Source organism: Miniopterus natalensis, chromosome X, assembly GCF_054644295.1.
Source record: "Miniopterus natalensis isolate mMinNat1 chromosome X, mMinNat1.hap1, whole genome shotgun sequence".
NCBI lineage: Eukaryota > Metazoa > Chordata > Mammalia > Chiroptera > Miniopteridae > Miniopterus > Miniopterus natalensis.
This window is the reverse complement of record NC_142103.1, coordinates 77,069,362-77,141,450: the sequence shown is the minus strand read 5'-3', so window position 1 is coordinate 77,141,450 and position 72,089 is coordinate 77,069,362.

Genomic DNA, 72,089 nt, shown 5'->3' with positions numbered 1-72,089 from the left:
CAGGACTCAGGTAAAATTCATCAGTGTCACTTTTGAAAGTAGTTACAGTAGTACCTCGGTTTTTTAATGTAATTTGTTCCAGAAGATCGTTCAAGTTCTGAAACAAATAATGTGGTGGTATGCCAAGTCATTAATTAATAAAAGTGTTATTTTCTTGATTTTATGATTTTGTGGTACTTATTGGCCTTCTAAATTTTGTAATTTACTGTGACTTCTTTCTCATTCTAAATAAATATTCACTTTCCAACCTAACTTTGTATTTGTGATTTTGTATTCTTTTTCTTAAAGACGGACTGCAAATCATTTAAGCCTTAGGCCTCATAAAGCCTGAGCTAATGGGAAGTCCTCTCTTCCTCACCTGCTTTCTCTCCTCCTAGAGCCCTGTTACCTCAGATTTCGAGCTTCTGTACACCTTCCACCCCAGCTCTTTTGAGTCCCCCTCCTTTCTGAACACAATCTCATGTTGTAGTCATGTAACCATCAGGGGATAAAACGCCCTAAACAATATCAAATGATAGGCTTCTGGACACCTATGGAATCACTAATGGGAAGTCTATAATGAGGGAGAAAGGTAGGAGAGCCCATCAAAGAAATGTCCTATTCTCAGTATGTGGCAAGAGGAAGCTGGATACTTGGTAGTCAGGGAAGCACATAGTGGACATCAGAGGACAACAATTCCCTCCTACTCAGTGTGCCAAACTGGAGGCCTTGCCTATAACCCTAAGGCTTTCCCTGTGGAGCCAGCCTCCAGAGGAGGGGAAAGAAACTTCCTGTCTCAGGTCTTAGCACCTGGGAAATACTCCTCTTCCCAGCTTTGGTGGGACTCTGTTTTTCTCTTCAGGCTGTGGAGATGGAGTCAAGAACAGGACCAGGCCTTTGTCAGGAGGGTTTTTTGTTGAGCAAGACTGTAGTTGGATAGTGAGGGGAAGATAGACAAGGAACAATGGGGGCAAGTTGGCCATTCTTTGCAGTATAGCATAGAGGTTAAGAGGACAAACTCTGATACCAGACTGACTGAATTTAAGTCCTAACTGTTGTTTGACCTTGGGAAAGTCACTTAAGCTTCCTGTGCCTTAGTTTTTTCACCTACAAAATTGATATACCAATAGTACCTATCTGTTCTGGTTAACCCACCCCAAACTTAGTGGTATAAGATAACCACTATTTTATTATGCTCACAAATTTTGTGGGTCAAGAATTCAAACAGGGCACGGTGAAGACAGTTCATGTCTGTTCCATGATGTCTGAGGTCTCAGCTGGGCAGATGTGAAAAGCTGGGGTGACTTGAAAGGCTGGGGGCTGGAATCATCTAGAATAAGGGTGGGGAAACTTTTTTCTGCCAATGGCCATTTGGATATTTATAACATCATTCAAGGGCTATACAATATTATCAACTTAAAAATTAGCTATGATAAAAGCTCCTAGATTTGTTGAATTTTGAGTCCTACCTGTGGTTGCCTTGGCAGGGCAAGACCAAATGATTTTACAGGTCATATATGGCCTGTGGGCCAGACATTCCCCACCCCTGATCTAGAGACTTCATCACTCACATGTCTGACTCCTGGGCTGGGATAGCTGAAGGATGGCATTGCTGTCCAGAGGGCTTCTATATGGCCCCCCCAAGTGGCTTAAACTTTTCATAGCCTGGCAACTGGGATCCAAGAAGGAGCATCTGGAAGTGAGTGTCTTATGAAAATCAAGGAGAAGCTACATGGCCTTTCATGACTTAGCAAATCATGTGGTATCACTTCTGTTATACTTTATTGATTGAAATAGTCAGAAGCCCACCCAGAGTCAAGGAGAAGGGGCATAGACTCTACCACTTGATGAGAGGAGTGTCAAAAATTTGGGGCTCAAGTTTTTAAACCATCATACTATCTCATAGGTTAGTTGTGAAGATTGAATGAGTTGGAGGAGGGAAGATGGCTGCACTGTGTGAAGCAGCAGAGCGCCCCCACTCCCAGCAATGGACTCAATTTACTCCTAAAATCCTACGTAGCCAGCTTGAAAAAGCCAGAGAAACATACCTGAGTGGACAGAGTGCGAGTGGGGAGCATTGAAGAAACATCACGGAGTCCGGTAAGAGAGGGGGGCGTAGGAACGGGCAGTCCCCCCTGAGGCCTGTGCTGGGCTCCAAGCCAGGAGGCTTGGAGGCTGCAAAGCTCCCTCCCCTCGGGAGTGCAGATGGCATCCAAAAGCGGGGATCCCACACCCAGAGCAGATGGGAGGGGAAGGAGTGCCCTGTGCACAGGGCAGAGGGACCCAGGGGAGTGGTGAGTCCCAGAGGGAATGGCGCCTTCGTAGGAAACAAAGCCTCTAGTGGTGGATGACACCTTCCTAGTGAAACAAAGCTTCTAGTGGTGGCTGCGACCAGCGTCTAGTGCTCCGAGTGCCGACCATAGGGAAGGCTGTCCCAAGGTCTGTGGCACCCAAGTGGTAAGGGACCAGACGACTCCACTGAGAGGCCACACACGGGGACCCTCTGCCTCCCTGTGGGGCATTGTGTTGAGCCCCAGAAAGTGCTGAATCTGCGTGATGTGGGGGAGGGGAGGAGCCCTCCCCACCCTGAGCTCCTGGTGCCAAGAGGCTCGGCTCTGTGACCAGCCATGAAGGTGTCCTCCCACCCTGAGCTCCCGGTGAGGAGAGGTTGGGATTGGTGACCAGCACTGAGGGGTGCTGTGGTGGCGTGTGAAGCTGCCCCAGAGTTGCTGAGACCAGCGGTGCGGGGAGCTGCGTGGAGCTGACTTTGGGTCCCCTCCAGCTGGGTGCCTTGGTGCAAACGCAGCGGGACCTTGCAGGGCAGACTTTCTGCCGGTGTGTTGCTTTGTGCATTTGCAAGTTTGATTGCGGAACTTGTTCCCACCTTCCTGGGGTGCACTAAGTGGACAGACCAGCGGAGGCTGGGATTGGGGTCTGCACAGTAGACTGCCTGAGGGGCAGGGCTGGGCGGAGTCTGCTGGAGTCTTCTGCAGCCAGGAGCACCGCCCCCAACAGGAAAGGGGTGGGTCCAGCTCACTGAAGCCCCAGACACACCTGCAGGGCACAGTCCTGAGGGGGAAGGGAGAGCAGCTCACAGGAGGACATTACTAGAATAAGACTCTCAGGGACTGTTGTTTGGGAACTGGAGGAAGAGCTGAAAACACCTGCAGGGGGCTGGGCAGGCAAAGGGCTCACCAGAAGGTGTTTTTAACTGAACCCACTGAGTCCAGGCTGCTGAAACAGCCCATGCAGAAAAGGCAACAGGCTGAAATCAATCTGAAACTGCAGCAGGCCAGTGCATGGTGAACTAGAATCAGAGGACAAGGTAGGGACTGAGGAGCTGGTGGTGGAGCAGAGACTAACGCCCGCAGAGTGAGCGCCTGACTGTGAAACCTCTAAGGGGAATGATACCCTGAGCTACACTAGCCACCCTGCACCCTAAAGACTCTACAGAAGACTCTGGAGCAAGACCAGGGAACTACAAGGTTGCAAAATAGCTGACAAGAGGAGGTGGTCCACAAGGAGCCTCAGATCAACCATCTACCTAAGGACACCAGAGCCAAACCTAGATGGCTCCTCGCATTGGCTGATACACAAGTACCTCCCAGGAGAACTGAAATCAGCACACAAAACAGTGAGCCACAGACAATGTAAGCTGCCCAGAAGAAACTCACCTGATTGACTGTCTTTTTTTCTTCTGTTTTTTTTCTTTTGTATTGTTTTGCTTTGGTATTTTTGTTTGTTTGTTTGTTTGTTTTTTGTTTGTGGGTTTGTTTATTTGTTCACTTTTTTCCTTAGGAAGAAGAGAAAGGGGAGACAATTTGTTTTTTCTTCTTTTTTAAAATTTTATAATAATTAAAAAAAATTTTTTTAACATTTTTTAACGAAATTTTTTGTTCTCTTTTTTATAAAAGAATTTTGTCTTGCTTAGCTTGTTTTTAGTTTTGTTTTGGTTATTCACTTTGTTTTGTTTTATCCTTGCTTCTAATATCAAGACTTTCTTGATATCCCAGCTTAACGACAAGGACTTTATCATTATAACCAAGTTTACAGCTTTCCTCTGTAGTTTCCCCCAAATCTCTTACTGGACCCCCTCACTTCCTGGGCTTTATCTCTCTCCTCTTGATCCACTGGCACAACTTTTTTCCTTTTCTTTTTTCTTTTTTCTACTTTTCTTTCATTCTTTCGTTATCCTCCCTTCTGTCTTCCTGTCTTTTTGTTCGATTGTTAGTTTCTCTTATTCTCTTTATTGTATTTTTGTTTTCTCATTTTCAACTATTATCCTATTCCTAGTCTCTCCCTTAATTTTTTGCTGGCCCTTCTTTCAGAATCTTTTCTCTGCTTCTGTTATCTCCCAGTAGCTTCTATATTTTTTACATTTTAGTTTATTATTATTTTCTAAATTTTCACCAGTATTAACAACAATATACATCTCTCTCTCTAAGCATTACTTTTCTTTCTCTCTCTCTCTTTTTTTTAAGCATTTGTGTGTGTGTGTGTGTGTGTGTGTGTTCTCCCTTCACTCTCCCAGTTCTCTTTTCACGTGGGTTGTTTTCATTGTGATTGTCAAGATATTTTGTAAGATACCTTTTGTTTCCTGGAAGTTTAGTTGTGTATTGTCCTGCCTTGCCAGCACCCATACAACAGCTTAAATGATGAGGTTGGGGCTGAAACACAGTTAGCCAACCTGAGAGGAGGGTCATCCCAAGCACTGATCAATGACAATCTAGACCCAACCACAACAGGAGAACATAAAAAAACCACAAAAGGGACACTCACAGAAGGAACACGCCTATTGAAAAGAGCTCAGAAAACACACCTCTGGGCTCCACTGGACCCACAAAACAAAATCCCATCCCACAAGACTGGGAGACAGCAAATATATCTAACATATAGATACAAGCACTAAGACTTACCAAGACTTACTAAGACTTAGCTTTTTCTTATCTGTGAAGATCTTTATCTGACCTTCAATTCTAAACAATAGTTTTGCTGGGTAGAGCAATCTTGGTTGTAGTTCCATGTTTTTCATCACTTTGAATATTTCTTGCCACTCCCTTCTGGCCTGCAAAGTAGGTAACTAACTGCTTTTCTCTTGCTGCTTTTAAGATTCTCTCTTTGTATTTAACCTTTGGCATTTTAATTATGATGTGTCTTACTGTGAGCCTCTTTGGGTTCCTCTTGTTTGGGACCCTCTGTGCTTCCTGGACTTGTAAGTCGATTTCTTTCCCCAGGTAGGGGAAGTTTTCTGTGATTATGTTTTCAAATAGGTTTTCAATTTCTTGCTCTCTTTCTTCTCCTTCTGGCACCCCAATAATATGAATGTTGGGCCTCTTGAAGTTGTCCTAGAGGCTCCTTATACTATTTTCATATTTCTGGTTTCTTTTTTCTTTTTGCTCTTCTGGTTGGGTGTTTTTTGTTCCTTCATGTTCCAAATTGCTGATTTGATTCTCAGCATCCCCTACTCTACTGTTGATTCCCTGTAAGTTATTCTTCATTTCAGTTCGTGTAGTCTTCATTTCAAATTGGTACTTTATTATGTTATTGATTTTCTCAGTTATTTCCCTAATAGTATGCTTAAACATTCTTATAAACAAAATTCTGAACTCTGTATCTGTTAGCTTGCTTGGATCTATTTCATTTAGTTCCTCTTCTAGAGATTTCTTCTGTTCTTTCCTTTGTGACATGTTTCTTGGCCTCCATATTTTGGCTGCTTCCAGGTGTTTGTTTCTATGATTAAGTAGAGCTGCTATGTCTCCTGGAATTTGTTGGATGGCTTTGTGTAGTAGGTGTCCTGTAGTGTCCAGTGGCTCAGCCTCTCCAGTCACCTGAGCTGGGCCTTCTAGGTCCTCCTCTGTGTGGGCTGTGTGCACTGTCCTGTTGTAGTTGAGCCTTGGTTGCTGTTGGTGTCACTGGGAGGAATTGACCCCCTGATCAATCAGCTGTGAGGACCAGCTGCAACTATAGCCAGAGAGCTGCTGTACTGTTGACATCCCTATGGAGCAGGATTTACTTCAGTGGAGCTTTGGTGTTCACCAAGTGCTCCCCTTGAGTGTGTCACTTGTGGATGTGGTAGGGTTGTAATCCAGCATGGTGGAGTCTAACCACCAGCTGCACTGTCTCTGGGGCCTCCCTGGAGGTGCAAAGTCAGCCTCTGCCGGTACCTTGCCCAGGGCCACCCAGCATGAGCTACACAGCAAACTGTAGTTGGCTGCTACTTGTGCTGAGCTTGGAGTTGGTCAGGAGAGGCCAAGCTATGAACCAATGCAGGCTGCCACTAGTTCCAGGCCTGGGGCCACTTATCAAGTCGTATGGGGCACACTGCTGCTTGTTTGAGAGATTTTAGAAAAGTCCTAAGCATGAGGCTGGAGAGGCCACTTGCACAGAAAAGCCCCTGGAAATGGCCTGGATGAGACTGCAGGAGGGGAGGGGCGGGGCCTCCAATAACCACTGGGCGGGGCCAAAGGTGAGAATCAGGTGCTGGTGATTCAAATATGGTGCCTGCCTGCCGGCTGTGTGCAGGGAGGACTCACCAATGGAGCAATGGCCTCTGCCAGCAATTCTGCCTGGGAGAAAGCTGCCCCTTCACCTCTCGCCTGGATTTCAGGCAGGTTAGTTCCTCCCCAAGTGTCCCAGGTCCTTTTCAGCTGCCGCCTGGCACTGGGCTCAGAGGGAGCGCATCTGAGTCTGTGCGCGGGCCCTTTAAGAGGAGCTGCTGGAGCTCCCACAGTCTCTGTGACCCTCAGGGACAGTCTCCGCTGGTTTCACAGCCCGGAGTTTTGGGGATTTCTCTTCCCGTCCCTGGAGCACTGGGCTGGGGCCTGCTGTGGGGCTGGGACCCTTCGCTCCCCAGGAAACCCTCGCCGCCAAGATGTCCCTCCCGGGTTTAACTCGCAGCACAGGCCGTGGGCCTGTGGCTGTGTCCCTGAGATTCATCCCCAATCCGCCTGTGTCTCCGCCCCTCCTACCAGTCTCGGTGCTTCTTCAGTTCCCTGGTTGTAGGGCTTCTGTTCAGCCAGATTTCAGGAGGTTCTGAGTGATGGTGGTTCTGCATTTTAGTTGTAATTTTGATGTGGTTGTGGGAGGTGGCATGTACAGCTGTTACCTATGCCACCATCTTGTTTCTCCCTCCCAAACATATATTTTTAAAAGGTCTATTCACATGCTTGTGGTCTTGTTTATATTATTTTCCATGTGTGGGCACTGCATCCTTAGAACTTCACAGAGCAGCAAGATGGCTTTCCTGGCAGGATCTGCAGTAGGTGGTGCCAAGCTCTGTATTCAATTCCCTTCTCTGTGAAATGGGGATAAAATGATAACTTATACTGTTATTGTGTAGGTGGAATAAGGTGATGAAGTAACATGCCTCAGAAAGTGTTTGGTATTTCTTAGGTGCCCCTTAAATATTATTTCCATTCCCATACCCTGAGCCTATGTCCTTGTGGCTCCATTCACATAGAATGTCACTACACCTCTCTTCAATGTCCCCCACCTGCACCTCCCCACAGGCCCTCCAACCCTGAATGCCCTAGGGCATACCTCTAGGAAGTTATTTCAGGGAGATTTTATCTATTTGCCACATAGAGGTTCTGTGACTCAAGAGACCAAGATGGAGTGAAAGGCTGTGAGGGAGAACCTATTCCATGCCTTTCTCTGATAGTTTTCTGGTAGTCTTTGGTGTTCCTTGACTTATAGAAGCATCACCTCAATTTCTAGCTTCATCTTCATATGCCATTCTCCCTGTGAGTCTCTGTCTCCAAATTCCCCCTTTTTATAAAGACCTGAGACAGGTTGAATTAGGGGCCCACCCTACTCCAGTACAGCCTCATCTTAACTAATTACATATGCAACAACCCTATTTCTAAATAAGGTCACATTCTGAGGTATTGGGGGTTAAGACTTCAACATTAATTTTGGGAGCACAAAATGCAATCTATAATAGGAACCCAAAGAAAGCAAATCTGATAGTACCTCAGAGGTAGTTATTTTAAGTCTCACTGTTGTTAGGATACTCCTAAGGGAAATGAGCCAGAAGGAAGAGTTATCTTTGAACAGAAAGGACATAGGTTGATGAATGAAAGAACAAGTTAGCTTTGTCTTTGAAGTTGACATGATGGATTTACCAGGAGCCTGTACTTAGAATGTTGTTTTGAGGCCTCTAAATATGCTGGTTCAGCTACATTTCCTTCCTTAGTGTTCTTTGTGAGAGTAGTAGTCACTATTCATGAGAGCAATGACCAGAATACAAGGGGTAGTCTGAGGGGCTCTTGTTTACCCAGGGATCAAATGCTCAGCTTGGTGCCTGTGAGCTCCTAGCCACTGGCTTAAGCAGATGGAAGGGAAGAAAGCAGTCTCAACCTAGAAGTCTGTGAATAAGGTTGTGGTTGGAGTGCTTCTCATATTATTTACAGAAACAATGCCTAACATTGTCATGAGCCCACTATTAGCCCAATAGCACTATAAGCACACCTGTTAACCAAACTATGGCACCAAAGTAAATACAGTAAATCCGAGCCTGAACAGAGTGCTATGGGGTGGGAGCAGGAGCTAAGGGCAGAGTATGAAGTTCCTCTCATGTTGCTGGATATGGAGACAACCCCAGGCATTAAAGATATTGGCTTGGAATTTGTGACAATATAGATAGACTTAGAGTGTATTACGCTAAGTGAAATAAGTCAGAGGAGGACAAATACCACATGATTTCACTTATATTTGGAATCTAAAAAATAAAACAAAGAACAATCAAGACAAAACAGACTCATAAATACAGAGAACAAACTGGTGGTTAACAGAGGAAAGGGGGGTAGAGGGACAGGCAAAATAGTTGAAGGGAATAAGAAGTATAAACTTCCAGTTATAAAATCAGTGTCATGGGATGTAATATGCAGCATAGGGAATATTGTTAATAATATTGTAATAACTACATATGGTGACAGTAACTAGATTTATTGTGGTGATAATTTTATAACACATAAAAATATCTAATCACTATGTTGTGCACATGAAACTAATATAATATTGTATGTCAACTACAATTCAATAAAAAGAAATATTGGCTTGGAATACCTTAACACCTTCCCTGCAACCTCTGACACCTCCTAGTCCTCTTCCCCTTTTTTCTAGCCCAGCATGTGTTTCCTCCAGTCTTGCTCTTCTCCTAAGAATGCTCCTTAAATGATAATTTTTCTTTACAGCAATTAAATCTTCCCATCCCTCAGAGAAGAGCATTGCCTCAAACAAGGGTTAGGATTAATAAAGTTGGCCAAATCCACTTGAATGCAGTAATTCTCAACTTTGGTTGCACATTGCAGTCATCTCAGGAGTTTAAAAATACTGATGCCTGGGTTTCATTCAAAGAGGTTTTGATTTAATTGGTGTGGAATGTGGCCTGGGCCTCAGGACTTGTAAAGCTCCCCACGTGATTCTAAATGGGCAGCCAGAGTGGTGACCACTGCTCTAATGTGAGAGCCTTAAAAGAAAGTTATTATTAATTTGGCATGAATCTGAACAGGATGAAATGTTAAACTGTGTGTTAAAGTGAGTTTGTGGATGAGTCAGTGGAACCTTTGGGGTTACTGATTGCTTGAGCAGTGCTCTATCCCTACATTGCATGGCTTTCATTCTGCCTATATTTCTGAACCCGATAATTTCCTGGACCAACTTTTAGGCGATTCTGGGGCTCCGATGGCAAATATTGGTGGCAAGTGTGATTATGTATGGTTGGAGAGCAGGCTTCTGTGGCTGGCTTGTTCAATAGCCAGATGTTTAGATCAGGGGCTTTTTGAGTACCCTAAGTAAACAGTGGAGAATAATCAGCTAGCATACCTCATTAATAAACAAGGATGGAAACCCCAACTTCAAACTAGAGTCTATCAAATTGTAGATGTCCAGCTGATGTAAAGAATGAAAAAAATCACATTCTCTATAAATGGAATTCAAATAAGATGGGAGCTGGAATCCACTAACAACCACTAGGATACTAAGAATGAAGGCTAGTAATGGCAGGTAGAAGCAGGAGGGATGGGGGGGCTAGGTTTGCCTCTGCTTTAATTAGTATCTTCTTCCATGCTGTGAAGAAGAGTTACCTGGGACATTAATTAAATTTGCAGCCGATGTCAAACTGGGATACATTCCAAGGGCTAATGAGACCTAGGATTAACACACAAGAGCTGAAGGAGGAAGAAAACAAGACTTCTTTGGAGAAAGTCATACTTTCCCAGCTGGAAGTAGTGTAACCAGTGAACAAAGGTCCCCACCAAGAAGGTAAGTGAGAAAGGAATCAGGAGATGATACTGGACAAAATTTGAAATAAATGCTTGCTTCTAGAGTTCTTTATTTTGAATATCTGTGTTTGTTTTTATTTTAAAGACTTTTTTTTTCCCTAAAATTTAATTTTGATGGGCTACAATGTAATAAGATAGTGGTTCTCCAAGTGTGGTCCTTGGACCAGTTGCATGAGCATCATTTAGAGACTTGTTAGAGATATACATTTTCAGGCCCACTGCAGACCTAGGAAATTAGAAACTGCATTTTAATTGTGTTTTAACAAGCCTACTAGTCAATCTCATGTTCAGTTAGGTTGAAGAACCTCTGTAATAAGGTGAAACAGGAATCATGCCAGGCACTAAAGAAGTAGGTCTTCTTTGGGGACAGTTGTTTTCCTTGACTGAACATTTGTATTAGAACAGTTTCAAAGAATTTCGGGCCTCTTATATGGTGCTTTTATTATTCCAGCCCTGGCCCTGGGGTCTTGGCCCAGAAAGCTGAAAACAGGAAAAGATACTTATGCGATCTGGTGATTGTTAGTAGATTCCAGCTCCCATCTTATTTGAATTTCATTTGTGTCTGGGTCAGCCCTGATGGTGAGAGCTAGAAGGGGCCTTGGAAATGATCTTGTACCAGCCTCCTGATCTTCAGGTAAAGGGTCAGATGGGCAAAGTGTCTTGCCTGTAGTGACCTGTGAATGCAAAAGGATGTGCGTAGCCGAGAACTATATGAGAATTTATTAGGGACTGAATTGAAACTGGAGTCCTTGTCTCTTGATTCCTGGTACAAGGACTCCTTTCCCTGCCAGAGGAACCTCATTTTCCAGTTGGTTAATAGAGGTGTTTCAGAGGTCTCTGAGTATCTTCATTCCACATGGTCTGTGGCATATCCATGGACTGATGAACAGGGAGATGGGAAAAGGGTGGTTCTGCCCTACTCAGCTCTGAGCTTTCCCTTGTTTTTATGACAAGACAGGTTTCCTCAACCCAGCAAAGGGAAAACACACATACACCTAACAGAAATAAGTAGTTCTACAACTTGTTGTTATGTTTATTGATCACCTATTCTGTGCCTGGCACTGTGGTAGTTACATGGATGAGTAAGGCTCAGATTCTACCATCAAAATGCTTATTAATAGGGTGACCATTTTATTTATCATCTAAAGCAGGACATATTTTGAAAACTTAAGGAAGTGTTGATAATATTTACCCAAGGATAACAGATATTAACTGAGCAAGCCAGAATATATTATTACCTTGCCAAATGGAGAATGTTGAAAAATACAACATCCCTTGTTGAATGAAGAGAATGTGTACACGATATGCATATAACAAATATATAAAATGTCATGAAAACATGAAGGAGGAGAGGGTTGGGACAGAATTCTAAGAAGAGGGGCATTTGAACTGGGCTTTTAAGTTTGGATAAGGTTCCAATTGATACAGTGTTTGAGTAAGTACATGTTCATGTGTATGTGCATGCTGTGCATAGTGGCCATGAAGTTAAAAATCAAGAGTATCAGGAGAGGAGGTCATCGGTGTGTGGGATGAGAGAGTTGAGAAGTGTGAGAGTGTTAGGTGAGGTCATGGAGTCTAAAATGTTAGATGGCCATCAACTGAATCTGAGCAGTTTCCTCCAATATGTGTAGCTCAATGACTAAGAATAATGGTACAGTGTTAGTTATAGCTTTTATTTATTTAATTGTTCGGTTGAGGCTCACTTCCTGGTTGGCCTGTTTATGGCTTTAGAATGAAAGGAACTGGGTCTACTTTACTGAACTGTGCTCTTTGCAGCACACATTTAAGAACTTTATTGTTGCCTGGTAGGGCGAGGCTCAGCGGTTGCGCATTGACCTAGGATTGAGGACAAGGTTGGTAAGGGCACATGCCCGGGTTGCAGGCTCGATCCCCAGTTGGGGGTATGCAGGAGGCAGCCGATCAATGACGACTCTCTCATCACTGATGTTTCAACTCGCTTTCTCTCTCTCCCTTCCTCTCTCTGAAATCAGTAAAGATATATTTAAAAAAAGAACATTGTTGTCTTTCAATCCTAGCACTGAAGAGCTTTCCCAGGCACTGAAGTGTTGCAAATGCGCTGAACAGAAGACTCATTTATCATCTGTTTCTCCAGGTTTTCCTTTTGGAAATGAGGGCTATTTTTGTTAAGCAAATTTTTCCTCTTAAGTTGTGTTGCCACCTTGGTTTGAAAAGGTTTTCTGTGAGAGTAAATTTTCCAGAAAGGATTCCTATTTTTTTTGAGGATCAAGATATTTTATTCTTTTTTTTAAATTTATCTTTATTGTTGAAAGTATTACAGATGTCCCCTTCCCCTTTTCCCCCTATTGATCCCCTCCACCCTGCATCCACCCCACTCCCAGGCCTTCCCCATAAAAGTGTTTGTGTCCATGGGTTATGCATATAGACATATTAGTTCTTTGATTAATCTCTCCCCACCCACTCCCCCACCCCAACCTTCCCTCTGAGATCCCTCAGTCTGTTCCATGCTTCTATGTCTCTGGATATATTTTCTTCATCAGTTTATTTTGTTTATTACATTCCACATAGGAGTGAGATCATGTGGTATTGTTTTTCTCTGACTGTCTTATTTTGCTAAGCATAATACTCTCCAGTTCCCTCCATACTGTCCCAAAGGATAAGTGGTCCTTCTTTTTTACAGCTCTATAGTATTCCATGGTGTAAATGTACCACAGCTTTTTTATCCACTCATCTACTGATGTGCACTTGAGAAGAATGTATATTCTGCAGCTTTTGGGGTGGAAAGTTCTGTAAATGTTAATTAAATCCATCTGATCTATTGTGTCATTTAGGGTCACTGTTTTCTGGTTGATTTTTTGTCTGGAAGACCTATCCAGTGACATCAGTGGGGTGTTAAATTTCCCTAGTATGACTATCTTGCTGTTGATCTCTCCCTTAAAGCCCTCCAGAAATTTTTAAAATAAATTTAAGTGCTCTTATATTGGGTGCATACATGTTTATCAGTGTTATATCCTCTTGTTGGATAGATCCCTTTAGTATTTTGTAGTGACCTTGTTTCTTGTTGTGGTTATTATTGATAAATACTTATCTATTGCCATTTTAATTCTTTATGCCTATGTATTTCTCTCTCTCCATTTCTTCTCATTATTATAGCAGTCCATTTAACATTTCTTGCAATGCTGTTTGGGTGGTGATAAACTCCTTTAGCATTTTTTGTCTGGAAAGCTCTTTATTTCATCATCTATCTTGAATGATAGCCTTGCTGGATAGAGTAGTCTTGGTTTCAAATCCTTGTTTTGCATTACCTTGAATACTTAATGCCATTCCCTTCTGGCTGTAGAGTTTCTGATGAGAAGTTAACTGACAACCTTATGGGAGCTCCTTTGTACCTAACAGATTACTTTTCTCTAGCTGTCTTTAATATTCTCTCTTTGTCTTGAATTCTTGGCATTTTAATGATGATGTGTCTGGGCATGAGCCTCTTTGGATTCTTCTTGCTTGGGACTCTCTGTGCCTCCTCAACTTGTGTGACTTTTTCCTTGACCAGGCTAAGGAAGTTTTCTGTCATTATTTCTTCAAACAGATTCTCTTACCCTTGCTTACTTTCAACCTCTTCTGGCACTCCTATGATGTGAATATTGTTACATTTCATGTTGTTCCACAGCTCCCTTAAACCATCCTCCTGTTTTTTAATTGTTTTTTTCTTTTTGGATCTCTGAGTGATTTTTTTCCACCCTGTCTTCTAATTCACTGATCCGATCCTCAGCTTCCTCTCATCTTCTGTTTATTCCTTCCAGTGTATTCTTTATTTCTGCTATGTCATTCTTCATTTCCTTCATAGCTTCCACATCTCTTTTCATACTGTTAAGCATCCTTACAATCATTATTCTGAACTCTATACCTGATAGGTTGCTTATCTCCATGTCATTTATCTTTTCTTCTGGAGAATTCTCTTGTTCTTTCAGTTGTTGTTTTTTTTGGTTTTGTTTTGTTTTGTTTTGTCTCCCCATTTTGGCTGCCTATTTGGGTTTGTTTCTATGTGTTAGGTAGATCTGCTAGGACTCTTAGTCTTTTTGGAGGGTCTCTGGTGCAGGCCAATGTCAGACACAGTGTGACTGGTCCTGATTACCCTGTTTGGAGCTATCAACAACCCTCGGCTTGAGGTCCCTTTTGCTGGGGCTGCGTGCAGTTGGACAGGCACAAGATGCACACCAAAGTCTGTTTTTCCTAGGCCCCAGTCCAGAAGCAGATCTGGCAAAGACTCAAAGTACTAGGAGGTCTGCCTCAGCCTGCAGGCTGATTAATCTGATTCTCTTAATGAGCCTCAGGCTGTAGAAACTCCACAGGGTGGGGCAGCTGATTGTTATCAGTCTCTTAAGGAGCCACAGGCTGTAGAAACTCCTCTGCGTAGGGCGAGAGGTTTTCCAACTGGGTGGGGCAATTGCGTCTCCCTCAGACAAAAGCAGTAAATTGTTTGCCTGAGAAATATGCCCTTTGCAGTATGGGGGAATGAGTTGGCATAGGAATCCAGACTGGTACCTTCTGATCTCTCTCTCCAGAGCCCACAACCCTAGATTCTCCTCACACAGCTCCAGTCCACTGTGCCCTTCCTCTGCTGGAGCCCAAGGTGAGTGGCTGCACACAAAACTTTGTGTATTGACTCTTTAAGAGGGTGCCTGCATTTCCAGCTGTCTCTCCCTGGTGGATGGAAACCCTGCTGCTTTTCACAACCAGATGTTATGTGGACACCTCTCTCAGTTCTGGTGCTCTTGGCTGGGGAGGCCAGCCTGGGGTTTAGGCCACAGAGTCCTCAGTGGGAACCCCCATAGCTGAGATATCTCTCTGGACCTTTAGCTGCTGCCTGTGGGAGCCCAGCCAGCCCTCTCATTCCTCCACACTTCTTACCAGTCTCCATGTGGTCTCCACTTTTCCTCCTTGGTTATGAGGATGCTCTCCAGCTTGTCTTCAGTTGCAGTTGATTATTCAGGATGGTTTTTCTATATTTTAGTTATAATTCCAGTTTGGTCCCAGGAGAGTGTCACTGTAGCTTCCACTTTGTCTGCCACCATCTTTAATCTCAAGGATTCCTATTTTGATGGATGTATCTTTTGATAAAGAGTTAGGAAGTAAAAATGAAATTTTAATATCACTTGTCTTTTCTTTCAATTATTTTCATTCTCAGGTCAATGCCACAGTTCACCACATTGCTAATTCCAGTGGTTGGTTCTCAACCTTTGACTTTCTGGACCTGCCAGCAGTGTAGCTGATCATATACTTATGTTTACTTGGCTTCCAATACATCACACTCTCTTCACTTTCCTCCATTCTTAACAGTTGTTCCTTCTCAGAATCCTTTGCTGGTTTCTTCTCTACCCCCAGAAGCCTCAACATTGGAATGCCCTGGTCCTTAGTTCTCTTCTCTTCCATGTCTCTCTTCACTCCTTTGGTGAGTTCATCCAGTCAGAAGGGTTTAAATACCATGTTATTTTTCAACCTCTTTTCTGAATACTGTGTCCTATTATCAACCATATATGTACCATATATTTCCACTTAAATGAAGTTTAACATGCTCAAACATGAACTCTGCTCTTTCTCATAGTTTCTACATTCAATTCACTGGGAAAGCCTGAAAGTGTGCTTTACCTTTAGAATGTTTTCAGAATCTAATCACTTCTCTCTGCCTTTAGAGCCACCTCCCTGGACCAAGCCACCATCATCACTCACCACTGGATTGCTTTAATAGCCCTCGACCTTGCCTCTTGTTTTCATGTTGCCCTTTGTAGTGTATTTTCCACAGAGCAACCAGCAGCTGGGGTGATTTTTTTAAAAGTGTAAATCAGATCATGCCACAACTCTGGTCAAAACCCTTTTATGATTTTCCATCTCATGTTGAATAAAAGCCAAATACTTATTTCCTACTAATTTCTTTGAACTCACTCCACTTCAACCTCACTGGCCTTCTTATTGTTCTTTAACTACCCCAGGCATCATCCTACCACAGGGCCTCTGTCTGCAATGCTCTTCTTCCAGATATATGTATGGCTCACTCCACTCCATCTTCAAGCATTTGCTCAAATGCCACAGTCGTGGGTTGGATCTTATGGGAAGTAGTCTCTGTGATGATGTTTAGTATGCAGTATGTATATTAGGCAATGCTCTTGGTATTAACGTGTATGGAAGGGTGAGGAAGAAAGCAGGAATGGGCAGAGGGAGAAGCTGAGCTGTGAAACAGGTGTGATGACAGCCTCAACCGGTCTTACAGTGAGCTCCCGAGCTAAAATGGCCTGTCAGATTTGTCCTCCATTGAGCTGAAGGGACCAATCCTTTATGTTCACCTCTTTGATCAGAATTGGTTGGGCAAGGTGGCTTTCTGCAGCTGAGGCAAGCCCTGAAAGGCTTGTCAGCATTTCTAGAAGGTAGGGCCATAACTCTTTCTTTGAAAGGGGATCTGGATATCCCATAGTCACCTTCTCAATAAGTCTCATCCTCTACTTCTACTTGCAAATTTTACCCCGGCCTCCACACCACGAAATCTCCTTTACCTCACTCTATTTTAAAAAATATATATATTTATTGATTTCAAAAAATGGAAGGGAGAGGGAGAAAGAGAGAGAGAAACATCAATGATGAGCGAGTCATTGATAGCTGCCTCCTGCATGCTTCCTACTGGAGATTGAGCCTGCAACCTGGGAATGTGCTCTGCCGGGGAATAAAACCACAATCTCCTGGATCATAGGTCAATGCTCAACCTCTGAGCCAAGCCACTGGGTACCTCATTGTACTTTCCCATAGCACTAATCATAGTCTAACAAATCATATCACTTATTTACTCTGTTTTTTTGTTTATGGTCTGTCTCCCTTTACTAGAATGTAGGCTCCATGAGGGCAGAAATTTGTCTTTTGTTCACTAATGTACACTGAGTGCCTAGAACTATGTCTGACACTAGTGGACACTCAATAAATATTTGTGAATGGGTGATGCTTGGTAAATTCTAACTAATTGTTGATGTAGGATTAAATATGGTCAGAAGTCAGTGCTGAAAATAGGAGATGAATTTTGTGTTTAGAGCTCCCAGTATTCACAAATATGCAAAATAAGAGAGATACCATGAGGTGTTTATTATTTTGAAATTTTTACTACCATTCACAGGCCTCTGGTGTTTAGTCACCTGTTTCTGACCTGTACTTGATTAACTCAACTTTGAGGACCCATGGGAAAAAAATGAGTAATGACATATAGAAGTCTATTGACCCATACAAAATGTTCTTCTAATATTTATGAAGACTGACATTTCATTTGTATGAAGTTATTATTTACAATATATGTTTTTTCATAACGCGCTAGTGTTAATAAGCATGGCATATTAAGATCAATAGATATCTTAACAGTTGGCCCATTAGTCCCTGATGGTCAGCATAATTTGGTAAAGTGGACAGCAGTTCAACAATAACAGGGATTGTGGCAGGAAGGAAAGGAAGCATTTAGCAGACCAAAGATATAAATTCTTTTTGCTACCATTGACTGAACTTTCAGATCAAGTCAGGTCAGGTATTATTGCTCTTGGCTAAAAGCCAGTGCAAGGTTTACAGACCAAGGAAGAGGCTCCAGGCGAGATCAGAGTGAATTACAGAGTTGGCTGGAGAAAGGCATGAAAGTAGTTAGAATTTCAGAGGTAATTTTTGCAAAAGAAATTATCCGACCACTGCATCACTGTCAATTTTATTATAAAGTTTTTAAATACTTAAAAATATGTCTTTATTTCTAATGGGATCATCGAAGAGAATCTGAAATCTAGAAAATCAAAAAAACGAAAATAAAAATCACCCATAAAAAGTCCTGTAATATTCCATTATATTTGCTTCTAGACTTTTTTCTACATACATATTCACTTACACTCATACACATACACTCTCTTAATTTTTTCAAGCTGGAACAAAATAGGGGTATTTCTGCATGTCCTGCTTTATTTACTTAATATTATATCTTTAACATTTTCTCATATTATTGAATGTCTGTGAAAATCACTTCCAATTTAAATAGCATAATATGCCATAGCTTGTGTGTGTGTGTATTTTTCTTTGTACCAGTCCTCTATTTGTACATTTATGCTATTGTGAAATATTTGGTACTGAAAAACATTTCCATGACCATTCTTGAATGTAAGCCACTCTACATGTTTGATTACCCTTTAAGGATGATTTTCTAGAAGTGAAATTACTGGGTCAAAGGATGCACATATTTTAAAGACTTAGTGCATATTGCCATACAGCCACCAAAAAGGTTGCTTCTATTTGGACTTCTCTTGAAAAGCATATGAAATTGTTCCTACACCCCAGGCAACAATAGATATTCTTAATATTTATAATCTTTGCCTAACTGGGCTTTAAATGACACTTCTTTTTCAATTCAAATTTCCACTTACAGAGTGGATATTTTTTCACATTATAATAAACTGTTCGAATTTATTCTTTTCCGAAATGTTCTGTTTTGTCCTTTGCCTCTTTTCCATGGGGAGGTTATATTTTTCCTATTGACTCTTGTGACTTTTTTCTAACTTAAATATACATGTATTTATTATAAAATATTTTAAAAAATAAGGAAAAAACACAAAGAAAAGAACATCCACAAACCCATGACCCAGAAATAAATGAAGTTAATCTTTTGCTTAGTTTCCTTCTAGATGTATATGAGCTTTTGTATGTTGTGCACACAAATAATTATATATAATTTTACAACTTTAGATAAAAACATGAATTTTGTATTTATTTCAGTTTATTTTCATAATTCCATCAAAATTTACCTTTAATTACACAAGCATACATAAGTAATATACTTTTTAAAAAATTATATCTTTATCATTGAAAGTATTATAGATTTCCCCTTCCCCCCCCATTAACTCCCTTTTCCCCACCCACACCCCCGCCCCAGCATTTACTACACTATTGCCTGTGTCCTTGGGTTATGCATATATGCATATAAATTCTTTGATTAATCTCTTCCCATCCCTCATCCCTCATTACTCTGAGAATCCTCAGTCTGTTGTATACTTCCATGCGTCTCAATCTACTTTGTGAGTTTATTTTATTCATTATATTCCACATATAAGTGAGATCAGGTGATACTTGCCTTTCTCTGACTGACTTATTTCACATAGTATAATACTCTGCAGGCCTCTCCATGCTGTCTCGAAGGATAAGAGATCATTTCTTTTTATAGCTGCATAGCATTCCATGGTGTAAAAGTACTACAGCTTTTTTACCCACTCATCTACTGATGAGCACCTGAGCTGTTTCCAGATCTTATCTATTGTTAATAATGCTGCTATGAACATAGGGGTGCATGTATTCTTTTTATTGTTGTTTATTTTTGTATAAATATTATAGATGTCCCTTTTTCTCCCCAACGACCCATTCTACCCTGTGTGGCAGTCCTTCTACACACCATTCTCCGTGTCCTTGGGTTGTGCAAATATGCATATAAATTCCTTGATTAATCTCTCCCCCTCCACCCCACCTCCTCCATCCCTCTGACATTCATCAGTCTGATCCATGCTTCCATGTCATTGAATCTATTCTGTTCATCAGTTTATCAAGTTATTTAGATTCCACATATAAGCGAGATCATGTGTTTCTCTTTCTCTGCCTGACATATTTCGCTTAGCATAATATTCTTCAGGTCCATCCATATTGTCCCAAAGGGTATGAAGTCCTTCTTCTTTACAGCTGCATAGTATTCCATGATGTATATGTCCCACAGCTTTTTTATCCACTCATCTACTGATGGGCACTTGGACTGTTTCCAGATCTTAGCTATTGTAAACTGCGCTGCTATGAACATAGGGGTGCATATATTCCTTCTGATTAGTGTTTCAGGATTCTTAGGATATATTCCTAGAAGTAGGATCACTGGATCAAAAGGCAGCTCCATTTTTAATTTTTTGAAGAACCTCCGTACTGTTTTCCACAGTAGTTGCACCAGTCTGCATTCCCACCAACAGTGTACTAGGGTTCCCCTTTTTCCACATCCTTGCCAGGACATGTCCTTTGTTGATTTGTTGATGGTAGCCATTCTTACAGGTGTGAAATAATACCTCATTGTGGTTTTCATTTGCATCTCTCTGATGATTAATGACGTTGAGTATTTTCTCATATGTATCTTGGCCATCTGCATGTGTTCTTTGGAGAAGTGTCTATTCAGTTCCTTTGCCCATTTCTTAATTGGATTGTTTGTCTTCCTCTTGCTGAATAGTATGAGTTCTTTATACACTTTGGAAATTATTGCCTAATCAGATACATCCTTGGAAAATATGTTTTCTCAGACAGTGGGATTGCTTTATATTTTGAAGCTGTTTTCTTTTGCTGTGCAAAACTTTTTAGTTTGATGTAGTCCCATATGTTTATTTATTTTTTTGTTTCTCTTTCCCTAGGAGGTGTATCAGTGAAAATTCCACTACGTGGGATGTCTGTGAGTTCACTGCCAATGTTTTCTTCCAGGATTTTTATGGTTTTGCAACTTACATTTAAGTCTTTTATCCATTTTGAGTTTATTTTTGTGAATGGTGAAAATTGGTGGTCTAGTTTCATTTTTTTGCATGTACCTGTCCAATTTTCCCAGCACCACTTATGGAAGAGACTGTCTTTACTCCATTGTATGCTCTTGCCTTCTTTGTCAAATATTAACTGACCATAATGGCATGGGTCTGTTTCTGGGGTCTTTGTTCTGTTCCACTGATCTATATGTCTGTTGTTGTACCAATACCGGGCTGTTTTGATTACAAGGGCTTTGTAGTACAGTTTGATGTCCAGTAGAGTGATCCCTCCCACTCTTTTCTTTTCTCTCAAGATGGCTGCAGCTATTTGGGGTCTTTTTTGGTTCCATATAAATTTTTGAAATGTTTGTTCTAGATCTGTGAAATATGCTGTTGGTATTTTAATAGGTATTTCACTGACTTTATAAATTGCTTTGAGTAGTGTGGACATTTTAATGATATTAATTCTTCCAATCCATGAGCATGGTATATTCTTCCACTTGTTTATATTTTCTTCTATTTCTTTTTTCATTGTCCCATAGTTTTCTGAGTACAGGTCCTTTACATCTTTGGTTAAGTTTATTTCTAGATACCATAGTTTTTAGTTGCAATGGTAAATGGTATGGTTTTTTTAGTTTCTCTCTCTGAAAGTTCATTGTTGGTGTATAAGAATGCAATTGATTTCTGGATGTTGGTTTTGTATCCACCTACCTTGCCAAATTCGTTTATCAAATCTAGTAGTACTTTGATGGAGTCTTTAGGGTTTTCTATGTACAATATCATGTCATCTGCAAATAATGACTGTTTTACTTCCTCCTTTCCAATTTGGATACCTTTTATGTTTTCTTCCTGACTGATGGCTGTGGCAAGGACTTCCAGTACTATGTTGAATAAGAGTGGTGAAAGTGGACATCCCTGTCTTGTTCCTGTTTTTAAGGGAAATGGTTTTAATTTTTGATCACTGAGTATGATGTTGGCTGTAGGTTTGTCATATTTGGCTATTATTATGTTGAGGTATGATCCCTCTATTCCCACTTTGCTGAGAGGTTTTATCAGAAATGGGTGTTGGGTTTTGTCAAATGCTTTTTCTACATCAATTGATATGATCATATGATTTTTGTCCTTCATTTTGTTTATGTGATGTATCACATTTATTGATTTGTGGATGATATGCCAGCCTTGCATCCCTGGAATAAATCTTACTTGGTCGTGGTGTATGATCTTTTTAATGTATTGCTGGATCTGGTTTGCTAGTATTTTGTTGAGGATTTTAGCATCTATGATCATCAGGGATATTGGCCTGTGATTTTCTTTCTTTGTAGTGTATATCTGGTTTTGGCATTAGGATGATGCTGACCTCATGAAAAGAGTTTGGGAGTTTTCCTTCCTCTTGAATATTTTTGAATTAGTTTGAATAGAATAGATGTTAATTCTTTTTTGAATGTTTGGTAAAAGTCACTTGTAAATCCATCTTGTCCAGACTTTTGTTTGCTGGGAGTTTTTTGATTACTGCTTCAATTTCTTTAGTTGTTATCAGCCTATTCAGGTTTTCTGCCTCTTCTTGATTCAGCTTTGGAAGCTTGTATGCTTCTAGGAATTTGTGCATTTCACCCATGTTGCCCAGTTTATTGGCATATAGTTGCTCATAATATTTTCTTACAATCCTTTGTATTTCTGTTGGGTCAGTTGTTATATCTCCTCTTTCATTTCTGATTTTGTTTATTTGGGTCCTCTCTCTTTGTTTTTTAGTGAGTCTGGCTAAAGGTGCATCAGTCTTATTTATCTATTCAAAGAACAAGCTCTTGGTTTCGTTGATTTTTTTGTATTTTTTTTAGTCTCTATGTCATTAATTTCTGCTCTGATTTTTATTATTTCTTTCCTTCTACTTGGGCTTTTCTTGCTGTTCTCATTCTAGTTCTTTTAGTTGTTGTGTTGGATGGTTCATTAGAGCTTTTACTTGTTTCTTGTGAGGTAGACCTGTAATGCTATGAATTTTCCTCTCAGGACTGCTTTTGCTGTTCCCACAGATTTTGGGTTGTTGTCTGTTCATTTTCATTCTTTTTTCATGAAGTGTTTGATTTCTTCCTTGATCTCATTGGTAACCCATTCATTGTTTAATAGCATGCTATTTAGCCTCCATGTGTTTAAACATTTTCGAGTTTTTTATAGTGGTTGATTTCTAGTTTCATGGCATTGTGATCTGAGATGCTTGATATGATTTTAATGTTTTGTTTTTTTTTAAATATATCTTTATTGACTTCAGGGAGAGGAAAGGAAAGGGAGAGAGAGAGATAGAAACATCAATGATGAGATTCATTGATTGAGCCCGCAGCTTGGGCATGTGCCCTGACTGGGAATCAAACCCTGATTACCTGGATCCTAGGTCGATAGTCAACCCCGGAGCCACACCCAGCTGGGCGATTTTAATGTTCTTGAATTTGTAGATACTTGCCCTGTGCCCTAATATGTGATGCATTTTTGAGAATGTCCCATGTGCACTTGAGAAGAATGTGTATTCTGCTGCTTTGAGATGAAATGTTCTGTAAATGTTAATTAAATCCATTGGGTCTGGTGAGTCATTTAAGGTCTGTGTTTCCCTGTTTATTTTTTGTCTTGATGATCTATCTGAGGCTGACTGTGGGGTTTTAAAGTCCCCCACTATGATTGTGTTGCTGTCAATCTCTGCCTTGAACTTCCCCAAGAAATTTTTTATAGATTTAGGTGTTCCTATATTGGGTGCATAAATGTTTATAAAGGTTATTTCCTCCTATTGGATTGATCCCTTTAGTATTATGTAGTGACCATCTTTGTCTTTTGTTATGGTCTTTATTTTGAGGTCTGTTTTGTCAGAAACAATTATTGTTATTCTAGCTTTTTTTCCTTTCCATTTGCATGGACTATTTTATTACATCCCTTCACTTTTAGGCTGTGTGAATATTTTGCTCTCAGGTAGGTTTCTATAGAGAGCATATATTTGGGTCCTCCTTTCTTATCCATTCAGCTACTCTATGTCTCTTGATTGGACCATTTATTCCATTTACATTTAAGGTTACTATTGATATATTCTTATTTAAGGCCATTTTCACCCTTTATGCTGATGGATTTTTCTCTCACTAGTGCTTCTTTTACTTAGAGCAGTCCTTTTAGCATTTCTTCAGTGCTGGTTTAGTGGTATTGAACTCCTTTAGCCCTTTTGTGTGTGTGTGTGTATGGGAAGCTCTTTATTTCACCTTCAATTTTAAATGATAGCCTTGCTGGAAAAAGTAGCCTTGGTTGCATGTTCTTGCTTTTCATTACTTGGAGAACTTCATGCCATTCCCTTCTGGCCTGAAGAGTCTCTGTTGAGAAATCAGCTGTCAGCCTTATGGGGGTTCCCTTGTGGGTCACTGCTTGTCTGTCTTACAGCCCTTAATATTTTCTCTTTGTCCTTGACATTTGCCATTTTAATTATGATGTGTCTTGGAGTGGGTCCCTTTAGGTACCTCTTGTTTGAACCCTCTGTGATTCCTAAACTTTGTGGCTTTCTCCTTCGCCAGCCTAGGGAAGTTTTCTATCATTATTTCCTCCATCAAGTTCTCTATCCCTTGCTCTCTTTCCTCCCCCTCTGGTACTCCTATAATGCCAATGTTGTTTCACTTTATGTTGTCCTAAAGCTCCCTTAGACTGTCTTCATGCTTTTTAAGTGTTTTTTCTTTTTGCTGCTCTGAGTGTGTGATTTTTTTTCTACCTTGTCTTCTAAGTCACTTATTCTATCCTCTGCTTCATTGAGCCTGCTTTTAATTCCTTCCAGTGTATTCTTGATGTCAGATACAGCATTTTTTATGTCTGTCTGAGTTTTGTTCGTGTTCTGTATCTCTTTTTTCATGTTTTCACTAAGTTTCTCGATTTTACCATCTAGTGCCTTGTTTTTCTCATTAATTTCCTTGAGCATCTTTATATTCATTACTCTGAACTTTGTTTTTGATAACTTGCTTAACTCCATCTCATCAAAGTCTTTTTCTGGTGATTTTTCTTTTCTTTAATTTGGGGTTTCTTTCTTTGTCTCTCCATTTTGGTGGCTCTTAGTAGTTGTATCTATCTATTAGATATACTTGTTGTCTCCCAGTGATGTGGCGTGGGATTTTGCCTTGTGAGTCCAGGGTAGCCCAGAGGTATGCTTTCCTTATACTTCTGAGCTTCTTGTTCTGGGCCTGTGCCTTTTGTGAGTGCCCCTTTTGTGGTTTCTTTGGGCTCTCCTGTTGTGACTGCGGCTAGATTGTTGTTGACCAGTCTTTAGGAGGACTCTCCTCTCAAGTTGGCCAACTGTGTGTCTCAGCCCCAACCTCATTGTATAAGCTGTTGTATGGGTGTTCACAAGGCAGGACATTACACAACTAAACTTCCAGGAAACAAGGGGTATCTTACAAAATATCTTGACAGTGTCAATGAAAACAACCCAAATGAAAATAGAACTTGGAGAGTGAAGGGAGGACACAAATTCTAGAGGGGAAAAAAAGGTAAAAAAAAAAAAAAAAGAGATAGAAAGAAAAGTAAAGCTTAGAGAGAGAGAAGTATATTCCTGTTAATAGTGACTAAAATTTAGAAAACAACAATAAACTAAAATGTATAAAATAGAGAAACTACTGGGAGATAATAGAGGCAGAGAAAAGATTCTGAAAGAAGGCCTAGCGAAAAATTAAGTGAGAGAATAGGAATATGATAATAGTTGAAAATGATAAAATAAAAATACAATAAAGAAAATAGAGAAACTAACAATTGAACAAAAGCACAGAAGGGAGGAAAACAAAAGAAAAAAAGAAAAGAAGAAAAAAAAAAGTTATGCCAATGGATTGTGAAGAGAGAGAGAGAGATAAAGTCCAGGCATGGAGGGAGTACAATAAGAGATTTGGGAGAAAGTATAGAGAAAAGCAGTAAACTTGTTGGTTATAATGATAAAGTCCCAGCAGTTAAGCAGGGAATATGAAGAAAGTCTTAATAGTAGAAACAAGGATAAAACAAAAGAAAGCAAATAAACAAAACAAAACAAAGAAAGAAAACAAAAAGCAAGCTAAGCACACCTGAATTCTTATAAAAAAGGAAAAAAATTAATTAAAAATTTAAAAAATTTTAAAAAATATTATTATAAAATTTAAAAAGAAGAAAAAATAAATAATATTTTTTTTTCTTTCTCCTTTTCCTAAGGGAAAAAGAGAAAAAACAAAAACCCCCAAAAAAAAAAACACACCGAAAAACAAAACTCAATCAGGTGAGTTTCTTCTGGGCTGATTATGCTGTCTGCGAATGTGGTTCACTTTTTTGTATGCTGATTTCTGTTCTCCTGGGAGGTACTTGTGTATCAGTCAATGTGAGGAGCTGTCTAGGTTTGCTTCTGGTGTCCTTAGGTGGATGGTTGATCTGAGGCTCTCTGTGGACTATCTACTCTTTTCTGCTATTTTGCAACTTTGCAGTTGCCTGGTCTTACTCCAGAGTCTTCTGTAGAGTCTTTAGGGTGCAGGATGGCTAGTGTATCTTGGGGTATCACTCCCCTGACTTAGAGGTTTCACTGTCAAGCACTCACTGTGAGGGAGTTAGTCTCTGCTCCACAGCTAGCTCCTCTATCTCTACCCTATCCTCCAATTCTACTTCCCCATGCACTGGCCTGCTGCAGTTTCAGATTGATTTCATCCTGTTGCCTTTTCTGTATGGATAGTTTCAGCAGCTTTGGCTCAGTGGGTTTGATTAAAAAACATTCCAGTGAGCCCTTTGCCTGCCCAGCTCCCAGCAGGGGTTTTCAGGGTTTCCTTCAGTTCCCAAACAACAGTCCCTTAGTGTCTTATTCTTGTAATGTCCTCCTGTGACCTGTTCTCCTTTTCCCCTCATGACTGTGCTTGCGGGGATATCTGGGGCTTCAGTGGGCTGAGCCAACCCCTTTCCTGTTGGGAGTGGTGCTCCTGGGCTGCAGGAGTGACAGACATGAGCTGTTCCTCCCTTCCCAGTTCTGGTTGGCTGGTAGCATCAGGCGTGTCCCTCAAATAGTCTACTACCATGTAGACACAAATCCCAGCTTCCACTGGTCTGTCTACCCAATGCAAGCCAGGAAGGTGGGAGCCAGTTCAGTGATGGAAGTTTCAAAAACCCACAAAGCAGAGAGTCCACCCTGCAAGATCTCACAGCCCACTCGCCAAGGCACCCCACAGGCGAGGACCCAAAGTCAGTTCCCTGCATCTCCCTGCACAGCTGATCTCGGTAAAGCTGGGACAGCTCCACCCGCCACCACAGCACCCCTCAGGGCTAATCCAAAATCCCAGACTCTCCCCACTGGGTGCTCAGGGCGGGAGGGCTCTCTTCCCCTTCCCTGTGCCACACAAATTAAATGATTTCTGGAGCTCAACGCAATGCCTTACCTGAAGGCAGAGGGTCCCGGTGTGTGGCTGCTCAGTGCAGACCTCTGGTCTCTTACTATTTGGGTGCCACACACTTTGGGACAGCCTTTCCTATGGTGGCCACCTGGTGTGGAAGAAGCTGGCCTCCACTGCCATTAGAAGCTTTGTTTTGCTAGGAAGGTGCTGTACCCTCCTTGCGGGCACACTGTTCCCCTGGGTCCCTCTGCCCTTCGTATGGGGCACTCCTTCCCCTCTCCTTGGCTCAGTGTGTGAGATACCCACTTTTGGATGATGGTCCACACTCCCGAGCGGAGGGAACTTTGCAGCCTCTAAGCCTCAGGGCTCAGAGCCCAGCACAGGCTTCAAAGGGGACTCCTCCTTTCTATGGCCACCCTCTCTTACCAGACTCTATGATATTTCTTCAGTGCCTCCCTACTTGCAATATATTCACTCACGTATGTTTCTCTGGTTTTTCCAAGCTGGCTATATAGTATTTTAGGAGTAAATCAAGTCTGTGGCTAGGAGCAGGGGTGTTCTGTCTCTTTTCACAGTGCCACCATCTTCCCTCTGTGCATATATTCTTTTTGATTGATGTTTCAGGCTTAGAAAATATTCCTAGAAGTTGAATTGCTGGGTCAAATGGCAGCTTCATTTTTAATTTTTAAGGAAACTCTACACTCTTTTCCATAGGGACTACACCAGTCTTCATTCCCACCAGCAGTGTATCCAAGAAGATGCTTGATATGATTTCAATCTTCTTGAACTTGTAGAGACTTGTTTTGTGTCCTAACATGTGGTCTGTTTTTGAGAATTTCCCATGTACACTTAAGAAGAATATATATTTTTCAGCTTTGGGGTGAAATGTTCTGTAAGTGTCAACTAAATCCGTCCGATCTAGTGTGTCATTTAGAGTCACTGTTTCCCCGTTGGTTTTTTGTCTGGAAGATCTATTCAGTAAAGTCAGTGTTAAAGTCCCCTACTATGACTGTATTGCTGTTGATCTCTCCCTTAAAGTCCTTCAGAAGTTTTTGTATATTTAGGTGCTCCAATATTGAATGCATACATGTTTATCAGGGTTATATCCTCTTGTTGGATAGATCCCTTTAGTATTATGTGGTGACCTTTCTTGCCTCTTGTTATGGCCCTCATTTTGAAGTCTATTTTGTCAGATATGAGTATTGCTACCCCAGATTTTTTTTCATTTCCATTTGCATGGGAAAATTTCTTCAATCTCTTCACCCTCATCCTGTGTGAATCTTTTGCTCTGCAGTGGGTCTCTTGTAGACAGCATATATTTGGGTCATGTTTTCTTACTCATTCAGATACCCTATATATTTTTATTAGAGCATTCAATCCATTTACAATTAAGGTTATTCTTGATAGATACTTATTTATTGCCATTTTAATTCTTTATGCTTATGTTTCTCTCTCGCCACTTCTCATTATTATAGCAGCCCATTTAACATTTCTTGCAATGCTGTTTGGGTGGTGATAAATTCCTTTAGCATTTTTTTTTTTTTTGTCTGGGAAGCTCTTTATTTCACCATCTTTCTTGAATCATAGCCTTGATGGATAGAGTAAACTTGATTTCAGATCCTTGCTTCTCATTACCTTAAATACTTCATGCCATTCCCTTCTGGCCTGTAGAGTTTCTGATGAGAATTCAGCTGACAGCCTTATGGGAGCTCTTTTATTGGTAAAAGATTGCTTTTCTCTTGCTGCTTTTAAAATTCTCTCTTTGTCTTGAATTCTTGGCATTTTAATTATGATGTGTCTGGGTGTGGACCTCTTTGCATTCTTCTTACTTGGGACTCTCTGTGCCTCCTCAACTTGTGTTACTTTTTCCTTGACCAGGCTAAGGAAGTTTTTTGCCATTATTTCTTCAGATTCTCTTACCCTTGCTTACTTTTGACCTCTTCTGGCACTCCTAGAATGTGAATATTGTTACATTTTATGTTGTCTGACAGCTCCCTTAAACTGTCCTCCTGTTTTTTAATTGTTTTTTCTTTTTGGTTCTCTGATGGAGTGCTTTTTCTACCCTGTCTTCTAATTCACTGATACAATCCTTTGCTTCCCCTAATCTACAGTTTATTGCTTCCAATGTATTTTTTATTTCTGCTATGTTATTCTTAATTTCCTGCATAGTTTTTGTATCTTTTCTAATGCTTTTGAGCATCCTTTCAATCATTATTCTGAACTCTATATCTGATAGCTTGCTTATCTCCATTTCATTTATCTTTTCTTCTGGAGAATTGTCTTGTTCTTTCATTTGGGACTTTTTTTTTTTTGTCTCCCCATTCTGGCAGCCTATTTGGATTTGTTTCTATGTATTAGGTAGATCTGCTAAGACTCCCAGTTTTTTTGGATGGTCTCTGGTGCAAGCCAATGTCAGATGCTGTTTGTGACTGGCTTTGAGCTATCAGCAATTCACAGCTTGTGGCTCCCTCTGCTGCAGCTGGGCATGTTTGGAAAGGACCATTGGGGAGATAAAGGGATGTTTGTAATATTTCAAATTAAAAAAAGAAAGAAATGATGGTAGAATAAAAATGTGTAGTTTTCTTGGTAAGCAATTTGGATCAGTTGAACTTCTGCATGAGAGGGAAGGAAATCTGGAATTCATAGCAGAGGATTGAGAAGATGAATATTATTACAGCCTTGGATCTAGTGGCACCATCAAGGACCATAGTTCATTCCATTAACCCTTCTACCTTAAATCTTTTATTGGAATCTGCAGCTGTCTACCAACTGGAAGAGTTAGTGACAGATGGAAAAGGCATACTGTAACACTGTTTTATGCCCTGTGTCACATCTCCTGACTTCAGCTACAGTGGACAGTTCCCATGCATGCTGTCTCCTTCCCATCATAGCCACCCATAGAGTCTTTCAGCTGTTCTGCTTTCGGGCTTTCTCGGAAGCCATAGCAGGTTGATCATTCCATCCAGAGGTACAATGGAGTTAACTTGGAGGGAGTTAACCAATTGGGATGGAAGTTGTAGGTAACTATTTCAGCCTTTGTCCTTCAGAAAAAAAAATTCTAATATACCATTCTATATGGGTTCTGAGATCATCTCTAATGGTATTGAGCCTCAGCTACTCATAGAAAGTTTATAATGTACCCTATATTGACCTTTCTCCTTTCTTTATCTCAGTCTCCCCACTCCCACATTCCTGCTTCTAGGAATCACTCCTAAATAAACTACATTCTAGTCTTTGTCTCAGGCTCTACTTGTTTAAGTTTACCAATGAGTTATGCACATTTTCTTATGTCTGTAAATTTTCTTAGTCATTGAAAAAATTAAGAATATTTTGAAAAATTTATCTTCATTGCTGAAACTATTACAGATGTCCCCATTTTTACCCATTAATACCCTTCCTCCCCACTCCTGTCCCCTTCCAGGCCTTTACCCCACTATTGTCTGTGTCCATGGGTTATGCATATATGCATATAAATTCTTTGGTTGAGTATATTGATTGATTAGTTGATTGGTTTAATGACTGGCCTATGATCTTTAAGAAATGCTTAACTTTCTTTGCAGAAAATGTCTTTCTTTAATTTTATTTTTATTGTTGACACTATTACAGATATCCCCATTTTCCCCCCTTTGCCCACCTCTACCCAACCCCTGCTCTCCCTTCCCTTGTCTATCACCATAGTGTTTGTTGTCTGTGTCTATAGGTTATGTATATATGTTCTTTGGCTAATCCTTTCACCTTTCATCCAGTACCCCCTGAGAATTTCTTCAAAATAGTGAAAATGTAAAACTTTAGTCAACTTTAAATTGAATTATTAAAAACCACACATTACTGGACCAAAATGAATAATATTTAAAAAACAATAGTTTCAAAATCAAAATGTAAATAAACTGTTTTTCTAGATTCTAGTGCATGAACTTTTTCTTGTTCTTTAATTTATTATCCATTTTCATTTTTGGCTTTCAAAGATTCAGCTGATTCTCACACTCCATTTTATTCCATGCTCTGTGAATGGTTTACCCACTGTTCTAGGGAGCAGGTTATTATTCCTGCATTATTCTCTGTAGGAACAGTTTCCTGCAGTCTGCTGAGAATTGCTATTTAGTTGATGGTATTTTTCTCTTCTGCCTGGATCTTGCTTCATAGTGCCAAGCTGAAAATTACCCCTTAGCATGAAGTCATTGGTTTAAGAATTTGATATTTCCAGAAAAATCATTCCTGATACCACTCTCTCCCTCCTCCTTTCACCCCAGATCCCCTTCCTGCATTTCCACTTTGTAGATTAAAACCTGTCAGTTGTAACAAACATTGGTGTTAAAACTTTATGTCACAAGACAGTGTCCTTTTGTTTACATGTTTGAGGTCCTTCTTCCTCTCCATAAATCTAGCATTTTACACTCCTTCTCCAGTATGTACTTTTACATTAATTTCAGTTTTTGTTCAGTGAGATTTACTCCAATGATATGTGCTTAATATAGGTGCTCTTCAATATATATGAATTTCAGATAGAATTTTAAATATAATAAAATAGCTTTAGTAATTATGTCAGTCAGAAAACAGGAAAAAGAAATTGCACCAGGCAGTTTAATTAAAGGAATTTAACAGTGGAGATAATTTAATCCAAAGAGCAAATTGGAGAAGCATCCCCAGGGCTAAAGGGACAATGGAAAAGACAGTGTTATCAGAGCCAGAAGCCATGGTCGCATTAGGGGGCTAGAATCATGGCAGGGGCTGCCCAGCAACAGCTGGGGCCATGACCATGGAGGGACACAGCCACTGTTGGAGATGCCGAGAGAGAGAGAGAGAGAGAGAGAGAGAGAGAGAGAGAATATGAACATGTGAGAAATGCATTGCTTTCTCCCTCCTCTTTCTCCATTCTTTTGCCAGGGCCTCTAATGGAAGCTTAAGAAGTACAATTTGCACACTATCATGATACAGAGCAGAGCAAAGGAAAAATGGAGAGTGAAAAAATATACAGTAGCAGTAATGACCTTGTAGAGGCTACCCCAGCCCTAGATGTTGTTGCCAAAGGGGAGGAAGCAGGTATCTGGCAGTTGAGGGAGATCCTGAGTAGGAAAGCTCCATTCTCTATAGAATAGAGTATCTATCATGTGCTGTTGACTGTGAATGGGACAGGAAACGGAATGAACAACCCTTGCATTTACAAAGCTTATAGCTTAGCAAGAGAGTTAGGCAACTAAAATCTGTAATAAATTACTACAAAAATATATATATATGATATAATAAATTATAGTGTATAAATTATATGCATATATTGCAGTATGTATATATAATTTATATATACATGTAATTTATATTATATATTACATATTTAGTATATATTATTTATACTTATATTACACTGTTATATGAATTTAATAATATATAATATAAAATGTATGTTATTATATATTTATTATAAATAAAGTAGTATGGAGAGGTACAGCTGGAAGACCTAATCTCCTATGGCAGTCAGGGAAGGTTGCCTGGAGGAAATAACATTTAAAAATGAGTAAGATTTAGAATCATAAAGTGAAGGGTGCAGAAGAAGAAGGAGATAAATCCAGACCAAGGAACAGCATGCACACCGTGGCTTGAAGAAAAGAAATGCTGTGACAGAACAATGTCTATGGGCAGGAGCAGGGTATGTTGTTGGAGATGGAGCTGGGGAGGAAAACTGGGCAAGGTCACAAAGGGCTTTGTAGGCCATGTTGAGAATTTTAGACCTTATTCCAAAGGCAATGGGAGGTAAGTAAAAAGATTTAATTAGTGAAATAATCACATTTATGGTTTAGAAAGGTGACTCCAGACTGATGGTAGGGAGAGCAGGTAGAACAGTGTGCAGAACAGTCCAAGTGAAAGAGGATGCTGCTCTGGACCAGTGTAGTAAATGCAGATGGGAGAAGGTTCCTAGAGATATTTGAAAGGTTAAAACAGCAGTGCTTTGATTGGCAAGTGTAGGGGGGAATGAGAGGAGAGGATTATATTTGGGCCTCTGGATGAATAGCAGTGCCAGCTGTTAAAATGAAGAACACAATTACCAGGGTGATCTGGATGGTTAAGAATCCAGGACTTGGCAAACTTTTTCTGTAAAGGGCCAGACAGCAAGTATTTTTGGCTTTGTGGGTCAAACTGATTCTGCAACTCCTCAGCTCTACCACTGTAGTGTGAAAGCAGCCATAGATAATATATAAACAAATGGATATGGCCCTGTTCAAACAAAATTTTATTTACGAAAACAGGTAGTGGTCCAGATTTGGCAGGAGAGCCATAGTTTGCCACCCGCTTCCAGTTAAGACGTGAATTTCATACTGGACATCTTGCATTTAAGAGGCTAGTAGACATCCAGGTGGAGAAGTTGAGTAGGCACTAGGGGTGGAAAGAAATCCCCCCATTCCTCTTTTTACCTTGTCTCCCACCCTGTTCGAAAAAATATGTAGCTGCAAAAGTTCAGAACCAGCCTTCATTGTGAAATGGCTATCTTTCTGTGGGATAACTATTTGGAGTTCAGAAAGGGGCAGGAAAAAGAAAAGGTTGACTCCTAAGGAAACCCAATAACTTATTTTATATTTTGACTTTTTTTTTTTGCCATCTTTCTATTTTTCTTTCCATCTCATACTAGATGTTTTAATTATGTACATCATTTAGTAATTGTGCTAATAGTATTTCCCCTACTGATAAGACAGTGTTGTCTTCCAACATATATTGTATGTCTATTAACACAGAATGTTGAGCCAGCCTCTGGGGATATCAAAATGAATAAGATGGTATCTGAAGGTGCCCACACTTTAATGAGGGAGGTTTCTTGAACAATACATCTTGAAAGTTTGGGTGGAAATTCAACAAGAAACGGTAATGTTTATGGCAGTAAGAAGGAAGTAGGGTGGTTCTAATTCATATAGAAGGAACATGGAGAAAGGCATGGAAGTGTGAAAATTCATGGTATGTTCAGGGCTGGCACAACTGGAAAGGCCTATAATATTTTTTCAATTGAAAAGGCATTGGATTTGAACTTGCTCTGCCTTGAATTCCAGGTAGGGCACTTGCCCAGTAGGATAAGGGCTTTATTAGTAGGTTTGAGAGTCTTGGGGTTAAGTGGTGCACTTAGTTGGTCCAGGGACTTGATGCCATAAAGTCTGTCTACCTATATTTGAGAGACTGAATCATGGTCTGAGTTTTTGGTTGATTGCTTGGAAGAAGGATTTTATAAAGGGTCTCAGAGAATTTTAAATGGGGTTTCAGCTCTCAAGATTGTTTGATGATTTCATCTGTACTTTCCTGTGGAATCCAACAATTCTAAGTGGGGCTTGTGCAAACTACTCCCAATGACTGGAGACAGCAGCTTATTGTAAACACAAACAAATAAAAAATGACTTTCATACTGTGATTGTTGTTAAAAGATACATATATTTGTAGGAGGATCCATTATTTGTAAAAAGGAGTTCGCTATGTATGCTAATTTTATAGCCTGAATTTTTGCTGTGAAGACTAAAGAAAACATTCAGCAAATAGAAGTCATTGTGCTATGCAGCAAAATTCCTAATCATGCTTCACATCACTTTCCAAACTCAGAGGCACTGAGAAAAATAGAACATGCCTCAAGATGGAGCCCTTGAACCACTAAGTTTTGAAGCAAAGTCACTGATTTGTAACTTTGCCAGGTACAGGCAAAGTTGGAGCTGTTGCTTAAGGATGGCTGCAATTTTAGTGTGAAAAGCAGAAAGTGGGGAGAAGCTGTGTCCCCCCAGCCCTCAAAACTTTCACAGGGTCAGGCAGACCTTAGGGGCAGGCTTGTGTGGTAATTCTGACTTGGGCTCCATCAGCTTCTAGGGTTAAAGGGTTAAATCAGTAGGATAAATCATTTTATTTGTATAAATAAATTTATATTTTGCTAACAGTATACATTTCCCTCTTCTTAAGCCTATCTTAAATAGTGGACACACAACTTGGAAACTTGATAATCTTCAAGGAGCCCTAATAAGCTCTCATTCTGAAACACAAAAGGAGTGTCAACCAGGAGGCTACTGCAATACCCAAATGAATGAGATGCTCTTCTCAGCAGTGCAATCTCCTAGAGAGGAAGGCAGCACAGTGTATGAGGAAGGAGAAGAGGTAGGGCCATGGCATCTGCCCTGTTTAGGATTGAATCCTATCTCTGCCCCTTCCTAGCTATTGTCCTTATGCCAGGTTCTTTTAAAAAAATGTTTTTAATTGATTTCAGAGAGAGAAAGGGAGAGGGAGAGGGAGAGAGAGAAACCTCAACAATGAGAGAGTCATTGATTGGCTGCCTGCTGCACTGGGGGCTGGGGACCAAGCCTGCAAACCCGGGCATGTGCTCTGACCTGGAATCAAATCATTACCTCTTGGTTTACATGTTGACACTCAACCACTGAGCCATGCTGGCCAGGAAGGCTGACTTCTTAACCCCATAATAGTTGTTCCAGTCTCTTGAGGGTTAGAAATTATGTATTAAAGTGCTTTGTGCTTATGCCTACCAATAAAGTACTTACTAATGGCTACTATCAGAGAATGCATCTGTGGGCGTTTAGGCTGTGCACTGAACAAGGCCTTATGTTTGAGAGTGTCAATTACACTGTAGACATATGATGCATATGAAAACAGGTGAGCCCTGGGACAACAAAAAAATACCCTCCTCTTACATCAACCCACACTGATTCATGTACTTATTGGGGTTAACACATGGGTTACTGCAAATGTTTGCAAGAGTGTTGTTCCTTGCCCTGACTGTATTTGCTCTCCCTACCCTACAGGATCCTGATATATTTGCCATTCCTGCTTTGGTGGGGAGGTGCAGGGTACTAGCTGGTATTACTAAGGGACCCACCCGACTCCAGGGAGCAAGTAAGAGTGTGGGTTCCTGGATAACAGCCCAAGCTGTGTAGTATCTTTGCCTGATTCCTCACAGGCCTCTTGTACTATAGTCAATGGCTTAAAAAAGATCCATGGAATTGCCACTGGCACAACTTTCAACTGGATGGCAGCGCTCATCCCAATACCCCACCTCACTCCCTGCCCCTCTCCCTCTTCAACAAGTTGGCCATGGGACACATAAATGGTTGTGAACAATACGTTCTCTGGCCCAGCTCTGTAAGCTTGTTAAACTTGGCTATTACCAAGACACATGGAGTCCATTACATTATCTATAACACAGACTCTTGTTTGGTGATATCCATACTTGTTAACTACACTTAGTAGTGCTTCATACAATTTAAAAATATTATTATCTCTCTGTTCTTTCGACTTCCCATGTCCTTTCATTTTTCCCTCCTTTCCCCCAAATAACCCTCTTTATCTTTTCTACTTTCTTGCTGAGAACTCTCATTCTCTTCCTCAAAAACTTTGTCTCTGTTCTATCTTCTTCTCATACCTCATGTCGATTTCTATCCCACAGCCCATGTGTCTTTTCTTCTCAATGTTTCTTCTCCTTTGCTTTCTTGCTCATCTTCTTCCCCTCTCTCTATGCCATCCTTCCCATCCAGTTTTTTTCTCCCTCTCAGCTTTATTCCCCCCAAATCCTCACAAGCAACTCCTCTATTTTCTCTTTATTCAATCACTGTACTTCTCCCAGTGGCACTGGAGTCAGAGAGTTCTGGGAAATGAAAGTCACAGTTGTGGGGGTGCTGAGAGCCCATTTGGTATGACTTGGGTCCTGCAAATGTCCATTTCACTTTGTAGCCTTAGAACAAAGAATAATAATGGAGTCCAGAGAAGTCACCATCATGGATCTAGATGTATAGATACCATGTAAATTCCTTCTGTAGCTATAGCTGTGAGTTTAGAACTTGCTCAGGTTGAAATTCAAGTTTATGGATCATTTCCCTTTCAAATTATGATAATAGAAGCATTGTGGAGTATCTTTAGGGCTAATCTAATAGTCTTGACCTTTTTGAGAGTCAGGATCATCTTTGAAAATCTGCTGGAACATTTGGGCACCTTCTCAGAAAATGCACATGAACTCAAAGTTTCACTTACAATGTTAAGAAATCCCCTAAAGTTCATTCATGGGCTCTCCAGGAACTCTTTGGCCAAAGGTTGGACAATATAAATCCAGACTCCATAGGAGGCAGTGTCTGCTTTGCTAGGCAATTGGTGTGACAAGTTATAGGGTTTTGAAATGAGGCAGAATTTCTCACTTCAATAGCAGAGCTAAAGACTGTGGTAGGAATTATCTAGTTTGAGGAGATATTGGTCAGGTTCTGCCTGCCCTACGAATTTCCTGATCTTAATGAAGACAAGGAGCCTTCACATTTCAGTCCATCCTTTCACAATCATTAGGAGACCTGGATGTTTTAACTGCATAAACTTCCAGCTGGGGCCTGAGCAGTGAGCAGAATGGAATACTCATCGTGACATCTGTTGCTTTCTACAGCATCCTGCTTTAGTCAGCTTCATATTATCTATTTTGGGGGGAAGAGTGAAGTAAAGAGGTCACATTCTTTGTACAAATTTTCTGAGTTAAGGTGGCTTTTTCCACATGAAAAATATATGTGGGAAGGAAGAATCCCATTTATCCACTTTGGAAAATAATTTATTCCTATTCTGGCAGTCTGAACACTGGGGTACATTTTATTTAATCAATATGGTCCCATGAATTATTATCTTGTGCTTTGATTTTAGTGGTGGTATTTATGTTCTGCTTGTATATTTTTTTGTAAATTTAGTGCTTTCCAATCAATTAATTTCCTTCTTCTCTCAGCTCATTAGCAGAATCTTATTTGCAAGACCAATTTATTCTTTTCTCTGTTCCACTAGGTGTTGTTTGGAATGGCTTTTCTTCAATAAATTCAATTAACAGGCATTACGATCAATTTTTGCATAAAATCCTGGTTCAGCAGAGAGCAAGCTAAAGAAAATAACACAAGAACTTTGCTACAGTTAGTGTGTGTGTGTGTGTGTGTGTGTGTTACTGGGAAGAGGAGAATGTCACTGGGTCTAGAGACTTGTCCCTATGCTGACAGATAAAGATCTGATGTGTGCAGTCCAAAGGGGTTGGGTGAAAGCCAAAAGTACTGGGAAAGCTCAGTTTTATAGATGGCGACACCCAGGATGTTAGAATGATGGTTGGACCAGTAACTCCTGATTCACTTGTTGGTGGCAGAGATTCTCATTGCTCTCTGGCTGGGAATGTAGCAAGACTGGATGAAAGTCTTCCAGCTCACATTGAGCAGTGCTGAGAAAGGCAGAAGGTGAAAGTGGCTAATGACGTTAAGAGACTTGGAAAACAGTAGAGGAGGAGCAGGTGTGTGGGGAAATTGTAAGCTGCACAGAGCACATTTTCTTAAAATTTACAAGTGATGGATTATTCATGCTTCACTAAGAGGAATGTAACATCCTAGAACTTTTCACAATTGCCCTCAGTTATTATCATCAGAATAATTATAGTTTTCTCTTGTAACTGTCTACTAACACAGCATGTTGTCAAATTGAGTCAGGTATGCTTCAATACTGATTGCAAATGCCAGTGTCATGTGATTCACTCTGAGTGTAGAAAACAGTGAGGAAAACGACCTTCTTAGCTAACAGTAAAAGTTTGGGATCTGAGATTTTTAGAGAAAGTGATTTTCAGAAGATTTAAGACTAACAAAGATGCTATAATACCCTAGGGAGATTGTTGGTTTTGATGGAATATTTCTCTTGAGACATCGTCCCAGTAATGGGTACCTGTTTTGGGGGCAGGAACAAAGATAAGAAATAGACCTTCTCACTATAATAATAAAAATGCTGCAACATAGTAGGTCCCAAGTTTATGAAGCATTTGAAGAACAAATGGTCTTATTTGAACAGAAGAAATGGGAAGCAAAACTATGAACAAGGAAGAAGAAATTGGAAAGCAGGACCCCAAATATTTAGATTTGGCTAAAGTGATCAAATATCCCAGTATAAATCTATTTTCCGGGACCATCTTTTTCCTAGGATCATAGGGTACAATAAAGAATTCAACTTAAATTCTCACCAGGGTCTCTGAGCCTTCTCAACTGTTCTCTTCTTCAACTTCTACCATGTTTTCTCATATAAATGTGTTTATCTGTCTACAGAGTGGGAAAGACCAAAACACCAAGTGTCACCACTTCCAAATATCAAGAAGACTCAGATTTCCTAGGAACGATAATGGAATATCAAGAACATTGCTTCTTTTCCCCTCCTTCCCCAATCAGTTTCTCTACTGCTTTGCCCCAGGAAACAAGAAACCCTAACAGGGACTCCAGATGACATCTCTCATCAAGACAATAGAAACAGACTCATAGATAGAGAACAGACTGACAGCTGTCAGAGGAAAAGGGAGTTGTGGAGCTGGGTGAAAAAGGTGAAGGGATTAAGCAAAACACACACCCCAAAACACAAACAAACACAACCCCAAAACCACACACAATGAAATAAAACCTCAGACACAGACAGCAGCATAGTGATTACCAGAGAGAAAGGAAGGAGGATAAATGGTGATGGAAGAAGATTTGATTTGGGGTGGTGAACACATAATGCAATATGCAGATGATATATTATAGAATTGTACACCTGAAACCTATATAATTTTATGAACCAATGTCACACCAGTAAATTCAATTAAAAAAAAAGATTGGTACTCACTTTCAGAATTTCCCCCATAAGCAGTGCCCCTCCCCTACTCGTCCTTGTCAGCAGCAGTGTGTAGACCTAGAAACACCCGTCTCTACAAACTTTTTATGTTAGAGATGAACATATAATTTATTGTCCAAATTGAAACGTGTTTTTTTTTAACCTATACATGGGAAGTTTTAATTTTGAGATAACTGTATATTCACATGCAGTTGTAAGAAATAATACAGAGAAATCCTGTGTATTCTTTACTTATTTTCCTCCAGTGGTAATATCTTACATAACTATAGTACAATATCACAACCAGAAAATTGATACAACCCACCTAACTTATTCAGATTTCACACAGGTATTCCTATGTGTGTGTTTTGTTCCATGCAATCTTATCACTTGTGTAACCACCACCACAGTCATGATATAGATGAGTTCCATCACAATTATCACTTGTATTGCCCTTCTATAGACACTTCTCTCCTACCCCCACCTAACTCCAAGACCTGGCAACTACTAATCTCTTCTCCACCCTTATAATTTGTCATTTCAAAACTATTATGTAAATGGAATCATACAGGATATAACAGTTTGGGATTCTTTTTTCTCAGGATAATTTCCTTGAGATCCATCCAACTTACTGCATGTATTATTTTTTTCTATTTTATACCATTCCATAGTCTGGATGTACCACATTTTGTTGATCCATTAATCAGTTGATAACACTAGTTTGTTTCCAGTTTGGGACTATTATGAATAAAGATGCTTTGGCCATTGGAGTACAAGTTTTATGTAGACATGTTTTCATTTCTCTGGGATAAATGCCCCAAAATGTATTATCTAGGTTGTATAATAGGCACATATTTAGTTTTTAAAAAAACAATTGTACTCTTTTCCAAAGTCGCTGTATCATTTTGCATTCCACTGAAAATATATGAGTAACCAGCTTATCTGCATTATTTCCAAAATTTGATGTCATCACTATTTTTTATTTTAACCATTCTGATAAATGATATGCTGCACAATCCTCCTCACAGAAATAATTGTTTTGTAGTTACTCCATGGAAAGAGGGATCAACTCTGCACCCAAAATTGGTTCAGATGTTGAGACTGATGACACCACACACAATAAGAGGGTATAAATAGAGGATATTATTCACATAATGGAACTTTTTTGGGGAAAAGCAGGGCAGGAATCCTAGCCAGTCTGGAATGGCTTGAATGAAAGAAAGGGCAAGGGGCTTTGGATTTTATTACAACTAGGGAGTAGAGCTGGGGTAAGGTTTCACATGTATGGGCAGGAATTTGCACAGTTTGACTTTCCCAAGAGGTTCCAAGGGAGGAAGTGCCCAAGCTTTCTTATTAGCTTCCCCAGATATAGAGGAAAATGGGTAGCAGTCAAACATAAAAAATTGATTCAGATACTTTTGAACCTTTGTCAAAGATCTGTTGGACATATTTGTGGAGGCCAATCTTGGATTTCTCTATTTTGTTTTATTGACTTAGATGCTTATACCTCTACCAATATTGCACTCTTGACTACTCTAGCTAGCTATATAGTTAGCCTTAGCATAAGGTAGAATGATTCTACCCACTTTTCCTTCATTTCCAAGATTGTTTTAGGTATCCTAGGTCCTGTGTCATTTCATGTAAACTTAAAATATGCTGGAACTTTGATAAATATTGCATAAATATATAGATCAATTTAGGGAGAATTTACACTTTTACTGTGATGAGTCTGCCAACCCATGAAAATAGTATGTCACTCCTTTTATCTAGTTTGTTTTTTACTTCATTCATCAGCATTTGGTGATTTTCAGGGTACAGATGCTGTACATGTTTTGTTAGATTTATGCTTAAGTATTTTACATTCTTTGGAGTAATTATAAATGGTATTATATTTTCAATTTCACTTTTCACATGTTTGTTACCAGTAGGTAGGACTGAAATTGATTTTGGTGTGTTGATTTTATATTCTGGGACTTTGATAAACTCACTTATTATTTCTAAGATTTAATTTTGTCAATTCCTTCAGATTTTCTGCATAGACAATATGTCATCTTTGAATAAGGACAGTTTATTTCTTCCTTTCAAAACTGTATGACTTCTATTCATTTTTCTTGCTTTATTGTGTTGGCTAAAACTTCCAGCACTATGTTGAACGAGGGTGCATATCCTTGCCTTGGTCCTAAACTATACAAAGTAAAATATTTTAAAATACTATAAATAAATCAAGATAGAAAACCTAAAAAATGGTCATGTAACATCTTGGAAGGGTAGAAATGAGAAATAGAGGAATGAGAAATATGGGAAATAAATAGAAGTAATAAAATGGAAGTGTAGAGATTCCAAGATGGTGGATTAAGTGGAAGCTACACAGACAGCAGCTGAAGGTCTGGAGGGATACCTCAGCTTCAGAGGTTTCCCAGTGAGAACTCTGAGGTCTAAATCCCAAGCTGGGCTTCCAGAGCCCAGAGCACCAGAACTGAGAAAGGTACCCATATAATATCTAGCTGTGAAAAGCAGCAGGGTTTCTCTCTCCCAGGGAGAGGTGGCTGGAAATGCAGGAACCCTCTTAAAGGTCCAGTACACAAAGTGTCATGTGCAGCCACTAACTTGGGTCTATGGCAAAGGAATGGCAAGTTGGACTGGAGCTATGTGAGGAGAATCCAGGGTTGTGGGCTCTGGAGATAGAGCTCAGAGGGCATTCATCTGGATTCCTATGGTGAGTCATTCCCCCATACTGCAGAGGACATTGCCCTCAGGTGCCAGCCAGGCAGCTTTTACCTGGGGGGGGAGGGAGTAACTGCCCTACCCATTGAAAACCTCTCACACCACTCTTTGGAGTGCATGCATTTTCTGTGGTCTATATCCTGAGGCTCATTAAGAGACTGAGAATAACAATCAGCTTGCAGACAAATGAAGGTCCCTGGGTGTTTTGACTCTTTGCCTGATCTACTGAAAACAGGGTTTGGAAAGGGATGGCATTTTGGTCCTTTCCAAACAAATCCAGAAACAGCAGAGGGAGCGACAAGCTGTAGAGTGTGGAAAGTTTCAAAAAAGGTACTCAAGGCCAGTCACAAACAGCATATGACATTGGCCTGCACCAGAGACCACCCAAAAAGACTGGGAGTCCTAGCAGATTTACTTAATACATAGAAAACCCCCAAACAGGAAGCCAAAATAGAGAGACAAAAAAAACAACAAGCCCCAAATGAAAGAAAAGAATTCTCCAGAAGAAGAGATAAATGAAAAGGAGATAAGCAAACTATCAGAGTTCAGAATGATGATTCAAAGAATGCTCTACAGCATGAGAAATGATATGGAAACTATGAAGGAAATTAAGAATGACATAGTAGAAATAAAAAATAAATTGGAAGGAATAAACAGCAGATTAGGGGAAGCTGGGGATTGGATCAGCGAATTAGAAGACAGGGTAGTAAAAATCATTCAATCAGAGATCCAAAAAGGAAAAACTATTAAAACACAGAAGGAGCCCAGCTGGGCGTGGCTCAGCTGTTGAGCGTCGACCTAGGATCCAGGCGATCAGGGTTTGATTCCCAGTCAGGGCACATCCGGTTGCGGGCTGCAGCCGATCAATGACTCTCTCATCATTGATGTTTCTGTCTCTCTCTCCCTCTCCTTTCCTCTCCTTGAAGTCAATAAAGATATATTTAAAAACACACAAAAAAACCCCAAAAAACCAAAAAACACACACAGAAGGACAGTTTAAGGGAGCTGTGGGACAACATGAAATGTAACAATATTTGCATCAGAGGGGTACCAGAATGTGAAGAAAATGAACAAGGGATAGAGAACCTGTTTGAAGAAATAATGGCAGAAAACTTCCGTAACTTGGTGAAGGAAAAAGCCACACAAGTTGAGGAGGCACAGAGAGTCCCAACAAGAAGAACCCAAAGAGGCCCATGCCCAGACACATCATCATTAAAATCCCAAAAATTCAAGAAAAGAGAGAATCTTAAAGGCAGCAATAGAAAAGCAACCTCTTACCTGCAAAGGAGCTCCCATACGGCTGTCAGATGATTTCTCATCAGAAACTCTACAGGCCAGAAGGGAATGGCATGAAGTATTCAAGGTAAAGCAAAACAAGGATCTGAAACCAAGACTACTCTATCCAGCAAGACTATCATTCAAATTAGATGGGGAGCCCAGCCGGGCATGGCTCAGCGGTTGAGCATCGACCTAGGATTCAGGTGATCGGGGTTCGATTCCTGGTCAGGGCACATGCCCGGGCTGCAGGCTACAGCTGATCAATGATTCTCTCATCATTGATGCTTCTATTCCTCTCTCCCCCTCTCCCTTCCTCTCTCTGAAATCAATAAAGATATATTTTTAAAAAAAGAAAAAAAGAAAAGCATAAACATTAACTTAAAAAAAAATAAAAATAGATGGGTAGATAAAGAACTTCCCAGACAAAAAAATCGCTAAAAGAGTTTATCACCATCAAACCTGTATTTCAAGAAATGTTAAAGGGACTGCTGTAATAAGAAGTAGAAATAGAGAGAGAGAGAAACATAGGCATAAAGAATTAAAATGTAAATAGATAAGTACCTATCAGTAATAACCTTAAATGTAAATGGATTAAATGCCCCAATCAAAAGACATAGAGTAGCTGAATGGATAAGAGAAAGTGACCAAAATATATGCTGTCTACACGAGACCCATCTCAGAACAAAGGACTTACACAAGCTGAGAGTGAAGAGATGGAAAATATTTTTCCATGCAAATGGAAATAAATAAATAAATAAATAAATAAATAATAAATAAAAAGCTGGGGTAACAATTCTCATATATGACAAAATAGACTTCAAAATGAAAGCCTTAGCAAGAGACAAGAAAGGTCACCACATAATACTAAATGGATTGATCCAACAAGAGGATACAACCCTGGTAAATGTATATGCACCCTATAGGAGCACCTAAATATAAAAAACAACAACAAAACAAAACAAACTTCTGGAGGACTTTAGGGGAGAGGCTGACAGCAACACAGTCATAGTAGGGGACTTTTAACACCCCACTGACTTCACTGGATATATCTTACAGACAAAAATCAACAAGGAAACAGTGACTCTAAATGACACACTAGATCAGATGGATTTAATTGTTATTTACAGAAAATTTCACCTCAAAGCTACAGAATATACATTCTTCTCAAGTGCACATGGGACATTCTCAAAGATAGACCACATGCTAGGACAGAAAACAAGTCTCTACAAATTCAAGAAGATTGAATTCATATCAAGTATCTTCTCAGACATTTACACCATGGAATACTATGCAACTGTATAAAAGAAGGATATCTTACCCTTTGAGACAGCATCGATGGACCTGGAGAGTATTATGCTAAGCGAAATAAGCCAGTCAGAGAAAGATAAGTATCACGTGATCTCACTCATATATGGAATAAAATGAACAAAATAAACTAATGAACAAAAGAGATCCAGAGACATAGAAGCATGGAACAGACTGATGAATCTCAGAGCGAAAGTGAGGGTGGGTGGGTCAGAAAAGATTAACCTAAGAACTTATAAACATATATGCATAACCCATGGACACAGACAATAGTATGGTGAAGGTCTGGAAGCCGGTGAGGTGCAGGGTGGAGGGGATCAATGGGGAAAAAAAGAACATCTGTAATACTTTAAACAATAAAGATAAATTAAAACATAAAACAGATCATTAACAGAAAAAATGGCAGTGTAATCCTTTACATTTCAATAATTACTTTAAATCTAATGTTCCAAATACACCAGTTAAAAAACAGAGTGGCAGAATGTATTAAAAACTCATGATCCAACTCTATGCAGTCTATAAGAAACTCACTTCAAATACAATGACATAGGTAGGTTAAAACTATAAGGACAAAAGAAGGATTGCCATGCAAATACAGGGTTGGACAAAAATAGGCTTACAGTTGTTGGTATTGAAAATAGTACTAAAATTAATAAATAATACAAGAATAAACTCTTTGTTTCATGTACTCACAACTGTAAACCTATTTGTGCCCCACCCTGTATTAATAACAACAAAAAGCAGGAGTAGATATATTAAATATCAGGTAAAATAGATTTCAAAGCAAAGAACTGTTTCATGTAGTGTGTGAGATGCATGGGCAGTGCACAGAGTTCTCACTTTAACATATGGCTAAATGTGAAATATAACTTCCTAATGTAACATATATCTCCCTTTCAAGGACAGCCTGAAGCTTACTTATGAAACAAAGTTCTCTTGCACTCCATCAATTAGAAATTACTAACCCTTGCTCTCAGGTGGTGTAATTGATCTATTGCATCTGCTCATCACTTAGTGTACCAGCTATTTGTGTTGCCACAAATCAACAAAATGTATAAAGTTTCCAGGTCACGAGTTCAAAGGGCCATCAGAAAATGTGAGAAAGTATGGGTTAACTATAAGCAAAATGTATGTGAGGAAGGGAGGTTGAGCAGTACTTCAGTAGAGCACAGAGAAAACCAAATGGCACTCCTGCTACAGTTTTGTTTTTTATGTCAAGGTGTAAATCTACAACTATTTATTCATTTTTCAGTTTGATAATGTCTTTTTATTTTGCAAATAGGCCCTCTACAACAATGAATTTTCAATGGCAATAAGAAAAAGAAAGTACGTCTTGTGAATAATTATGGAATTTCTATTTCTCAAAAAAAAAAAGATAGTGAATGTGTTATATGCACAAATTTGTCCTCATTTACCTTCCAACTGAAGTCATAGTGATATCACTGATGATGTGCAAATCAGAAGACCAAATCAGCTTAAAAAGCATCAGCATCTATTTCAAAAGTTAGCCGTAGATGAATTTACATAACATTCTTCAAAACATGGCTATTCAATTAGATCAAATGATGATTTCACTAAATTAATTTAATTCATTTTCAATTCCATGTTTTCCTGTGCATATACAAAGAGTGAAGTGAGAGCTGTTAATGGGTTAGCTCCAGTAGCAGGAAAAGATCTTTGCAAACAGTTAAATGATGTCATTTTTTAAAATTAGTGACATTAAATGCTTCAAAGAGAAAATTGGTTAATTTCAGTAATGGCTTAATTTTTTCATCAAATTTATGCAAAGTATGGCTTTTTGAAGTTCAGTATGTTAAAGGTAAAACATTTGACTTTAATAATGATTATTTATAAATTCAGTTTTAAAAGCCAATATTGAAGATAAAATTATTTTGTTGTGATAATACAAATGCAAATTTAGGTGGAATATAATTATCTTGGCAAAAACAATGTTTTTACTAAACTAAGAAACCTATGAGAAAGACAAACATCACATGATCTCACTTATATGTGGAATCTAAAGAACTTAAGAAACTGATGAACAGAATAGATTCAGTGATATGAAAACATGGATCAGGCTGATGAATCTCAGAGGGATGTGGAGGGGGAGAGATTAACCAAAGAATTTATATGCATATATGCACAACCCAAGGACATGGAAAATGGTGTGGAGAGGGACTGGGGAGGGGAGAGGGACTGGGGAGAGGAGTGGGACGAGGTGGAATGGGTCATTGGGGAGAAAAAAGAACATCTGTAATATTTTAAATCAAAACAAACAAAAAAGAAACCCATGGAGCAGAAATGCACTTGGAATTTGTGGTAGAGCATATATAATTTATCATTGCATCTACACTGCAGTAATCTACAAATTAAAATAAAGGCTATAGTCAGCTACATTTACAAATGTATTTACATATACATATACATCTTTAGAATAATTGAATTGCAAACTTTTGTGACAAATATGATATGGAAAAGAGAAAAGAAAATTTTAGCATAGTAGTATATGCTTCTCTTTTTGTTTCCACTTGTGACTCAGATTTTTAAAATGTTTGAGACTTTATGGAAGTACGTTGTTAATTAACTCAAGTGTCCTAAAGAGTATTGAATATTATTGTAAACAAGTCCCTTAAATTTAGGTTGCATTTTGTTCAAAATCATTTTGGACATCTTTAATCAAAGCACTCAAGGAATGGAGTATCAAAAAATTTCAGCTTTTGAAGCTCTTAGCAAATTGCAATGATGAAAACAAAGCTTGTATACAGGACGACACTGAAATTTATAATTTATCATTTAACAGATTATTTGGTGAGAGCTGAAACTGTGTACAAGATTTAATTTTGTCATATGGTGATGCAGCTCTTATTTTTAAAAAAATTAAAAATATGTTCTTATTTATTTCAGAGAGAGAGGAAGAGGGAAGGAGAGAGAGATAGAAACATCAATGATGAAAGTCATTGATCGGCTGTTTCCTGCACGCCCCTTGCTGAGGATTGAGGCCCCGTAACCTCGGCATGTTGAATAACACAAGATCACAGCTTGAGTCCTGACGGGGGCGGGAGGGACCTCAAGCTTCGATCTCCTGGATCATAGGTTGATGCTCAAATGCTGAGCCATGCTGGCCAAGCTTATTCTTTTAATTTTATTTTTTATTGAATTTATTAGGGTGATATTGGTTATTATATAGGTTTCAGGTGTACAATTCTATAATACATCATTTGTATATTGTACTGTGTGTTCACCACCCCAAGCCAAGTTTCCTTCCATCACAATTTAATCCCCTATACCTCTTCTACCTGCTCCATCCCCCTTTCCCTTTGGTTATCATCATGCTATTTTCTACAGCTGTCATTCTATTCTCTAGGCAAGTTTATAATCTGTACTGGAATAGACTATATTTAAGAAGGCATTGATTTTGTGATGTTTAAATTTGGTGAACCATTCAAAAAAATCATAAATACAGAGAACTTATTTAATGTTTTATCTTGTAAAAATATTTGTTGAAGGGCCCTAAATGGAAGCAAAAAGAAAGTACCCTTCATAATATTTGCACATTTTTCAATAAAATAATTAAAATTGACAATACTCTCTAATGAGTGGAATTTGTTCTAGATTTACTAGGTACCTTAATATCAGTAGGGAGAATATTTTCTCAGTTAAAAATAGTATTCAGAAAGGAATAATTTGAAGTTATCAAAAATTTTAATTTTATTGGCTATAAACTACAACTGTGAAAAACATTGCAGGGAGTTTTATTAAGACTTATTAAAATACATTTTCAGAAAAAATGTCAGTAACATAGTATTAAAAATAGATATCACTAATAAACTGATTAAAGTGCATATATGTTAAAGTGCATATATATGTACCAAGAATAATTATTTCTACTTATGTATTTTTTAATTTTGAAAAAATCATTTTAAAAAGTTTTGTACATAGAAATGTTTTACTTTTTAATTTTATTATTTAAATAATTTTTTATTTTTAAATTACATATGACCTGCAATATTGTATTAGTTTCATGTGTACAGCCCAGTGATTAGATATATATATAACTTACAAAGTGATAACCCTTATAAATCTAGTACCCATCTGACACCATACATGGTTATTACAATATTATTGACTATATTCCCTAAACTATATGTTACATCCCTGTGACTAGTCTGTAACTACCAATTTGTACTTCTTAATTGCTTCACATTTTTCACCCATCCCCCAAACCTCTTCCCATCTGGCAACCATCAAAATGATCTTTGTATCTATGAGTCTGTTTCTGTTTTGCTTGTTTGTTTATTTTTTTTTTAGATTCCACATATAAGTGAAATCATATGGCATTTGTATTCCTCTAACTTATTTCACTCAGCACAATACCCTCTAGGCCTATCCATGTTGTTGCAGATAGAAAGATTTCATTCTTTTTTTATGGCCAAATAATATCCGTTGTATACATGTACCACTTCTTCTTCATCCACTCATCTATTGATGAATACTTACATTGCTTCCATATCTTGGCTATTAAAAATAATACTGCAGTGAATATATAGATGCATATGTCTTTTTGATTTAATGTTTTGAGTTTCTTTGGATGAACACCAAGTTCTCTATCCCTTGCTCTCTTTCCTCCCCCTCTGACACTCCTACAATGCGAATGTTGTTTCACTTCATGTTGTCCCAAAGTTCCCTTAGACTGTCCTCATGCTTTTTAAGCGTTTCTTCTTTTTGCTGCTCTGATTGTGTGATTTTCTCTACCTTGTCTTCTAAGTCACTTATTCTATCCTCTGCTTCATGGAGCCTGCTTTTAATTCCTTCCAGTGCATTCTTGATATCAGATACAGCATTCTTTATCTCTGCCTGAGTTTTATTTATGGTATGTATCTCTTTTTTCATGTTTTCACTAAGGTTCTCGATCGTATCAGCTAGAGTCTTCTTAAGTTCCTTGAACATCTTCATCATCCATACTCTGATCTCCATTTCTGATAACTTGCTTAACTCCATCTCATCAATGTCTTTTTCTGGTGATGTTTCCTTTTCTTCAATTTAGGGGTTGTTTCTTTGTCTCCCCATTTTGGTAGGTCTTAGTGCTTGTATCTATATATTAGATATATTTGCTGTCTCCCAGTCTTGTGGGATGGGATTTTGTCTTGTGGGTCCAGTGGAGCCCAGAGTTGTGTTTTCCTTACACCTCAGAGCCTTTGATCTAGGCGTGACCCTCTTGTGGGTGCTCCTTTTGTGGTTTCTTTATGTTCTCCTATTGTGGTTGGGTCTAGATTGTCATTGATCAGTCCTTGGGAGGACTCTCCTCTCAGGATGGCTAACTGTGTCTCAGCCCCAACCTCGACGTGTAAGCTGTTGTACAGGTGTTGGCAAGGCAGGAGAATACACAACTAAAATTCCAGGAAACAAGAGGTATCTTACAAAATATCTTGACAGTCACAATGAAAACAACCCACGTGAAAATAGAACTGGGAGAGTGAAGGGAGAACACACACACACACACACACACACACACACACACACACACACAAGAATGCTTAAAACAAAAGAGAGAAAGAAAAGTAACGCTTAGAGAGAGAGAGATGTATATTGTTGTTAATATTGGTGAAAATTTAGAAAATAATAATAAACTAAAATGTAAAAAATATAGAAGCTACTGGGAGATAACAGAAGCAGAGAAAAGATTCTGAAAGAAGGGCCAGCAAAAAATTAAGGGAGAGAATAGGAATAGGATAATAGTTGAAAATGAGAAAACAAAAATACAATAAAGAGAACAAGAGAAACTAACAATCGGACAGGAAGACAGAAGGGAGCTTAATGAAAGAATGAAAGAAAAGTGGAAAAAGAAAAAAGAAAAAGAAGAAAAAAGTTATGCCAATGGATTGAGAGGAGAGAGAGAAATAAAGCCCAGGCAGGCAGGGAATCTGGTAAGAGATTTGGGGGAAACTGTAGAGGAAAGCAGTAAACTTGGTTATAATGATAAAGTCCCAGTCGTTAAGCAGGGATATGAAGAAAGTCTTGATAGTAGAAGCAAGGATAAAACAAAACAAAGCAAATAACCAAAACAAAACCAAAAACAAGCTAAGCAAGACAAAATTCTTTTATAAAAAAGAGGGGAAAAAAATCTAGTTAAAAAAAAGTTTAAAATAAAAGTTAAAAAAAATTATTATAAAATTTAAAAAAGAAGAAAAAACAAGTTTTCTCCCCTTTCTCTTCTTCCTAAGGAAAAAAGCAAAAAAAATAAACAAACACACAAACAAAAAAACCCCAAAAAACAAACAAAAAAACCAAACCAAACAAAAAAAACAGCAGAAAAAAAGGTAGTCAAGGGTAGGTTTCTTCTGGGCAACTTTTGTTGTCTGAGGGTCACTGTTATTTGTGATTTCAGTTATCCTGGGAGGTACTTGTGTATCACCCCAATGTGAGGAGCTGTCTAGGTTTGGCTCTGGTGTCCTTAGGTAGATGGTTGTTCTGAGGCTCTCCGTGGGCCACCTCCTATTGTCAGCTATTTTGCAACCTTGTAGTTCCCTGGTCTTGCTCCAGAGTATTCTGTAGAGTCTTTAGGGTGCAGGGTGGCTAATGTAGCCCAGGGTATCACCCCCCTTAGAGGTGTCGCTGTCAGGCGCTCACTCTGCGGGGGTTAGTCTATGCTCCACCGCCAGCTCCTCAGTCCCTACCCTGTCCTCTGATTCTAGTTCCCCAGGCTCTGTCCTGCTGCAGCTTCAGATTGATTTCAGCCTGTTGCCTTTTCTGTATGGGCCATTTCAGCAGCCTGGGCTCAGTGGGTTCGATTAAGAACACATTCTGGTGAGCCCTTTTCCTGCCCAGCCCCCAGCAGGCGTTTTCAGCATTTCCTCCAGGTCCCAAACAACAGTCCCCGAGAGTCTTATTCTTGCAAAGTCCTCCTGTGAGCTGCTCTCCCTTCCCCCTCAGGACTGTGCCCTGCGGGTGTGTCTGGGGCTTCAGTGAGCGGGACCCGCCCCTTTCCTGTTAGGGGTGGGGCTCCGGGCTGCAGGAGAGGTCGGCAGGCTCCGCCCCTTCCTAGTCAGCTCTGGTTGGCTGGTTGCACCAGGCCCACCCCTTAGACCCTCTACTGTGCAGACCCCAATGGCAGCCTCTGCTGGTCTGTCCTCGCAGTGCACCCTGGGAAGGTGGGAACCAGTTCCGCAATCAAACTCGCAAAGGCACAAAGCAATGCACAGGCAGAGAGTCTGCCCTGCAAGGTCCCGCTGCCCTTGCTCCAAGTCACCCAGTGGGAGGGGTCCCAAAGTCAGCTCCACTCAGCTCTCCACACCGCTGGTCTGAGCAAAGCTGGAGCTGCTTCGTGTGCCACCACGGGGCCCCTCAGGGCTGATCACAGATCCCAGCGTCTCAGCACTGGGAGCTCAGGGTGGGAGGACACCCTCAGGCTGGTTGCAGAACCCAGCCTCCTGGCACCGGGAGCTCAGGGTGGGAGGACACCCTCAGTGCTGGTCACAGGTCCCAGCCACCTGGCACTGGGAGCTCAGGGTGGGAGGGCTCCTTCCCTCCCCTGCACCACGCAGATTCAGTGCTTTCTGGCCCTCAACACAATGCCCCACAGGGAGGCAGAGGGTCCCCGTGCGTGGCCTCTCAGTGGAGTCGTCTGGTCCCTTACCACTTGGGTGCCACAGACCTTGGGACAGCCTTCCCTATGGTCAGCACCCCGAGCACCAGATGCCGGTCGCAGCCACCCCTAGAGGCTTTGTTTCCTAGGAAGGCGCTGTCCACCATTAGAGGCTTTGTTTCCTAGGAAGGCGCCGTGCCTTCCGGGACTCACCGCTCCCCTAGGTCCCTCTGCCCTGTGCGCAGGGAGCTCCTTCCCCTCTCATCTGCTCCGGGTGTGGGATCCCAGCTTTTGGATACTGTCCACACTCCCAAGGGGCAGGAGCTTTGCAGCCTCCAAGCCTCCAGGCCTGGAACCCAGCACAGGCTTCAGGGGCACTTCCCCTTCCTATCCCCCCCCCTTACCGGACTCTGTGATGTTTCTTCAGTGCTCCCCACTCGCACTTCTTCCACTCAGGTATGTTTCTCTGTGTTTTTTTTTTTTTTTTCAAGCTGTTTACTTAGGATTTTAGGAGGAAATCAAGTCCGTGGCTGGGAGTGGGGACATTGCTGCTTCTCACAGGGCTGCCATCTTCCCTCCACAATCCAACCCTTCACTTTTAACCTGTGTGAGTCTTTTGCTCTCTGGTGGGTCAGTTGTAGACAGCACATATTTGGGTCCTGTTTTCTTATCCATTCAGCTACCCTATGTCTTTTGATTGGACCATTTATTCCGTTTACATTTAAGGTTACTATTGATATAACCTTATTTAATGCCATTTTCCCCCTTTATGCTGATGTACCTTTCTCTCTCTATTCTTTCTTTTTCTTAGAGCAGTCCTTTTAGCATTTCTTGCAATGCTGGTTTGGTGGTACTGAACTCCTTTAGCCTTTTTTTGTCTCAAAAGCTCTTTATTTCACCTTCAATTTTTAATGATAGCCTTGCTGGATAAAGCAATCTTGGTTGCATGTTCTTGCTTTTCATTACTTTGAGAACTTCATGCCACTCTTTTCTGGCCTGAAGAGTTTCTGTTGAGAAACCAGCTCTCAGCTTTATGGGGGTTCCTTTAGAGGTCACTGCTTGTCTTTCTCTTGCAGCCCTTAATATTTTCTCTTTGTCCTTGCCATTTCCCATTTTAATTATGATGTGTCTTGGAGTGGGTCTTTTTGGATCTCTCTTGTTGTAATCCCCTGTGCTCCCTAAACTTGTGTGGCTTTCTCCTTTGCCAGCCTAGGGAAGTTTTCTATCATTATTTCCTCCACCAAGTTCTCTATCCCTTGCTCTTTCCTCCCCCTCTGTCACTCCTATAATGCAAATGTTGTTTTGGTTCATGTTGTGAGAAAGCTCCCTTAGACAGTCCTCATGCTTTTTAAGTGTTTTTTCTTCTTCCTGCTTTGATTGATTTTTTTTCTACCTTGTCTTCTAAGTCACTTATTCTATCCTCTGCTTCATCGAGCCTGTTTTTCATTCCTTCCAGTGCATTCTTGCTATCAGATACAGCATTGTTTATCTCTGTCTGATTTTTGTTTATGGTATGTATCTCTCTTTTCATGTTTTCATTAAGGTCATCAATCTTATCATCTAGTGTCTTCTTAAGTTCCTTGAACATCTTCATAATCAATACTCTGAACTCTGTTTCTGATAACTTCCTTAACTTCATCTCATCAAAGTCCTTTTCTGGTGATTTTTCCTTTTTTTTTAATTTGGGGGTTGTTTCTATGTCTCCCCATTTTGGTAAGTCTTAGTGCTTGTATCTATATATTAGATATATTTACTGTCTCCCAGTCTTGTGGGATGGAATTGTGTCTTGTGGGTCCAGTGGAGCCCAGAGGTGTGTTTTCCTTATACTTCTAAGCTCTTTCCTCTAGGTGTGTTCCTTTTGTGAGTGTCCCTTTTGTGTGTTTTTTTTTTTTATGTTCTCCTGTTGTGGTTGGGTCTAGATTGTCATTGATCAGTCCTTGGGAGGACCCTCCTCTCAGGTTGGCTAACTGTGTTTCATCCCCAACCTCATCATTTAAGCTGTTGTATGGGTGCTGGCAAGGCAGGACAATACACAACTAAACTTCCAGGAAACAAGGGGTATCTTACAAAATATCTTGACAGTCACAATGAAAACAACCCATGGTGAAAACAGAACTGAGAGAGTAAAGGGAGAACACACACACACACACACACACACAAAGCTTAAAAGAAAGAAAGAGAAAGAAAAATAACGCTTAGGGAGAGAGATGTATATTGTTAATAGTGGTAAAAATTTAGAAAATAATAAACTAAAATGTAAAAAATATAGAAGCTACTGGGAGATAACAGAAGCAGAGAAAAGATTCTGAAAAAGGGTCAGCAAAAAATTAAGGGAGAGAATAGGAATAGGATAATAGTTGAAAATGAGAAAACAAAAATACAATAAAGAGAATAAGAGAAACTAACAATCGAACAAAAAGACAAGTAGACACAATGGAGAATAACAAAAGAATGTAAGAAAAGTAGAAAAAGAAAAAAGATTAAAAAAGAAGTTATGCCAATGGATCAAGAGGAGAAAGAGAGATATAGCCCCAGCAGGGAGGGAGTCCGGTAAGAGATTTGGTGGAAACTATAGAGGAAAGTAGTAAACTTGGTTATAATGATAAAGTCCCAGTTGTTAAGCTGGGATATCAAGAAAGTCTTGATGGTAGAATCAAGGATAAAACAAAGCAAATAAACAAAACAGAATAAAAACAAGCTAAGCAAGACAAAATTCTTTTATAAAAAAAGAAAAAAAAATTTCATTAAAAAATGTTTTTAAAAAAAATATTTAAAAATTATTATAAAATTTAAAAAAGAAGAAAAAACAAATTTTCTCCCCTTTTTCTTCTTCCTAAAGAAAAAAGAGAAAAAACAAACAAACACACAAAGAAAAAACAAACAAACAAAACTGAAAAACCAAAACCAAACCAAAACAAACAAAAAAAAGTGAAGAAAAAAAGACAGTCAATCAGGTGAGTTTCTTCTGAACAGCTTATGTTGTCTGAGGCTCACTGTTTTGTATGCTGATTTCAATTCTCCTGGGAGGTACTTGTGTATCACCCAATGTGAGGAGCCATCTAGGTTTGGTTCTGGTGTCTTTAGGTAGATGGTTGATATGAGGGTCTCCATGGCCCACGTCCTCTTGTCAACTCTTTTGTAACCTTGTAGTTGCCTGGTCTTACTCCAGAGTCTTCTGTAGTCTTTTGGGTGCAGGATGGCTAGTGTAGCTCGGGGTATAACTCCCCTTAGAAGTTTTGCTGTCAGGCACTCACTCTGCATGAGTTAGTCCCTACTCCACAGCCAGCTCCTCAGTCCCTCCCCTGTCCTCTGATTCTAGATCCCCATGCACTGGCCTGCTGCAGTTTCAGATTGATTTCAGTCTGTTGCCTGTTCTGTATGGGTCATTTCAACAGCCTGGGCTCAGTGGGTTTGATTAAAAAAACATTCTGGTGAGCCCTTTGCCAGCCCAGCCCCCAGCAGGGGTTTTCAGCTTTTCCTCCAGTTCCCAAACAACAATCCTTTAGAGTCTTATTCTTGTAATGTCTTCCTGTGAGCTGTACTCCTTTGCCCCTCAGGACTGTGCCCTACGGGTGTGCCTGGGGCTTCATTGAGCTGGACCCACCCCTTTTCTGTTGGGAGCTGTGCTCCTGGCTATAGGAGAGGCAGGCAGGCTCTGCCTCTCCCTGCCCAGCTCTGGTTGGCTGGTCCCACCAGGCCTGCCCCTCAGGCAGTCTACTGTGCAGACCCCAATCCCAGCCTCCTCTGGTCTGTCTGTGCAGTGTAGGCCGGGAAGGTGGGAGCCAGCTCTGGGATCAAACTCACAAATGCACAAAGCAACACAGAGACAAAAAGTCCACCCTGCAAAGCTCTACTGCCAGTGCACCAAGGCACCCAGTGGGAGGGGACCCAAAGTCAGCTCCATGCAGCTCCCTGCACCGCTGGTTCCAGCAAAGCTAGGGCTGCTTCATGCACCACCACGGCGCCCCTCAGGGCTGGTCACAGATCCCAGCCTCTCTGCAATGGGAACTTAGGGCGGGAAAGGCTCCTTCTTTCCCCCATTTCATGCAGATTCAGTGCCTTCTGGGGCTCAACACAATGTCTTAAAGAGAGGCAGAGTGTCCCCATATGCGGCTGCTCAGCACAGTCCTCTGGTCTCTTACCACTCGGATGCCACACACTTTGGGACAGTCTTTCCTATGGTCGGCAACCCGAGCACTAGATGCTGGTCAGAGCTGCCATTAGATGCTTTGTTTCTTAGGAAGGCACAGTCCCCTCCTCGCAGACTCACCGCTTCCCTGGGTCCCTCTGCCCTATGCGCGGGATGCTCCTTCCCCTCTCGTTGTTCCGAGTATGAGATCCCTGATTTTGGATGCTGGTCCGCACTCCCGAGGGGAGGGAGCTTTGCAGCCTCCAAGCCTCTGGACCCAGAGCCCAGCACAGGCTTTAGGGGGGATTTTCCCTTCTTACATCCCCCCTCTTACTGGACTCCGTGATATCTCTTCAGTGCTCCCCACTCGTACTCAGCCCACTCAGGTATGTTTCTCTGGTTTTTCCAAGCTGGCTATGTAGGATTTTAGGAGGAAATCGAGTCCGTGGCTGGGAGTGGGGGCACTCTGCTGCTTCTCACAGTGCCACCATCTTTCCCTCCCCCTTTGTATTTTGAGACTGATTTCTTTTGTTGTACAGAAGCTTTTTATTTTGATGTAGTCCCATCTGTATACATTTTTCCTTTGTTTGCCTTGCCCTAGGAGATGTATAAGTGAAAATTCCATTATGTGAGTTGTCTGTGACTTTACTGCCTATGTTTTCTTCCAGGATTTTTATGCTTTCACGAGTAATATTTAAGTCTTTTATCCATTTTGAATTTATTCTTGTGTATGGAGTAAGTTGGTGGTCTTGTTTCATTTTTTTGCATGTATCTGTCCAATTTTCCCAACACCATTTATTGAGGGGACTGTCTTTACTCCATTGTATACTCTTGCCTCCTTTGTAAAATATTAATTCACCATAATGACCTGGGCCCATTTATGGTGTCTCTGTTCTGTTCCATTGATCTATATGTCTGTTATTGTACCAATACCAGGCTGTTTTGATTACAGTGGCTTTGTAATACAGTTTGATATCTGGTAAAGTCATCCCTCCCATTCTGTTCTTCTTTCTCAAGATTTTTGCAGGTATTCAGAGTCTTTTTTGTTTCCATATAAATTTTTGGAATATTTATTCTAATTCTGTGAAATAGGCTATTGGTATCTTAATAGGAATTGCTTTGAATCTGTAGATTGCTTTTGGTTGCATATACATTTTAATGATCTTAATTCTTCTAAACCATAAACATGGTATATTTTTCCATTTGTTTATATCTTCCTCTATTTCTTTTTTCATTTTCCTGTAGTTTCCCAAGTACATCTTTGGTTAAGTTTATTCCAAGGTACCTATTTTTTTAGTTGTGATGGTAAATGATATTGCTCTTTTAGTTTCTTTTTCTGAAAGTTCATTTTTGATGTACAAAAATGCCATTGATCTTTGGATGTTAATTTCGTACTCTGCTACCTTGCCAAACTGATTTTTTAAATCTAGTACTACTTTGGTGGAATTTTAGGGTTTTCTATGGAGAATATCATGTTATCTGCCAATAATGACAGTTTTACTTCCTCCTCTCCAATTTGGATGCCTTTAATTTTTTCTTCTTTTCTGATTGCTGTGGCAAGGACTTCCAGTACTACATTGAATAAGAGTGGTGCAAGTGGACAATGCTGTCTTACTCCTATTTTCTAAGGAAATGATTTGCTTTTGGCCATTGAATATGATATTGTCTGTATGTTTCTCATATATGGCCTTTATTATGTGGAGGTGTGATCCCTCTATTCCCACTTTGCTGAGAGTTTTTATCATATATGGGTGCTGGATTATGTAAAATGCTTTTTGTGCATCTATTAATATGCTCATATGATTTTTGTCTTTCATTTTGTTTATGTGATGTATCACATTTATTGATTTGTAAATATTATACCAGCTTTGCATCCCTGGAATGAACTCTACTTGGTCATAGAATATGATCTTTGTAATGTATTGCTGGATTCAATTTGCTAAAATCTGTTGAGGATTTTAACATCTATGTTCATGAGGAATATTGTCCTGTAATTTTCTTTCTTTGTAGTGTCTTTATCTGGTTTTGGGATTAGGATAATGCTGGCCTCATAAAAAGATCTTGGAAGTCCATTTTACTCTTGAATTTTCTGGAATATTTTGAGGAGAATAGGTGTTAATTCTTCTTTGAATGTTTGGTAAAACTTGCCTGTAAATCTGTGTAGTCTCAGACTTTGTTTGCTGGGAGTTTTTTGATTACTTCTTCAATTTCATTAGTTGTTATTGGCCTATTTAGTTTTTCTGAACCTTCCTGATTGAGTTTTGGAAGATTGTGTGTTTCTAGGGATTTGTCCATTTCACCCATGTTGTCCAGTTTGTTGGCATATAGTTGCTCGTAGTATTTTGTTACAATTCTTTGTATTTCTGTGGTGTCAGTTATATCGCCTCTTTAATTTCTGATTTTATTTATTTGAGTCCTCTCTCTGTTTCTTGGTGAATTTGCTAAAGGTTCATCAATCTTTTTTATCTTTTCAAGGAACCAGCTCTTAGTTTCATTGATACTTTTATTGTTTGGGTTTTTTTTTTAGTTTCTATATTGTTTATTTTTATCTTTATTATTTCCTTACTTCTACTTACTCTGGGCTTATCTTGTCATTCTCTAATTCTTATAGTTGTAGTGTTAGACAGTTTTTAAGAACTCTTTCCTGTTTCATGAGGTATGCCTGCAATGGTATGAACTTTCCTCTCAGGACTGCTTTCAATGTTTCCCAACTATTTGGGGCTGTTTTTTGTTCATTTTCTTTTGTTTCTAGGACGTTTTTGATTTCTTCCTTGATCTCTTTAGTAACCCATTCATTGTTTAATAATATGGTATTTAGCCTCCACATGTTTGAATATTTTTGAATTTTTTAATAGAGTTTTACTTCTAGTTTCATGCCACTGTGGTCTGACAAGATGCTTGATGTGATTTCAATCTTTCTGAAGTTATAGAGACTTGTTTTGTGTTCTAACATATGGTCTATTTTTGAGAATGTTACATCTGCACTTGAGGAGAATGTATATTCTGATGCTTTTGGATGAAATGTTTTGTAAATGTCAATTAAACCCATTAGATCTAGTGTGCCATTTAAGGTCTCTGTTTCCTTGTTAATTTTTTGTTCAGTTAATATATCCATTGATGACAGTGGGGTATTAAAGTCCCCCACTATGATTATATTGCTGTCAATATTTAGGTGCTCCTATATTGGCTGCATATATATTTGTAAGCATTATTTCCTCCTGTTTGATCCCTTTAGTATTCTGTAGTGCCTTTTTTTGTATCTTGTTATGATCTTTATTTTGAAGTCTATTTTGTCAGAAATAAGTATTGCTACTTTAGTGGTTTTTTTGTTTGTTTTATTCATTTCCATTTGCATGGAATATTTTATTCCATCTTTTCACTTTCAGCCTTTGTGAATATTTTTCTCTCAGGTGGGTCTCTTGTAGACAGCATATATATGAGTCATGTTTTCTTATCCACTCAGCTACCTTATGTCTTGATTGGAGCATTTATTTCATTTCCATTTAAGGTTATTATTGATATATACTTATTTAATGCTATTTTTCTCTTTATGTCTATGTTCCTTTCTCTCAGTATTTCTTCTTCTTCTTAAAGCAGTCCTTTTAGCATTTCTTGCAATGCTGTTTTGGTGGTACTGAACTTTTTTACCCTTCTTTTGTCTGGGAAGCTCTTTATTTCACCATCTATGTTCAATGACAGCCTCGCTGGATAGAGCAGTCTTGGTTGCAGGTTCTTGTTTTCATTACTTTGAAAACTTCATGCCAATCCCTTCTGACCTGAAGTGTTTCTGTTGAGAAATCTGCTGACAGGTTTATGGGTGCTCCCTTGTAGTTCACTGATTGTCTCTCTCTTGTGGCCCTTAAGATTCTCTTTGTCTTTAACATTTTCCATTTAAATTATAATGTGTCTTGGAGTGGGTCTCTTTGGGTTCCTTTTGTTTGGTACTTTCTGTGCTTTCTGAACGCTTTACCAGCTTAGGAAAGTTTTCTGTCATTATTTCTTCCACCAGGTTCTCTATCCCTTGCTTATTTTCTTCCCCCTCTGGTACCCCTATAATTCTGATGTGGTTTCATTTCATGCTGTCCTGAAGTTCCCTTAAACTGTCCTTATGCTTTTTAAGTATTCCTTCTTTTTGCTTCTCTGATTGTTTTTTCTACCTTATCTTCTAATTCACTTATTTTATCCTCTGCTTCATTGAGCCTGATTTTAATTCCTTCCAGTGTATTTTTGATCTCAGATACAGCTTTTTTTATTTCTGCCTGGTTCTTATTCATAATTCATAATATCTATGTCTTTTTTTATGCTGATGTAGCTTTCATTAAGTTCTTTGTATTTCCCTCTAAGTTCCTCTAAGTTACTTCCATCTCATCAAGGTCTTTTTCTGGTAATTTTTCCTTTTCTTTAGTTTTCAGGTTGTTTCTTTGCTTCCCCATTTTAACATCTCTTTGTGTTTATATCTATATACTAGATATTTTGCTGTATCCCAGTCTTGTGGGTGGGTTCTTGAAGTGAATGTCCAGTGGGACCCTGAACTGTGCTTTCCTTATCTTTCTGAGCTGTGTATTTTCGATGTGTCCCTTTTATGTGTTCTTTGGGCTCTCCTGATGTGATTGGGTCTCAGTTGTTGTTGACCCCATTTATGGGGGGACTCTCTTCTGAGGCCACCTAACTGTGAGGCTCAGCCACGACCATGCTGTGTGAGCTGTTGTACAGGTGTTGACAGGGAAAAATAAAACACAACCAAACTGACAGGAAACAAACAGATACTTACAAAATTTCCTGACAATTACAATGAAGACAACCCAAGAGACAGTAGAATTAGAAAAGCAAAGTGAGAACACAAATACTACGGCAAAAAAGAAAGAAAGAAAAGGATATTATTGCTAATAGTAAAAAAAAAAAAAGTAAAAAATAGAGAAGCTACTGGGAGATAAAAGGGGCAAAAAAAAATCTGAAAGTAAAGAAGGGTGAGTAAAAAAATAAAGGTAGTGTGTAAAAAGAGGAAAATGGTTAAAAAAATGACTATAAGGCAGAGAATGAAAAAGGAAGGGTGAGCTATGCCAATGGAACAAGAAGAAAGAGAAATGTAAAGCAAGGGTTGGGAAGGAGGCCAATAAGAGATATGGAAGAAACATTGGAGAAAAGCAATAAACATAATGATTATAATAATAATAACCCAGCAATAGAGCAGAGAATATAAAAAAAATATTGATAATAGAATGATAACAACAACAACAAAAATCCCAAGCAAAGCAAGACAGCACAAATTCCCCCAAAATTAATTAAAAAATAAGTAAACTGAAAATATTAAAAAAAAAAATTTCTCTTTTTTTCTTAAAAAAAAAAAAGCCAACCAAGTAAGGTTCATCTCGACAGCTTATGCTGTCTGAAGTCTTTGTTTTGTATGCTGATTTCATGTCTCCTGTGAGGTACTTGCGTCAGCTAATGTCAGGAGATGTCTAGGTTTGGTTCTTGGTGTCGTTATGTAGCTGGTTGGTCTGAGGCTCTCTGTGGACCACCTCCACCTGTCAGCTATTCACCTACCCCTTGTGGTTGCTTGGTTTTATTCCAGCATCTTTTGAAGAGAATCTTTAGTTTGGAGGCCTGCTAGTGTAGCTCAGGCTCTTGCACCCTTACTTAGAGATTTTGCCATCAGGCACTCACTGTGGGGAAGTTAATCTCTGCTTCAAAGCCAACTCCTCAGTTTCTACCATATCCTCCAATTCTAGTTCCCCACACAATGGCCTGCTGCAGGTACAGATCAAATTCAGTCTGTTGCCTTTTCTGTATGTGCAGTTTCAACTCACCAGGGCTCAGTGGGGTTGGTCAAAAGAGACTCCAGTGAGCTCATTGCCTGGTTAGCCCCCAGGAAGGGTTTTAAGCACTTCCTCTGGTTCCCAAACAATGGTTCCTGAGTGTCTTACTCTTGTAATGTCCTTCTATGAGCTGTTTTCCCTCCCCCCACCAAACTGTGCCCAATGAGGGAGGATTATCTGGGGCTTCAGTGAGTTGAACCATTACCTTCCCTGTTAGGGGTGATTCTCACCTGGAGGAGAGGTAGGCATGCTCCACCCCTCCTTTCCTAGTTCTGGTTGGCTGATCTCACAGGGTGCTAGGTTCAAACTCTCCACATTGCAGTCTCATATCCCAGCTTTTGCTGGTCTGTCTACCCAATGTAAGCCAAGAAGGTGTATGCTGTGGTTGCCATTCGGTAATAAAAAACATATAAATTAACAAACAGGCAGAAAACCTGCTTTGTAATGATCTGGCACCTTTGTGCCTTGGTTCCAAGCATGAAGGGTTACAAACTCAGCCTCAGGCAGTTCTCCTGCACAACTGATCTCAGTAAAGCTGGGGCAACTCTGTGCACACTTTACTGGCTCTGTTCAGAGCAGGTCAAAAATTCTTGATCCAGCCCAGCCGGGCGTGGCTCAGCGGTTAAGCATCAAACTAGGATCCAGGAGATCGGGGTTCGATTCCCGGTCAGGGCACATGCCTGGGTTGCGGGCTGCAGCCGATCAATGACTTTCTCATCATTGATGTTTCTGTCTCTCTCTCTCCCTCTCCTTTCTTCTCTCTGAAATCAATAAAGATATATTTTTTTAAAAAAATTCCTGATCCACCCCACTGGCAGCTCCAGTCTCTCTTTGGCAGAGGGAGCCCCAATCCACTCCACCGGCAGCTCTGGTCCCTCTCTAATGGTGGAAGGGCTCTCTTCCTCTTCCCCATGCCACACAGTTCAAATGCTTTCTGGGGCTCTGCACAATGCCTTACAGGAAAGCAGAGATTCCCTTTAGGTCACTGCTGGGTGCATCCCACAGGCCCCTTTCTATTCTGAAACCACACACTTCAGGACAGCCTTTCCTGCAGTCAGCACCCAGAGTGAATCTCTCCTGCCTGGGCTGCTGCCATTAGGTGTGTTGTTTCACTGGAAGGTGTGGCCCTCTCCTTCTAGGCAAACTGTTGTCCTGGCTCCCTCTGCACAATGTGCATGGGCTCTCCTTCCCTTCTCCACCACTCAGGGTTTGAGATCCCTGCTTTTGGATGCCAGTCCATACTCCCAAGGGGAGGGAGCTTTGCAGCATCTAAACCTCACACCTCCCAACCAAGCTCAGGATTCAAGCGGGATTCCCCTTTTCCTCGCCTCCCCCTCCCTTACCAGTCTCTACAATGTTTCTTCAGTGATCCTTAGTCAAAGTATGTCCAATCAGCTATATTTCTCTTGTTTTTCCAAGCTGGCTACTCAGTATTTTAGTTGTAAATCCAGTCCATGCCTGGAGGCAAGGGCACTCCACTTCTTGTTAGAGTGCTGCCATCTTGCCAAATCTGTGGTGGATATTCTTAATATATGTCAGTACTTTCAATTCTGACTGCACATACTTGCCCTCTACCTTCCTCAGTAGATGTTTTAATGTGGAAACATGATCTAAAAACACTATATGGTTTTCATTTATTTTTGTTAAAATGTCCATCTGTTCATTTTGTATTTGCTTAATAGCCTCTTGTTCGATCTGTAGAAATAGTTTAAATTGCCAAAATTCAGAATTTCTTTTTCTCTCCTACACTCTACATTCTTTTTTGCTTCACTGATTTGCTGGCTTATAGAGTTATCACCTTTTTTTCAAACTTTTTCTACATTATTCTTCAAGGATTTGGTTCTACAAAGGAATGAACTTCTGATACATTCTTCAGCATGGGTGAACATTAAAAACATAATGCTAAGTGAAATATGTCAGACATAAAAGTATAAATACTGCATAGCTCCAATTATATGAAATATCTAGAATAAGCAAATTCATAGTGATAGAAAGTATATTATGGGCTGAGGGAGAGGGGAATGAGGAGTTACTTAGCTTAATGGTTATGGAGTTTCTGTTTGGGATAATGAAAAAACTTTGGAAATAGATAATGGTGATGATCATATGACATTGTGAATGTAATTAATGCTACTAAATTGTATACTTAAAAGGATTAGAATGGTTTATTACAATAAAATAATTTTTTAAAAAACATGCACTGAGCCAAAATTGTCCTGTAGGCCACACCTCAACTAAATAACATTTCTACTTGGATATCTGAAAAGAATTTCAAAACTGAATTTGTGATTATCCTATATAAATCTTTAGATTTCCAGCCTTTCCCATCTTAGATGCCACAATTTTCTCGGTTGTTCATTTTAGAAACTTGAACATTATCCTTTATACTTTCTTTTCCTTTAACTCTTACACATAATTCTTATTGATTCTATACTGCTATACATTTTCTAAATGTATTCATTTCTCTCCATCTCTACTTCACCATGCTAGACCAACTCACCATCACATCCTACCTGGACTTCTGCAATTGTCTCTATAGTAATCCTGTTTCATGTCTTGGCCTTCTCTAATCCATTTATGGCAGAACTTACCATTTGTCCTTCAATATCCACTCCCTTTCATCCAAAGTAATAGACTTCTTAGCTAGCAACACAGCCACCTAGAAAAAAGACTCACTTTCTCAAACTCCCTTGCAGGTAGATGTGGCCATTGGACTAAGTTCATGTTAAAGGAGCAAAAATGGAAGTGCTGTATAAAATTTCCCGGTTGTGTCCTTTCTCCTGGTTGAGATATGACTTTGGTGCTGCATAATCTTGGACAACTTTGGTAAGGGCAACAATCTAGGGATGGCAGAACAGGAAGGCAGATGGAGTCTGGGTTCCTAAGGACTCCAGAACAATGTCCAACTCCAGTTCAGACTTTCACATGGGAGAAAAATAAACTTCCGTCTTACTTAAGCCATTATTTTTTTGAGTCTGTGTTACACTTAGCCAAAACTATAACGTAACTAAAATACCATCTTCCACATAATATCTGGAGTGGTCATTTAAAAACACATATCTGGTCAAATAATTCCTAATTTTACTTAAAATCCTTCAATGACTGCCCATCAATGAAATGGTGAATACTGAAGTCCTTAACGTTGTCTGTAAGACTCTGTGTGATCTAGCCCCTGCTCATTTCTTTAGCTTCTTTTTGCACTCTAAGGCTCCAAGAATCCAAGCATGATGGCTTGATTTTAGTTAGGTTTTTCCTAATCAAGATTTTTGAATATTGGTGGAGTTTTTTTGTTTTTTGTTTTTTGACTAGAATGCTCTTCCCCACTTTTCCTGCCTGACCCATATCTCCCCATCTATCAAGTCTCAGATAAAACATAATTTCCTTAAGAAAATCTACCTTGAGCACTTCCCACCATGCCCCACTTTTCCAGACTACATAAGGGCCTTTTCTGTTTTATCCACTCCAAATACCACAATTTTTGTTAACACTTGTCCAAATTGCCATTTAAATTATTAAATAGTTAATAGTAATTCAAATAATCCCACACTAGATTTCAGTTTCACGAGTTTATCTTATTCATTGTTATAGCTCCAGCACCTGTCACAGTGCCTGGTGAATAGCAAGCAGTCCAGAAATAGCTGTTGAATGGACAAAACCAATGAAGTATGCAATATAGTACCTATTATTTGGTAGACACTAAGTGGATAGTATTAATTATTATTACTGAAATATGAAGAATATTTCTACCTTAATTAAGGTGACTCCTGAGACAAATGGGATAGTGTCAGCTTTTAAAGAATCTGAATCCAAGACTCCTGAAAACAAAAAAGGTACATTCTTTGCCTTAGGTCAATAAGTTAAAATTGGGTTGGTTTTGCCATTTGTCAAAGTCATGATGTATTTTAGCTCAAAGCAAATTTTAAAGTCAAAAGTGGGTAGTGGATATATTTCATAAAGTATATAATGTAAAATGAACAGCAGTAAGAAGGGAAATAAACAATTTTAAAATAGAAGCGTGCAATGGATAAAAGAAATATATTATTCAGGAGAACCAGGGAGGAAATTGCTGTAGTCTAAGATATTTAATGCCTATTATGGTTGGCACTAGATTAGCTACTACATTCCTTTCTTAAATTAATGTGTATATATGTGTGTATATATATATGCACACACTCACACGTACACACGCACATACAGGTATTATACAAGTGCTTGCCTGGAAAATGTGTCAACATATAATGCTACTGAATAAATAGTAATAAAAAAATTCATTAATAATGAAAACTTCATGTACAAATAAATAATTAAAATCTTAATGAATATCCCCATATCCACATTATACCAGTGGAACACCAGTACAGCCCTAATTGCGACATATGCACATAATGAGTAACAATAAACAGTAAAGGACTTTCCTTTAAAGTAAGGAACTAGTAGGATCATGCACTGCACTTACATTTAAGTTTTTCCTCCCAAGGATTTTACTTTTCTACAATTACTGCCTTCAACTATGCTATATTAAATATCTTTTGCATCCTTTAATGATACCTTGGGTGGATTCCAAAGCTTTCTTGTTACTTCTGGTTACTAAAACTCAGTTCAATTTAGGCAATGTTATTCATACTGAAGTGTTCAGGAGTAAAGTATATTGATGTCACCAGCTTACTTTGAAATGGATCTTCCAAAATAAGATGAATTAATAAATGATAGAAAGATGAATAGAAGGATAGATAGGAGATAAAGCAAATATAGCAACAAGATAATTGTAGGATCAAGGTTGTGAGTATATGGGTGTTTACTGTATAATTCTTTCAACATTTCTGTTTGTTTAAAAATATTCATAATAAAAAGTTGGAAAATATAAAAGATGCATTTTCTTCACCTTCCATATTTATTCTCAATTTAAAGCATCAATTTCAAACTCAATTTATGTCCCATCTCTTCTCTCTTCACAGGGGCCATTGACCCAGGGAAATGTGACTGCATGAGCTACTCAGATGTGGGGAGAAAGTGAGCCCAGAACTTCCTGCTTGGAAGATTTCAGAATAGGCCCAGAGGGCCCCTTTACTTTTGCAGTCAAGTTGTGGTTATCCAAATATGAAATTAAAAATGAACAGGAGCAGGTCCCATAGTCCAGTGTTGGCTCAAAGGGAAATGGGAAAGTGGAGCTGTAGGCCCCCAAATCTTCTGGAAGGTTGGGCTCCTTATTTAAAATGGGGATACTATAGAGATTCTCTTTGCTGGTTTGGTGAAGTAAACAGTCATGTGAGAAGTCCATATGGAAATTGGAAGAGAGGTGGTCTCATTTTTTAGAAAAATTTAGAATTAAGTGGGACTTGGTACAGCTACTTTGGAAAACTGTTTCACAGTGTCTACTGAAGTTGAACATATGTCCAGTGTATAATCTTCCAATTCCACTCTTGCTAATATGCTCAGCTCTAATGAGTGCTTATTTCCACCAAAGGGCATGTACAAGAATATTCATAGCAGCACTATTCATAAGTTCAAACTAGAAACTTTAAATGATCAACATCAGAATAGATAAATTGTGTTATATTCATACATTGAAATACCATACAGCAATGAGAATGAATGACCTTCAACTACATGCAACAATATGTATAGAACAAACATAATATCAGGCAAAAGAAGCCTGATACAAAACCCATAGTATGATTCAATTTATAAAAAGTTAAACGTAGGGATAGTGGTTATCCTTGGGAAATAGCATCTGCAAGAGACCCAAGAGTGGCCTCTGGGATGCTGGTAATGTTTTGGTTCTTTATCTGGGTGCTGGTTCCATGGAAGTATTCAGTTTTTGAAAGGTAATTGAACTGTACCCTTAATATATATATTATATATTTCAATAGAGATTTAAAAGTGAATGTGAAGGTTGAATTTCACTCTGAAATATATGCATATCTGTTTAAATGTACAGAGAATGTGTTTCTTCCCAAATCTTCAAGCAAAACAGATTATCAAGGATGATGTATCACTTTTATTTTGTGGTTTTGCATCACCTGTGGCTTACTTTCAGGGCTTCACATATCCTGGCTGAGATAAAGTAAAACTTTGATCTTAGGAATTAAGCTTTAATGTTAGTATTAGAAATGCTGCAGACTGGGCCAGAGATGCTGGGAAGCCTTTCTGTTCTCCTCCCTTAAACCATATCACAAAGATGACTGCCTCTGCTACCCTGGGGTCAGGTTTGCCCTGTGTATGGAATATATAATGGTCTCTGATAGATGTAATGGATCTTCCTTATTGATATCAACTCTCTCCCAGTCTTAAGTCATGCTAATTCTTAATCCAGTGATGAGCTGTGACAGAATCATTATCAGTTTTGGATGTAAACTGCAAGAAAGGGGTGTGGAAAGGTTTTTAATGGCCCAGTCCAAAAGATAAAGTCACCTTACTTATTTATGAGCTCTACACTTCTTTTTCAATTTTTTAAACTTATCTTTATTGTTGAAAGTATTACAGATATCCCCCTTTCCCCCCCCATTGATTCCCTCCATCTTGCATCCACCTCCTCTCCCCTCCCCCGCCAGGCCTTCTCCATACTAGCTCCACACTTCTTAAGCATCTGCTCTATTATAGGCTTTGTGGTTTTCCAAACCTGTTGTTTTCTTTATGTGCTATTGTTGAACTGCAAAGAAACCAAAACATTTCTAGGCCAGTAATAAATTTGTTGAATTAAAGGCAGAATCAAAGTTTAGTGATGGCAATTTATGTCATTTCTTCATGTAGTGAACTGGGTGCAGTGGAATATTTATTTGGTGGGCATTTGCTTGTATAAATACAAGCATCTTTAAGAAATCTTTCTACCCCCACACTGGTCTGCAAAATGTTTGAGGGTAAGGTTCTCTTTTTATTTACTCTTGAATTTTAGAAGTTTAATAAGAATAGGGTACATAGTTGGCCAAAGTCAATTCCAGAATTACTGTATAGAGGGAAAGTTTAGTTGCAGTTGAAGGGGGTGAGAGGCAATTAGAGGACTTGCCTTGAATTCATGTTTGCTTAGTAACAGGTTGTAATTATACTGCACATTAATCTGGGTTGGCTTTGGTGAGTTATGATGGAAATGATAGAGCAGATTTGGTATCTGGCCAAGACATGCCTTGTTAGAATCAGTTTAAGCACATAATTGAGATAGTCTCCGTTCTGGTAATAGTACTTTGAGACTATTTCACAAACACGTTTTCCAGGATCTCTTGCTGTCTCCTGGGGAAGATACTGCCATTAACAACTACATTAACACATCACTAATATAAGTGCTGCATTGGCCTGAATCCAGTTTCATATTATTAAATGTATTCTAGCTAGTTTAAGCATAAAAGGAATTAGGAACTTTATGAAGGACTTGGGTGGGTCAGAGGAGCAGGCTCTAGGCTGAACTTCCAGGAATGATGCCTAGAACACCATAAAACTGGCCCACCAAGGGAGCTGCTACCTTTACTGGAGTTTTTTGCATGGTGCTCTAGAAAGATTGAATAAAAATTTGTCCCTTCCTTAGAATTATTCTTTTCTAGCTTGTGTTTAAACTAAATTCTTCTAGAGCAGGAGTTGAATTTACTTTTTACTTTGCATCTCTCTATTACCCAGTAGGGAACTAATATATAAGTGGAAGAGGAGGAAGGGACAACTCATATTTTTGGCAGGCTTATCTCTTTCTGAAAAGATGAAAGAGATGCTGGTATTGAATTGGGACAGGTGTGCCATTTCCACTCTAGGGTATACAGAGTGAGAAATTTCTACTTCTTAGATATTATGGCCTCTTGATTCTCATTTTCTATCTGGGTTCTTCAATACTAGCTTTTTCCTAAGCAAACTAATATATGAAAAATCAACATGCTGCATGACTAAAATATAAGTTTAAATTTTGACCCCTAAGAAAAGGAAAGTTGAGAAAGTGAGAGAGAGGTGATTCATCAATCATTTTAGGTAGAGATTTAACCTTTTAACTCATGGACTTTGATATTTGAGTCATTTGAGGGATGAAAATTTTTTGAAACTATGCTGCTTTCTTGGGCCAATAATACTAGTTTCTAAATTTCTTCTTACCCATGAAACTTATTCATTCGTTCACCCATTTAACAAATATTAATTGAACATCTACTCTGTGCCAATCACTGTGTTCAGCCTTGAAGATATAAATGTGCAGAAGACATGAATCTTGCTTTCTAGGAGTCTGCACCTACACTGCAGTACATGTGACTGTAGATGAGTATGCTGTTGGGTGAGGCTAAGGGGGAGCTGACTCCAGCATGACTCACAAGAAAGTCAATGAAGTCAGGTTTCATTTTGTCCATTTGCCCTTTTCTCGTAGAGACTAAGTAAAATATGTCCAGCTGTAGGACCAATTAGGCAGTGTGATATGATAAGTTGTTTGCAAATTAAAGAAATATACTAAAGACTGAAGCAACTTTCCTCAATGTATTATCACAAAGGTAAAGAAATCTTTCTTTACTGTTGCTATTGTGGTTAAAAGAGGTCACTTTGGGTAGGCCAGCTGAATGGTCTTTGGCTGGGGCCTGATGGAAGCAGGGCCTCAGTTGAGTCAACTCATTCAAAGTCAAGACCTGTGCCTGAGAACCCAGAGATATACAAATTTGATCATATTTCCAAATATCACTATTTAGCATGTCTCTAACCTGTACAGCAATACCCTTAAAGCAGAGGAGTATATGGCTGGATCTAAAGTTAAACAAATCCTGTGAGTCTGACTACCCAAGTCGCAGGTGACCAATACATAAATTAGAATGCCAATATTTAATTTATAATGAGAATCTTGAGGATTGTTTTTTTTTTTCACTAGTTAATAAATTCTCTCTCAGTGGGAAGCTCCAGCAGAAGCCTTGGTGTAAAAAGAAGCCTGCTGATGGGCAAGGAAACAGAGAAGGGAGGTGGCTGGATGATTTTACTAATCATTAGAAACAGGTTCAATAGCTAGATGCAGCCAACTCCACCACAGGGACATACCTGCTGTGGGGTCTGGTCGGCTATGTTCATGGGCCAGGGCACCTTTTCTCCCTTGGCAGTGCTAAATGGATATTGCCAATTTTGATCCTGGCTCTCTCTTTCTTTTGATTCTGTGTTGCCATGGTGACTATCTCTTTCTGTGAATACATTTCCTTTAGCTATTGCCAACCCTGCTACAACCGAGATTCTCTTCCTGCTTGATGATCTATTTTTAAAAGTATGATGTGTTAATTTTATTAATCAAAATCTCATGGTTCTAGTAGCATATTTCTGTAGATTTTATTTCAATATCCTATGTTTTGTCAGCTTAGTGAGACAGGTTATCGTCTGATAACAAAACAGCTTTGCTGCCTCTCTTAAGCCTATTATTCTGAAATGATCTACTTCTGAAAACATTGTCCCAAGGCTTCCCCCATTTGACCAGGTTGAAACTAGTCTCCAGCTTAGACCACATTCTCACTTAGTTCTCCCCGCTTTCCATTCTATTCTGCCTCCCTTTGTCCCCTTCTCCTAAGAGAATTCCCACAAATGACTTGTACAAAAACTGTTTTAGGCTCTGTTTCTCAAGAAGGAA